General features: G+C 45.1%; 1 protein-coding gene across 1 annotated transcript; it reads right to left on the reverse strand.

Moving 5' to 3' along the window:
- Positions 1-14,318: 14,318 nt before the first annotated feature.
- LOC123083334 (uncharacterized) lies at positions 14,319-17,444 on the reverse strand. The gene is made up of 6 exons (XM_044505403.1): positions 17,333-17,444; positions 16,983-17,068; positions 15,961-16,122; positions 15,828-15,881; positions 15,529-15,675; positions 14,319-14,699 (listed from the first exon to the last, which is right to left on the reverse strand). The coding sequence occupies exons 1-6, from the start codon at positions 17,442-17,444 to the stop codon at positions 14,319-14,321; spliced, it is 942 nt and encodes a 313-aa protein (XP_044361338.1).
- Positions 17,445-72,089: the final 54,645 nt, after the last annotated feature.

Consider the following 72,089-nt stretch of genomic DNA (forward strand, 5'->3'; position numbering starts at 1 on the left):
CAGAAGTACATATAAAAAATACATTTATCATCAATGATCTTTTTGTATAGAATCTAAATCGTCAATAGGAATCTACCACCGATTTAAGAACCGGCGAAGACTCCTATTGCAGCCACAGATCCTACACATAGAGTTCAATGAAGACCAAATGGTTGGGATAGTTTGAGAAGTAACATACTTAAGGTGGTCAAATTCTTGTTAGGGGAGCGAGGTGGGACTAAAAATAGCGCCTGCCACAACCTCTTTAGTACCGGTTCGTGCCACGAACCAGTATTAAAGGTGCTGGCCGGGCACCAGCATCTTTAGTACCGGTTCGTGGCACGAACCGGTACTAAAGATTCCCAAAGAACCGGTACTAAAGGTCACCTCCCGCCAAGTCATTTGAACCGGCACTAATGGGCGCATTAGTGCCGGCTCATATGCAAACCGGTACTAATGTTTCTCATATTTGACCCTTTTTCTACTAGTGCCCATCTGCCTGTGGCCCATCACACGGCGCATCGACTGGGCCCCGGGGAACCCATCTTCAGGCTTCAAGAACAAGCCCTTGTGAGGACCCCCTCCTTGCGAGGCGCGCTTTGTCAGGCTTCACTAGTAGCCTTGCGAGGCCCTCTCACAAGGCAACATCCCGAGGGTGTCTCCCGAGGCCTCCCGAGGAGGCGTATGGATCAAGGAGCAAGTGTAGGAGTCACGCTGCCTCGCGCCTTCACATGGGTGACGCGTGTGGCGATGAGTGGAGCTAGAAGGGCGCCAATAGGCGCGGAGAGGAGGTTTACCCCTTTTGGGCTAAGGGAGCAGGGCCATCCGCCAGTTCCTGAGGAAATCCCTGAAGGTTACCTCTTTTGTGCAAGAAGACCAAGACGACGGGCTCGCCAGGACGAAGGTCAGCACCGAGCCCATCAGCGCGTCATGGCAGGGAGCTTTGGCAAGCGAAGACCACCTATAGTCAGTATAAGATCTACTCTTGTCCCCCTTCAAAATTGGCCATTGTGGCAACCCTTACCGCCTAGAGTTCTCGGGGGAAGAGGACCAAGGCATGTATAAGTATAGGTAGTGCTCCACCGTAGAGAGGCACCGAACCTTATTGGACAAGGAGGACCGATCCTAGATCTGTCTTATTCCACTCAGCCCTGAGATCCATTCCTGGACCCTCCGCAGGCCACTCTTGTACTCTCATGTCCATCCTCCCCCGCAAGGAAATCCGCCATCAAATTAGGAGTAGGGTTTTACACCGCAAGGTGGCCCGAACCTGGGTAAACTGTTGTGTCAGTTGTTCGTCTTCTCCCTCGCTTGAGCACGGCAGAGCATCGCCGTGAGGTAGTCTGTAAGCTAGACAGGGCTTGACGAAGATCCGCGCGCACAGGACCTTGGAGCCAAGGTTTGACAGCTTGAAGCCGAGAAGGTTGTCAGCCATGAACTTGTGATTCCCAGTGAACTACACAAAACCCCTCCCCAACACGATCTTTTCTTGAAAGTCCTAGACCTACACCCAGTAGTTGCAGCTCTATTTTGCCGAGAGGTTGACGATGCGTGGAAGCTCGATGTGCATCCAACTCTTCATTACCAGATGGAAAGCCATGGGGAAGGCGAGCATGGCTATATATTCGGCATCCTGATCATCACGTAGAAGTGGTGTGGCACTGGTTCTATTGACTCATGCCCAAGCCAAGGCTTGCAGCCAATCCTGGGCATACGGTTCGCAATCTCCTCCCTCCTCCCGGCTCATTGAGACTTGCGAGCCACTTGTTCTCCGGGATGATTTCCCCAGCGTCCTTCACGCCTTCGACGACATTGACCGCGTGACCGGTTCAATCCCACTTTGTCTGTTTTGCTAAAAAAAACGTCCCCAGGTATGGGTATTCCTAAACGGCATTACGATAATAAATTGTAGGGCATGCCAATGTACAATTGTATATGAATAAATAAAAGAGACAAACATTGCTTTATTAATTCTTATTGCATAACAAAAAGTGCAACTTCCCACTGATTACAAATATTGCGCCTTTATAGATATCTACCTTGAATCAGCGACTGTGTAGTCGCAGGTTCATGGAGCCTCGTAAGACAATGCAGTTAATTACATCTGCTGGATAATCCAAGGAACACATCCGATTAAATCAAACTTGATGGTCTTCATCTTATAACCTGAAATATTATCCAAAATATATGTGGCCGATGTGGCCATATGGTGACATGCCAAAGCCTTGTCGTCCTTTGGGTTAAGATATCTGGTCATTGGCACCGGGTTCGTGGCAAAGTCTCAAGGTGAATGTTCAGCCTCATTGTAAGCGGACAAGAAGGTCCCACCTTGTCAGTCAGGACATGTGAATAATTCCGGCCTCATCGGGTCACGGAAAGTGACGGTCTCCCAGCCTCGTTTGTCAAGGAGAAAATACCTGGCCTCGTTGGCCTAGACTAATGAGTGGTCACGGCCTCGTCGGTCACGGAAAAATGATCGTGTCATGAGACTTTGCAACGGGTACATGGCTAACTGTGAGGGCCGTGAATGAAATATCAAGATTTACAAGCTAGGCATATCATGACTTTTGAAACTCTTCCATAAATATTTCTGTATGAAAACGATCTGCTACAAGAGCGATCCGAATCCAAGTGGTAAGCTTGCAACGATTAACATTGCAAAGAGAAAGCAGACATTTATAAAACACATGACATCGTACAAAGTGTTCGCATTTCAAAATTCAAATGTATTGGAGTTACACGGGAGAGACATATATAGCAGATACGACCAATTACCTGCATGCTACTAAACTACCATGCCACGCACTTGCATGGTAGTGATACACGATCCCACACATACATCACTTATTCAATCACCAAACTAACGTAGGTATTACAACACCGCATTTATACATCCACATCCCCGGACAGACATGAGCCATGTATGCATACATAGTTCCACTGAAGAAAATAACACGTCATAGCCTCGCTAATAGCAATGCTATAGAATATTTAGAATCGCCTCGATAAATAAATCAAATGTACAACGTCTCGTTAATAGCACGCTATAGCGCGATATAGCACGCTAATAGCGTATTCTGAGGCCAACGCTATTTTGCTGTAGCGCGCTATTTTTTTCCTTGGTTCACACTTAATTGACAAACGTACATATAGTAGCTTTTTCTTTAGCGAGAAAGCAAAATCCAACGTTTTAGGGGTCCGTCAACGAATGGAAGGAGAAGCTTTTCAAGCATGAACTGGCGTTGGGACGCGAGACTTTGTACAGTAGGGATACTGGCAGCTGCAACCAGCGACGACGAAGCAAAAACCAGTATAGCATGTTTCGTCGGCGCATTTCGCGTCTCCCCGCGGCGCTTTCAGGACGAGGCGCTCAATCGCTATCTTTTCTGATCTCGCCGCCTCCGTTTCCATCTCCTCTGGTGGTGAGCGAGCCATGGCCGCCACGAGCAGCTGCAGAACCACCAGTAGCGTCACGATGCCGAGTGCCTTCTTATGGGCGCTCTCCATGCCTTCCTCTCACAGGATTTTATGCTTCTCCCTGGGATTTTAGGCTGCTGCCTCACACAACTCTCACGAGAACAAAGGAGACACCCTGAGATTTTATGCTTCTCCTTGAGTTAGCCTCAGCTGCCTCATGCAACCTGCCCTGCTACAATGCTTAAGTAGGAGCAGGCACACGCCAACCTCACACACTAACCCACTAACTCAGGCCACTAACACATGACTCAGCCATCATGCAAAACACACCCACAAAGCTAACTAACAAACTAACGGACTGGCGGATCTCTCGGCTCCAACTGATTGTCCAGCCCATCTGGCTCGAGCCTGCAGGTGCCTTGTCGCTTCACACGACCATGATGCATCGCACAGCACCGCAACTTCACGCCACCGCCGGCATATTGCCGTGCTCGCCGCATCTTGCCTTCGTAACGCACACAACTGAAGCTTCATTGGCCTACGCACACTACCCTAGACAATCTAAACTAGTACATGCCAAACTCAAAAGTAAACATGGTGATACATCATGAAAAGATTAGGGCTAACGTATCTCTCTCTGTTTTTGTGTGTTTGTCTTGCACCCGGCGTACACGTTGGTTGATCCCAGCCAGCACTATTTACATGCGGCAGGAATGCGCAGTAGCTACATAAAGGATTGGCAGTGCTGGATGTCTGCTAACAGACATAAACGTTGGTGCTAGTTTTTTTTTCAGATACATCCATCATACATACATATACTAGTTGGCGATGAGCTGCCATGGACTGGCTCGCCCTTAATTTTAGGAAACATAAAAAGCCAGAAATGTGAATCGGGTGGGATCTTACTCGGAGTTCGATGCGATTCGCTCGAGGTTCGAAGAGTGGTAATGGGAGATTTTGCAGTCAAGTTTCGGGTGCGGTCGAAGGCCGATGGGTTTAATTGGGTTTTGGTCGCGGTATATGGTGCCGCACAGCCCGAACTCAAGCCCGAGTTCTTGGCTGATCTAGTCAGGATTTGCGGTTCTGAGCAGCTTCCTATCCTGGTGGGGGGTGATTTCAATTTCATTAGAAGGCGTGAGGATAAGAACAATGATAACTTTGACGGCAGATGGTCGTTCATGTTTAATACTATCATTGAAAGTCTGGATTTGAGAGAGATTGAGCTCTCGGGAAGAAAATTCATTTGGGCTAACGCGCTGCCAAATCCGACGTTTGAGAAGTTGGATCGAGTGTTGGCTAGCGTCGAATGGGAACAGAAGTTTCCTTTCGTAACAGTTCAGGCTTTGTCCCGTGGAATTTCTGACCACACGCCGTTATTTGTTGACCCTGGTGAGGCCACCCACTTGGGAATCGTTCTCATTTGAGCTTGTTTGGTTTGAACGAGACGGCTTCTTTGATCTTGTAGCCGGAGAGTGGGCTAAGGATGCAGGAGGGAAGACTGCGCTTGAGCGCTGGCAGAATAAGATCAGGCATTTGAGAAGTTTCCTGCGTGGGTGGGCTAAGCATCTTAGCGGAATTTATAAGGTCGAAAAGGAACGGCTCCTTACCCCTATTCAGTTCTTAGATGTAAAAGGAGAAACCACAGTGCTGCCAGCCTCGGAGCTTCATGCCAAGCTTGACGTGGAGATGAGGCTGAAAGAACTTCTTCGAGAAGAGGAATTAAAGTGGGCGTTGCGGGCCAAGGTCCGACGAGTAGTCCAAGGGGATGCGAACACTCAATTCTTTCACATGATCACTAATGGTAAACACAGAAAGAAGAGGATCTTTCAGCTTGAGCAAGATGAAGGAACAATTTTAGGATAGGAAAACCTAATTATACATTACCAAATATTAGAAGCAACTGTTTGGACCTCCCGAGGATAACTGTGTGTCTCTGGATGAGTCCAGGATTGAGGATGTTCCTCAACTAAAAGCAGCGGAGAATGATATTTTAGTGACTCCTTTTTCCGAGAAAGAAGTGTTTGAGGCCATATCGCAAACGAAAAATAATAAGGCGCCAGGCCCGGATGGATTTCCGGCTGAGTTTTATAAGAAGTGTTGGCATATTATTAAAGGGGATTTGTTGCCTTTGTTCAATGATCTCTTCTCTGGGCAGCTTCAGCTTTTTCAGCTGAATTTTGGAACGATAACCCTTCTCCCTAAAAAAACAGAGGCTGTGAGAATTGAGCAATTCAGGCCCATCTGTCTTCTTAAGGTTAGTTTCAAAAAATTTACCAAGGTCGGGACTAATGGGCTCACACAGATCGCGCATGCTGTGGTGCAGCCTACCCAAACTGCTTTCATGCCAGACAGGAACATCCTTGAAGGGGTTGTGGTCCTTCATGAAACGCTCCACGAGATTCACACAAAAAAGCTAGATGGAGTTGTTTCCAAAGTGGATTTCGAGAAAGCGTACGACAAAGTCAAATGTCCTTTCCTTCAAAAGGCCTTGCGCATGAAGGGTTTTGATGAAGCTTGGCGACGCCAGGTAGAATCTTTCATGCAAAAAGGGAATGTTGGAATTAAAGTGAATGACGGTATAGGTCATTATTTCTAGACACACAAGGGCCTGAGACAAGGTGATCCAATGTCTCCTATTCTGTTCAACATTGTGGTTGACATGTTGGCAATTCTGATAGGAAGGGCAAAGGAGGCCGGTCAGGTGGGTGGCTTGGTGCCTCATCTAGTTGATGGTGGTGTGCCCATTCTGCAGTACGCTGATGATACAATCATCTTAATGGAGCATGCCTTGGCAAAAGCGAGAAATATGAAGCTGGTATTATGCTTATTTCGACAATTGACCGGATTGAAGATTAACTTTCATAAAAGCGAGTTGTTCTGCTTTGGTAGAGCCAAGGAGGAACAAGAGGCTCATAGGCAATTGTTTGGATGTGAATTAGGGGCTTTACCTTTTACATACCTAGGTATACCCATTCACCATCGTAAGCTAACAAACAGAGAATGGAAGTGCATCGAGGATCGGTTTGAGAAGAAACTGAGTTGCTGGAAGGGCAAACTTATGTCATATGGAGGCCGATTGATTCTTGTTAATTCGGTGCTCACGAGTATGCCGATGTTTCTCTTATCTTTCTTTGCAGTCCCAGTTGGAGTTAGGAAAAGGCTGGAATTCTATCGATCCCGATTCTTCTGGCAGAGTGATGAACTAAAGAGAAAGTACCGACTTGCCAAATGGTACATCGTCTCTCGACCAAAGGACCAAGGGGGCCTTGGTATTGAGAATCTTGAAGTCAAGAACAGATGTCTTGTAAGTAAGTGGCTGTATAAGTTATCAGTTGAGACTGAGGCAACGTGGGCGCAGATTCTCCGTAATAAGTATCTGCAGTCCAAGACTTTATCCCAGGTGACAGTGAGACCAACTGACTCGCCATTTTGGAAGTGGCTTATGAGAGTCAAAGTCGCCTTCTTTAATAGAACAAAGTTTATTGTCGGTAATGGCAACACCACTCGTTTCTGGGAGGATACTTGGCTTGGTGATACGCCGTTGGCACTCCAGTATCCGTCCCTGTATCATATTGTGCAACAACGTGATGCTCTTGTTGCAATGATTATGCAGTCCATTCCCCTTAATATTCAGTTTTGGAGGGTTCTTCTTGGCGACCGGTGGGAAGCATGGCTTCATTTGGTGAGTAGACTGATGGAGGTTCAGCTAGCTCATCAGCCCGATCAGTTGTGTTGGAAACTTACTGGGTCTGGAGAATTCACAGTCAAGTCAATGTATATCGATGTCATTAACTCTAGTGTTATTCCTAGTTCCAAACATGTTTGGAAAGTCAAATTTCCTTTGAAGATTAAAGTGTTTATGTGGTTTGTGCATAAATAAGTCATTTTAACAAAGGATAACTTAGTTAAGCCCAACTGGACAGGATCTACTAGGTGTAGTTTCTGTGATCGGGACGAGACTATGAAGCACCTCTTCTTTGATTGCCCGTTGGCCAGAGTTTTGTGGCGCACCGGGCAAATTTCCTTTAACATTACTCCTCCGAATTTGGTCAGTACGTTATTTGGAACGTGGCTTGTTGGGATAGAGTCCGAAACAGTTAGACATATTCGTGTAGGAGTATGTGTGTTGTTGTGGGCAATTTGGAACTGCAGAAATGATTTGTCTTTTAACAGAACAACAACTATTCATTTTTTGCAGGTTTTATTCCGAGCTACTGCGCTGATCCGTATGTGGTCCTTACTCACTCCGACGGAGGCCAGGGAGCATTTGGTTACTGGATCTGTCCGGTGGGAGATGGTAGCGCGGGATATCTTCAACCGGTTTGGATGGCGGTCATGTAATAGGATAGGCGATTAGTTTACCTATCTTTGTTATGTCAACCGGTTGTGGCTTTTGGGCCTTCTGTTTTTGGCGTTGTGGCTCTTTGTGAGCTTGCCGTTTTTATTGTTTCCAGACTATAAGACCTTGTTGAACCTCTTTTTATTTATAAATGTGGCCGTATGCATCGTTTTGATGCAGTGGCCGGGGAGTCCCCCCTTTTGAAAAAAAAACCAACAAACAAGATATTGGTAAAAGAAAATAAATGGTAATTTTGGTAAATGCATGGGTGATGTCTAAACATGGAATGCATGTTCACTTTGGTGTTTGAAGTTGAAAATACCAACTTTTAGGATCAATGGTAAAAGTTGAATACAAATTTAGAGAGAGGGGGGCAGAGCCAATGGCCCGCCGCCCTTACTGCTACGCATGCACGACCGTCCCACAAGTACCGCACCAGACGCATCTCGGGGAGACGGCGACCCTGATGTAATCCGCCAGCCTAGGCACCTTCGGCGCCGAGCACAGCCAACGCCGGCGGCCGAGGCGGCAGGGGAGCTGCCGAGATCGGGGCTGGCGGCGCTACGGTTGCGCTAGGGTTGGAGCCCCTGGCGTCACCATGGGGAGGGTCGCGAAGGGTTATGTGGGCAATGTCAAACCCTGACCAGGGATAGGAGGTATCCTTGTCCCCACAGTTTAGAGGCAGCTCATTATCCAACATAGCCAACATTGACTATAATTTTTTATTGCGAGGGACATTGACAGTAATCGACTAAGGGCTTTACTTTTCTCGTATGGATGTGGCGATCCATATGCCTATCCCTATTGTCTAGCTGAGAAATAACATCATGATGGACTCGTAGTTGTGATTCGACTCAAAGTAGATATTGTAACTAAACCTGTCCCCTGTAGACATTGTCGTAAGCTTAGCGATGGAAATTGCAAAACTTCTAGTAAGCACGGGGCGGAGCCAGGTTAGCGCTAGGCTCGGGCATGCGCCGATGCTACTACAGTGGTCTACAACACATGCTAGAATGTGAAATACAGCCCTTGGGAGTGCGTGCGTCACGCCCCGGGCCATGGCCGGGGCGGGGCGGCGTAAGCAGGCCGCTATAATCACGTTCATATTTCAAATGTATTTGAGTTACGTAAGACATTCTCGAAGAACAGAAAATCCCAGAAGCGTAACACTGATATGCACCGCCAATTTGAGTATATGAGATGTAATATCCAAGACAACTACTACCTCCGTAAAGAAATATAAGAGCAGAGGGAGTACTATAGTATTCATTCATCAATCTGTGCTTCGTCTCCAGGAACCATACATGGTCTTCCTCTGCGTGTCACTTTGTAAGAATAGCTTCTAGCAGCTGGGCAGTAGAAGATCTCAATGTAGGTGATACCAGAGAGCTACCGAAGAAGCCTTTGTATAGAGCATAAGTCACATTAGCTGATTTGATATTGGCGTCGACTTGGCATGCACCTTGGTCTGTCGAAATCGAGACCTACAGAAGCAGAAGTTACACGATGAAAGAGCATTTAGCACCGCCAGGAATCAGTTTCAACAAGTCTTTGAGGTTTATTTCTCTTCCTCAAACATGAATCAATGATTTTCTTAATTCTTCAAATGAATATTGGTCACTTAAGTTTATTTGCATCTTAATATGTGCTCGACAACTTCGTTCTGAAAAAAGAGAATAGGAATACTATGTTTCTTAACTAAACCACAGATGAAGTTGTGGCCTACAGATGACCACAATGCTATTATCCTATCACCCCATATATCATGTTATCACATCTCTAGTATTTTGCATTGGAAACATAGACCTTGGCAACTCGTTGGCCTGTTCTCTGTTGTTGACTTACAAAAACCTTTGCATTTCCATATATGCAACTTCGTAACTGGTTTATTTTGGTTTTCTTTTCTCCTTGGAAAGTGGGATCGATAACACCCCTGGGCTTTGCAGTACGCAGCCTTCATACTACTGAATAATGCTAATGGCTAAATACCGCTTCAGGAAACTATTACATGAATCAGCATTAATACATGTTATCCAGGACATAGCAAACAATCTGACTTGGAAACCTGGAACTTAAGAGCAGAGACACGGCTTGGGAAGACCGGCCATTCAGATCCAGGACTATTTGCAAAGTAGATACTGTAAATATTGACTGCAGTAGGACTGATTGTTAACAAGCTCACCAGCATTCTTGAGGGTTCCAACCAAGTTAAATAGATGCTTGTTCCCTGTTTGAGATTGCGCCCTAGAAAATTATTCCGGAAGTTCAAGAATGAAGATTCTTCCTCAGCGGTCGGCTTTTGGATCCGGCGAGCAATAACGTCATCCAAGCCTTCACGAAGGTCTTGCCGTTAACATCTCGTTATGCTCAGAGATTGATGCCGAGACTGGTATTACGGAACATCAAGGCGGAATTCGAAAGGTGGAGAGTTGCAAGAGATTTTTTGATGAAGGGTGGATTTTATTGACTCATAATGTTGCAACAAGGTAATACAATCATCAAGAGTACACACCCGGCCTCTGCACAACTAGGATGCACACAGCCAACACCAACACAAAAAAAAAGAGGAAAAAAAGCGACATCTGAAAGTCACGCCGAAGCGGCTCAAGCATGCATCAGTGACCATCAACATCAACCCCCACCGATGGCAGCACCCAGACTGTGGGAAAAGTGCTTCAACACGCCTTCAACAAGTGTACGACGCACAAGCGTCATCGTCGCCTGATCCAAACAATGTTGGGTTTTCACCCTGAAGAAGAAGTCCGAGGAAACTCCAGACAATGCCTCCAACAAGGTTATGGTGTGGAACACCACCATTGCCAGGTCAGACCTAGAGTTTTCACTCCGGAGCTCGAGACTTTGTGCTCAGTAGCACCACTAAACTTAAATCACCATGTACTGCCGCACCCACTTTCAATGCTTAAGTCACCATTGCAAACAAGATTGCCATGCTTCGACAGTCATACATGTCCACAACCCTGACGTGGGCATCACGCAAACCGGGCATAAAACGTATATGAGGAGCAGGCCAGGACACGCCCGCTGGCATCCACAAGGTCACCGATGCCGCCAAGAGCCCACGCAATGGGCCATCTGGTAGCATCAAGTCGTCGATAGTTTGTAATTTGTATTGACGGTTGACTTTGGCATTGATCGTTCAAACGGTCAACAACAGGCTATCTTTGTACTCTTTTCACCCTATCTCAATGCAAAAGACAGGCAAAACACTTGCGTGTTCTTGAAAAAGGTACCACTGCAATGCAAAGGCAAATGCAAACACATCATCATCTCATCATCGACACGATACTAGAATCTACACCGCTTCACCATCATCATCTCCTGCCTGGAGAGATGCAGGTTTAGCCGTTCGTTTTACCACACCGGTTTTTTGCCGTCCTCGGCTGTTCATTTTAACTGAAGGAACTCTACTGTCTATTGGATCTAGCTGTTTTTTTTACACACTGCAGAATTGCAAAGAAATGAGAAAAATGAGGCAGTTTATCTAGTGCCAGTTTTAGCTAACACGTACTCCCTCCGTCCGAAAATACTTGTCATCAAAATAAATAAAAGGGGATGTATCTAGACATATATTAGTTCTAGATACACCACTTTTTATCCATTTTGATGACAAGTATTTTTGGACGGAGGGAGTACTAGAACTAAGGTGACAGGAAATCGTTAAGTGACACACATCACAGATTGGGGTCAATAGAATGCTCTAGACGCTCTAGATGTTTAGCTTCGACTCTGGGCTTCAGATTTGGAAGGCCGTGCTTGAGAAAGAATCTCCAAGAGCAAGCAGCATGAGCAGTAGCTCCTAGCATTACTTTCTAGCAGACATAAACGTCGCTGCAGTGGCCTGTTTCACGTATGTGCTTGGTCATGGGTTGATTGGCCCGTCTTTTCCAGAAACATAAGATGGTAGAAACATGTATTACGAACCAGATCTGGACACCAACAAACAAGATATACTAACCGGTAAAAACATGCATCACAGAGAGATAATTCAGTTAATCGATAATAATAAATATTATAATTAAAACTGCCCCGATAGATAGACATTGCGGTAAGTCAAACAACAAAAACTGCAAATAACTAAGGTGAGTGATAGGCATCGGTCGGCCGGCCGCCACGTGTATGTCCGATACAACCTTTTGTAACTGTGCGGTAAAGAATTGGCTTCGTCCCAAAAAATCAAACACCGGATAGAAACACATAGAAAAGGTAGTTGCGCACATGTCGGACTGTGTTGGGGATACACATAATAGGTAGGCCCATGATGGATCAAAATATCGTAAAGCATGGGGTCCACATAGCAAGTGGGTCCAGACAAATTTCATTCAGACATACTATCCACTCGGACGCATCGACGTACCATCCACTCGGACGATAGGCAACCACTCAGCTGTATGACTCACTCGGGCGTGCGAAGACCAACAGTCGAAAGGAAGTTGAAACGTCATCTTCATAGTGGAGGTTTCATAATGGGCTAATATTATGGCATTGATACTCTAATTTGTAACATAAGAGGTGAGGTGGTGGCGCACTCTATATAAGCCACCCCCACCGCATAGCTCGACAGGCCCTCATTTCTTCCCCTCGCTCTCATCTCTCTCGCCATTAGTCCCAGGACTTTAGCTCTGGCATGGGGATCCGTTCTCCTCTCTCTCTCTTTGTAATCTCCAGATACATACTCAAATAAAACAAAGCCTCTGCGAAGCACGAGACGTAGGGCTGTTATCTTCACCGCGAGAGGCCCGTACTCGCTAAAACCACTGTGTCACCCACATGCATATCAATAGATCATGCTCCTTTGCCCTATCCCTTATTCTTGTCAGAATTGTTCCCACGACAGACTGCACGTGCGCTCACCGGCCGCCAGCACTCGTCCTCGGCTTTCCGTGCTTGCCGGTCACGTTTGCCACCGAGCCCGCCACCTGTGCTCGCCGGCCGCTCGCGCCACTACGCTCGCCTCGGCTGCCTCCGACTCGCCATGGCTGCAGCTCCAATACAGTCAGGTTCCAACGTCTAGTCACCATGGTTGAAACTTCCCTTGCTTCCCTGTCTCCGGCTCGCCTCCATCGACTTGGACCAGCATGTCCAGCAAGAAAAATCTAAAGTAATGAAACCTCTGGTACTTGGTTGAAGCAAAAGGATTTGTTGGTTCCAGCAAAAATCTAAAGCAAAAAAACCTCTGGTACTTGGTTGAAGCAAAATGATTTGGCGGTTCCAGCAAAAATGGTCAGGCGTCCGGTGCCTGTGTGGCGCGGCCGGCCTTTGGTGGAAGTACGACACAGACGGCTGCTACCCACTCATGGCGAGGAATCGGACTACTGACTGGTCATGGACCTAGCTGCAATGTCCTGTCGACAGGGACAGCAGGTGCGCCGCGCCTCTCGCTCTTCAATGCTCCATCGGTCTTGCTGTGTGGCACGCCGTAGCCTCGCGGCGTGGACGTGCCTATCTTGATCCGCGACGCTGCCGTGCCCTGCACCGAGGGTCCTCTAAACCCTGGCAATAACGCACAACACAGTGTTGTCCGGTGCGTTGCTGGGGACGCCCGGGGCCTTGACAAACTGTGGCGTCTGCCCCGGCTCGTTTCCTCGTCAAGGATGTTGATGGCAGAGGCGTCACTTCGGCGGGTTGGCATGCTTGAAAATGGTAGAGGGGCTATATGTTGCGCTCGTCATGCCTCCGTGTGTCGAGCCGTGCCTAGGCTTATTATGCCCAAACACTGGTGGCGGAAAACTGATGGGGAAGTGGCGGGAAACGATGGCGTATTCGGATAACTCCCATCAATGAAAAACTTAGGAAAGAAGGAAGCGCGAGCTAGCATGACGCGTGCGCGCACATTGCTTACCTGTGGGTGTGTTCGATATACTTGTCTGCCCAATAGTGCACACAGTTCATACCAAAGAATCGTGTGTACTGTCACACTATGGCACACACAAGTTGACTGTACCAAGCGTGTGTGTAACTTTCAAATCATCACACACGAGTATTCATGTCACACATTGTGTGCGAATCTCCAAGCCATCGCAAACATTTTGTGCTTGTAAATTGTTTAGGGTGACGCACAGACCATATGCGTTGTGAACATGTTCGCATACGCAGAATTATAGTTAGCAGTGTGCCAACTATTATACACGGTCTTCATCACCTAATCGTGCCAAATGTATGGGCCAATGTACACATTTCATTTTCTGGCACACAAGTATATTTTCTTACCGCTTGCGATTTTTGTATTGTACACAGTTTGGTCGATTGGTGTGCGATATATGTGTCGCCTTAGACCTTTCTGCAGTAGTGAGGAGCCCAATCATATGGTCTCTGCTGCTGTGAGCCTTCATCAATTTGACTTACTATCATCACCTAGCTCGTGTCACTAGTACACGTGCTGGGAATGGCTTAAGTGCATGGTGAAAACCAATAGTTTGATAAACTAGGGACCATGGTGATAATCAGCATCAAAACCAATTTGGAGTTTGACAAAATAAATGAAATAAGGGACAGTCCTTGACCATTAAGTAACATACTACTATGTTTTACTTATTGAATCCAAATGGGAATACAATTCTTTTTGTCAACCAACACAACCACTTGGTCCACCATAGTTGAACATATAGCCCCTCTTATAATCAAGAACTAAATCATTTGCTCTATAGCAATCTAGCCTATCAACTAACTTGACCATTGGAACGCCAAACGGGCTATAAGAATGACCATTTGGATTGTAATACCGAATGTGCTTGAAGTACGCAGATTTCTTATTGTCATGATCGTAATGATCGGGGAAGTGGCCACTACCCATTGGAGGACCATGTGCATTCTTCAAGTAATTCACAAATCCAGTCAAGGCTTGTATACGTGGTGTTCCAGGGCAAAGCTCCTTTGGAAAATGTCCCAATAATGATGGTTTTTCTAAATCATGACGGTACACCACCCAATCTTCGGAATTTGGATCCTGTAGTTAATGAAAGATTGATGACAGCCATGAACAATAAATTTCATACACAAGAAGAGTAGAGAACAAGTTGTTATTAGCAAGAATCTTGGGTGACGTACAATTTCCCAGATCCTAATTAATGTTCCATATTTTCATAATAAATAACGATGGATATTAGGCTGGTCATAGTGGGGAGTAACTTAGAGTAGTAACATGCATACGTTACTACTCTATGTTACTACCCTTATAGTGGGAAGTGTCATATGTGTAGTAACATACACATGTTCATTTATTGTCTTGTAGACTCATTTTGCATTGGAAAGCGCTATGTGATGGTAACATATTAGGTTACTCTATTTGCCTCTCTCCTCATTAACTACTTGCCACATCAACATTTTTGCTTATGTGGCATCTATGTTACTACCTATGTTACTCCCACTATGACCAGGCTTACTTACTAACAAGTCATGCACGTCTTAAGTTTTCTTTTTTATATGTGCTTTCTTTTTCTATCCATGCAGTCCTACCACACCATCAAGTTATGCATGCTCCTCATAAATTATTGTTTGTATTAATTTTTTTGTTGTCATGAATGGATTATGTGTTGGACACTATGGGTATACCTAGGTAGTTCATGTTTCACATTTTTTATACAAAAATGGCATTGTGTTAGTTGCAATCCAACTCTTTTCTCTTTTCTAGTTGCTCTTATAGCATGCATGTACATGTTTAATATGATGAGGTTCCTGCAACAATGTGCGGGTACCATCTAGTTATAGTTGAAATAGTGGCACATTTGGGAGAATATATAGCTTTAGTAATCTCCAGAATGGGACAAATGGTTCACCTGGTTGAGGCTAAGCCTAACATAGTAGTCTTGTTTTCCATAAATTGATGGAGGAACAATGGCTTGTCCAGGTACCAGATTAGCTCCACTTGCAGAAACAAATCCTGGGCACTGCAAGTTGTAGCAGCCCCTTGATTTTAAGTCCTTCTGAGGAATAAAAAAGGGATACATGTATTATTATGGATGTAAAGAGACTTGCAGTTAGTCCAATAACGCCTCTAACTCGTACAAAATACCCAAAAATTATATGTGCACCACAATAATATAGAACTTGTTAAAATGGCATTGATTATACTTACAGTCCAATATGTAAAGAAGCGAATATCTTTGTTATGGTATAAAGAGGGGGAAATCTGCAAGAAAAACTTGATTATGAAATAGTAGTTTATTCAAAAGCATTTGACTTTACCAGAATGGGTGATATGTTTGTACGTGAAATCCCGCTTGAATTAAGTTGTAGTTTCCTCCATCTTGACAATAGATCTGTAAGGATGCTCCAGATTCTTGAGAGTTTTCTTGATTTGATGAATCCCATATACTCATCTCAGCTCGAAGGCCATAGAATTTTCCTGGCTTTGTGTGCCACATTGCATACTAGTGACAGAAAATTATAGCTCAAATTAGTAATAACTAGAAAAATGTATAGATAATGACATAATAAACAAGTGAGGCTATGTGTTCTTGGCCTTGGTATGAGGTTCAGCTACCATACATTTATAGTGGGAAATTTTTCATGCTCCTTTGCATTTAGTCTAGATTTTTTTCACAGGCGTTTTGTTGAGTATATCATACTGAATTTAGCTTACTCAGGAGGATGTGGTGTTATTCCAACGAATTATACCTCTTTTGGTGATGCATCCAATGCTCTAGTTCATGTGCATTGTCAATGGTGTTACTCAGGTGCTTAGGCTTAGAACATCTTCTCTCATCCTTGTGGTAGGCGCAAAACAAGATTTGATTCTCTCTCTGATAGGTGTGAAGCGTATTTAATAGATTGTTGGTATGTCAGGATAAGTCTCCAATAGAGGGTGTCTTAAATGCCTTTCTAAATCTATTATTCTCGGTATTTGGTAGCATGTTTTGTATGTAATGATCATTGCTTTCATGGTATATAGGGCATCAACCTTAGTTCATTTAGGTGTACGTCTTTTTATCTAGTCTTTATGTACCACGTTATCTCTGACCATTGACCATAATTTAGCTTGACGAACTATGAGTTAAGTCTATCACCAATGAATGTAGATTTCTATCGTTTTCTCTTTGTGGTTTAAATATGTGATGCTTATATTAAAAATACCTTAATTTTCCTTTTATATTTATCACATGTCACTGTGACATACATTGTGATGTTTTTTGTGGTCAATACTCACCAAAAGATCAACAAAACATCCCAAATCTAACACATGGAAAAGTAAAGAGATATATAGAGAGATAGTGGGAGCGAGTGTGTGTACATGAGAAATAATGCCGCTTCCTTCATTCTTGATATTAGCTCTCCACGGAAAATCAAAAGATTTAGGTCTTAAAAGAGTGGTGTTCTGCAAAGGGAAATGTTAGTTCATGACAGGTTAGCAGGTATAATTGATGTACAAAGTCCTTGAAAGATATAAGTATTTGTTTCCAGTTCCACATATGTATGCTACATTTTAGTTGGGCATATAAGTAACATAGTAGTTACGAATGATCACAACCAATGGTAATTATCAAGATTAAGTGGTCAAGTATATAGAAGAATGGGATGAATACATAAACCAATTGACAAGAGTTGTATTTGTCAAAGCTAAAAGGAAAATATCGGTTAACTTCTCATCCATCGCGAGATTGCCATCTACGTCTACCGAATCAACCAAGGTGAGTTGGCAAGTTATACACAAAAAGCACAGTAAGACTGGTATCACAACATAGTCACCTCCCATATTGTATGGGTAATTGTGTTCCTATGAACGAAATAGTAATTGTGTGATTCCTTACATACATGTATGTTCTTTAGAGAACACAACTTATATAGAATCGAGCCACATTATTTTTTGGGAAAGCTTTAGATGGCATCGTATTGCTAATGTACTCAACAAGTAAAGAGTGATGGTCCGGTGCACAAATCTTTCTAGAGTTGGGTATAAAATAATTATTCAATCAATGTTCACTAAATATGGACATGGTTTACATCCAAATAATGATTTCTTTATGGCCTATATTTTTATATGGATATAGATCAATTTATGCATCAATAATCATTAATGATGGACTTGATTTACATCCAAAGAAAGGAAGTATGTATTTTCTTATATGGACAAAACTGGCGTTGTGTCAATGTTCCTTTAAATGTGGACCTAATTTACGTCTAATGAATGTATGATTTATGATCTATCTTTGTTTGGATATGAATATAGATACACTTTTCATCAAATTTAATCTCATAATAGACTTGGGCCCTGTTTTGTTCATAAGTCCTAGGACTTTTTCTATTCCCAACTAAAAAGTCCCTAGTCCCTAAAAAGTCCCTCTCTGTTTGTTTACAGAGACTAAAAAGTCCCTGTCCCTCCCTAGAGGTTATTAAATGACCATGTTACCCCTAGTATACAGAAAAATAACAACCAAACAACACCATGGGGTGGCGGGGCAATGGGTGCAGGGAGGGGCATTATTGGAAAAGTCCCAAAAAGTCCTAAAAAAGACTCTCCTTCAGAGTCTTCTTCATTTCATCCCAAGAAGCAACTTTTAGTCCCTATTAATCCCTCCTGTTTGGTTAAAAAGTCTCTAAAAGGGACTTTTTATAGTCCCTACACCAAAAAGTCTCTGGAAACAAACCCCCCCCCCCCTCGATTATCACTTTCTCATTTATCCATATATTAGTTAAGTTAAAGGGAGTTACCCTATTTATTGCAGGGAATTGGGCTAATGTCGATATTAAAACACCTACAAACATGGGACCATTGAGGGAGTCCTGGACTAAGGGGTCCTCGGGCGTCCGGTCTATTGGATATGGGCCGGACTGATGGACTGTCAAGATACAAGATAGAAGATCACCTCTCGTGTCCGATAGGGACTCCCGTATACGTGGATGGCAAGTTTAGGTGTTAGGATATGCTACTTCCTTTCTGTTAAACCGACTTTGTACAACCCTAAGCCCCTCTGGTGTCTATATAAACCGGAGGGTCAGATTGAAGGCAAGATCATAACATTACTAGGCTAGCCAATCTAGGGTTAGCCATATGATCTCGTGGTAGATCAACTCTTGTAACCCCTATACCCTTCGAATATAATCAAGCAGGAGTAGGGTTTTACCACCATTAAGAGGGCCCAAACCTGGTAAACCCTATGTTCTTTGTCCATTGTTACCATCGATCCTCAGAAATATAGCTTGGGCCCCCCCTACCCGAGATTTGCTGGTCAGTACAGTCCCGAACACGCCGATCACAAAGATTCAGAAGACAACAACTATATGCCAGATTCTGAAGAGGACGTTAGCCTCGGTGACGAAGACTTTATCGTCCTAGAGGAACCCCTCGAACAGGAACGCTTCAAGCGACAGCTCATCGCCACAGTGTGGAGCCTGAAAAGGAAACAGCAGCAGCTCAAAGCTGAACAGGATATGCTCAATGAAAGGTGGACCAAGGTCCTGGCCGCCGAGGAGTACGGCCTCGAGCGACCTACAAAAAGTTACCCCAAGCGCAAGCTGCTGCCACAACTCATCGACAAAGCCCTTGAGCCAATACCGTCGAAATACAATTAGGAAGGTCAATCAGACCGACCACCACATGGACGGGATAAAGCGGCATATCAAGCCGAACACCAGGCCACACCACCTCGCCGAAGAGGCAGGGAGACAATAGTTGTGGGATACAGATAACCCACAAGTATAGGGGATCGCAACAGCTTTCGAGGGTAGAGTATTCAACCCAAATTTATTGATTCGACACAAGGGGAGCCAAAGAATATTCTTAAGTATTAGCAGTTGAGTTGTCAATTCAACCACACCTGGATAACTTAGTATCTGCAGCAAAGTATTTAGTAGCAACAGTGGTATGATAATAAAGGTAACGATAGCAAAAGTAAAGATAAATGTTTTTGGGTTTTTGTAGTACTTGTAACAGTAGCAACGGAAAAGTAAATAAGCGAAGAACAATATGTGAAAAGCTCGTAGGCAATGGATCAGTGATGACTAATTATCCGGATGCGATTCCTCATGCAATAGTTATAACATAGGGTGATATAGAACTAGCTCCATTTCATCAATGTAATGTAGGCATGTATTCCGTAAATAGTCATACGTGCTTATGGAAAAGAACTTGCATGACATCTTTTGTCCTACCCTCCCGTTGCAGCGGGGTCCTTATGGAAACTAAGGGATATTAAGGCCTCCTTTTAATAGAGAACCGGAACAAAGCATTAGCACATAGTGAATACATGAACTCCTCAAACTACGGTCATCACCGAGAAGTATCCCGATTATTGTCACTTCGGGGTTGTCGGATCATAACACATAATAGGTGACTATAGACTTGCAAGATAGGATCAAGAACACACATATATTCATGAAAACATAATAGGTTCAGATCTCAAATCATGGCACTCGGGCCCTAGTGACAAGCATTAAGCATAGCAAAGTCATAGCAACATCAATCTCAGAACATAGTGGATACTAGGGATCAAACCCTAACAAAACTAACTTGATTACATGGTAAATCTCATCCAACCTATCACCGTCCAGCAAGCCTACGATGGAATTACTCACGCACGGCGGTGAGCATCATGAAATTGGTGAGGGAGGATGGTTGATGATGACGACGGCGACGAATCCCCCTCTTCGGAGCCCCGAACGGACTCCAGATCAGCCCTCCCGAGAGAGATTAGGGCTTGGCGGTGGCTCCATGTCGTGAAACGCGATGAAACTTTCTCCTTGATTTTTTTCTCCCCGAGACGGAATATATGGAGTTGGAGTTGAGGTCGGAGGAGGTCCAGGGGGCCCACGAGATAGGGGGCCGCGCCCTAGGGGGGCGCCCCCTGTCTCGTGGACAGGCCGTGGGCCCCTGGCATTAATTCTTTCGCCAAAAATTCTTATTAAATCTGAAAAGTGCCTCCGTGGATTTCCAGGACATTCCAAGAACTTTTCTTTTCTACACATAAAACAACATCATGGCAGTTCTGCTGAAAACAGCGTCAGTCCGGGTTAGTTTCATTCAAATTATGCAAGTTAGAGTCCAAAATAAGGGCAAAAGTGTTTGGAAAAGTAGATATGTTGGAGAGGTATCAACTCCCCCAAGCTTAAACCTTTGCTTGTCCTCAAGCAGTTCAGTTGATAAACTGAAAGTGATAAAGAAAAACTTTTACAAACTCTATTTGCTCTTGTTGTTGTAACATGAAAAGCCAGCATTCAAGTTTCAGCCAATATTATGAACTAACCATACTAACAATAACACATAGGTCTCACAATTACTCATATCAATAACATAATCAGCTAGCGAGCCATAATAATAAAACTCGGATGACAACACTTTCTCAAAATAATCATAACATGATATAACAAAATGGTATCTCGCTAGCCCTTTCTGAGATCGCAAAACATAAATGCAGAGCACCTTTAAAGATCAAGGACTGACTAAACATTGTAATTCATGGTGAAAGAGATCCAGTCAAGTCATACCCAATATAAACCAATAATAATGAATGCAAATGACAGTGTGCTCTCCAGCGGGTGCTTTTTAATAAGAAGGTTGATGACTCAACATAAAAGTAGATAGATAGGCCTTTCGCAGAGGGAAGCAGGGATTTGTAGAGGTGCCAGAGCTCGATTTTAAAATAGAGATTGAATAACATTTTGAGCGGCATACTTTTGCTGTCAACGCAACAACTATGAGATGGCTGTATCTTCCATACTACATGCATTATAGGCAGTTCCCAAACAGAATGGTAAAGGTTTATGCTCCCCCAACCACCAACAAGCATCAATCCATGGCTTGCTCGAAACAACGAGTGCCTCCAACATACAACAGCCCTGGGGGAGTTTTGTTTAATTATTTTGATTTGCTTTGATATTTTTGGATCATGGGACTGGGCATCCCGGTTACCGGCCCTTTCTAGTGAATGAGGAGCGGAGTCCACTCCTCTTGAGAATAACCCACCTAGCATGGAAGATATAGGCAGCCCTAGTTGAAACATGAGCTGGTCGAGCATACAAAACAGAATTTCATTTGAAGGTTTGGAGTTTGGCACATACAAATTTACTTGGAACGGCAGGTAAATACCGCATATAGGTAGGTATAGTGAACTCATATGGAACAACTTTGGGGTTTAAGGAGTTTGGATGCACAAGCAGTATTCCCTCTTAGTACAGGTGAAGGCTAGTAAAAGACTGGGAAGCGACAAACTGAGAGAGCAACAACAGTCGTAAACATGCATTAAAATTAATTCACACCGAGTACAAGCATGAGTAGGATATAATCCACCATGAACATAAATATCATGAAGGCTTTGTTGATTTGATTCAACTACATGCGTGAACATGCGCCAAGTCGAGTCACTCAATTCATTCAAAGGAGGATACCATCCCATCATATCACATCATAATCATTCTAATAGCATGTTGCCACGCAAGGTAAACCATTATAACTCATAGCTAATCAAGCATGGCATAAGCAACTATAATCTCTAAATGTCATTGCAAATATGTTTACTTCATAATAGCTGACTCAGGAACGATGAATCATCATATTTACAAAAACAAGAGAGGTCGAGTTCATACCAGCTTTTCTCATCCCAATAAGTCCATCATATATCGTCATTATTGCCTTTCACTCGCACGACCGAACGATGTGTATAATAATAAGAGTGCAAGTGCATTGGACTAAGCTGGAATCTGCAAGCATTCAACTCAAGAGAGAAGACAGGGTAATATGGGCTCTAAGTTAAATAAACGATCATGCATATGAGAGCCAGTAAGCATTTTCAATATGGTCTTCTCGACCCCCAAAAGAAAGAAAAGAAAAGAAAACTATTTACACGGGAAAGCTCCCAACAAGTAAAAGAAGAACGAGAAATCTTTTTGGCTTTTCATTTTAATTTCTAGTACAAGCAAGGAAATTAAACTAACTAATTTTTTGGGGTTTTTTTAAGGTTTATCAAACACACAAGAAGAAAACTAGAAAAAGAAATTTAACTAGCATGGATACTACAATGAAAGAGTATGAGCACTAACGACTAGTGTGTGAACATGAATGTAAAGTCGGTGAGAAATACGTACTCCCCAAGCTTAGGCTTTTGGCCTAAGTTGGTTTAATACCAGTGACCGCCTGGCTGATATCCATAAGTGAAACTGGGGTAGTACTGAGATGAAGAGGCGACCGCCTCCTGAGCAGCAGCGTGTTGGCGAGCTGCCTCCATTCCCCTCTCATATTCAGTTGCTTCTTCCCTGGTGACAACATATCTTCCTTTTGCCTGATAATCAAAAAGGTAGGGAGCAGGAAGAGTAACAGGGACGACGTTGCGTCTCTTATAGGTTAGTCGATAATGGAGGAATTGTTCATTCCTCTCAAGAAAATGATGATCAAACATAGTTGCTTTATCCAAATAAACAGGAGGTACAATCATGTCCCCCTCTCGTGGAGCTATATTAAGAAAATTAGCCACATGGGTTGCATAAATTCCTCCAAAGAAATCTCCCCTTCTACTATTATTCTGCAACCTACGTGCAACTATTGCCCCCAAGTTATAACCTCTATAACCTAACACAGCACTCTTGAGGACACAAAGATCAGGGGCACACATGTGACATACTTCGTCCTTACCGTTAATGCATCTACCAATAAAGAGAGCAAAGTAATGTATAGCAGGAAAATGAATGCTCCCTATGGTAGCTTGTATTACGTCCCTAGATTCTCCCACGGTAATACTAGCAAGAAAATCTCTAACTTCAGATTTGGGAGGATCATTAACATTACCCCACTGCGGGAGTTTGCAAGCAGTTGTGAAATCCTCTAGTTCCATGGTATAAGATGTATCATAAATATCAAATATAACACTACGAGAATTACGCGCAGAAATATATTCGAATCTCCGCACAAAGGAATCAGTCAATTGATAATATTGAGGAAACTTATCTTGTAAGAAGTCCTCCAGCTCGGCATTACGCACATATGCGTCAAATTCCTCCTTGAAGCTTGCTTCGACCATAAAATCATCGGATGGCCACTCGCAAGCCCGTACATTTGTGTCCCTTGGCAAATTAACATCTTGTTCACGTATAGCAATCCTTGGCCCTTTCTTTGCCGAGGAACCACCTTGGTACATTCTTCTAAGCATATTTCTTTTTCTGAAAATTTCTGAAATTTTAGTAACTTCAAAATAAAAGTCAATGAAACTAAACAAGATTGATAGCAACTACTCCTACAAGTGCCTAGAGCCTATCATGCATTGGAATTGCTTGGGACCTCAAAAATTTAACATGCAAGCTCAAGAACATGGTCACCTATGCAGCAAAAATTTGCAATGAATAAAGCACTAGAACAAAAACTAATTGGACCAATGGAGGAGTCACATACCAAGCAACAATCTCCCACAGCAGTTTTGTGAATGGAGCTTTGAGCTAAGAGATCGAAAATTATAGCAAAACGAGCTAGAACTCGGGCTTGAGCTAGATGGGGATTTTTTTTGGTAGAAGATGAAGTGTGTGGATGCTGGCATAAGTGGAGGGGAGCCACCAGGGGCTCACGAGACAGGGGGTGCGCCCTACAGGGGGGGCGCGCCCTCCTCTCTCGTGGCCTGGTGCTTGCCCCTCCTACAGTGTTTTCAGTGCCTAAAATCCTCAAATATTCCAGCAGAAATCATACTAAATTTGCAAGGCATTTGGAGCACTTTTATTTTCGGGCTATTTTTTTATGCACAGATAATTCAGAAAACAGACGGATAATACGATTTTTGCTATATTTATTCTAAATATAGGAAAGTAAAAGGAGGGTACAGAAGGTTGTGCCTTCTAGTTTCATCCATCTTGTGATCATCAAAATGAACCCACTAACAAGGTTGATCAAGTCTTGTTAACAAACTCATTCCAAATAACACGGAACCGGAGAAATTTCGAATAACACTAAGTTACCTCAAGGGGATATGAAAATCCCCAACAATAAGAATATCATACTTTTTCTTAACAATAGGGACAGGAAATTCAAAACCTCCAAAAATGATAGTTGGAACTTTTTCAATAGAATTGATGCTATGAACTTGAGGTTGTTTCCTCGGAAAGTGTACCATATGCTCATTACCATTAACATGAAAAGTGACATTGCCTTTGTTGCAATCAATAACAGCCCCTGCAGTATTAAGAAAAGGTCTATCAAGGATAATAGACATACTATCGTCCTCGGGAATATCAAGAATAACAAAGTCCGTTAAGATAGTGACATTCGCAACCACAACAGGCACATCCTCACAAATACCGACAGGTATAGCAGTTGATTTGTCAGCCATTTGCAAAGATATTTCAGTAGGTGTCAACTTATTCAATTCAAGTCTACGATATAAAGAGAGAGGCATAACACTAACACCGGCCCCAAGATCACATAAAGCAGTTCTAACATAATTTCTTTTAATAGAGCATGGTATAGTTGGTACACCCGGATCTCCAAGTTTCTTTGGTATTCCACCTTTAAAAGTGTAATTAGCAAGCATGGTGGAAATTTCAGCTTCCGATATCTTTCTTTTATTAGTGATGATATCCTTCATATACTTAGCATAAGGATTTACTTTCAGCATATCAGTTAAGCGCATACGTAAGAAAATAGGTCTAATCATTTCAGCAAAGCGCTCAAAATCCTCATTATCCTTTGACTTGGATGGTTTAGGAGGAAAGGGCATGGGTTTCTGAACCCATGGTTCTCTTTCTTTACCGTGCTTCCTAGCAACAAAATCTCTCTTGTCATAACGTTGATTCTTTGATTGTGGGTTATCAAGATCAACAGCGGGTTCAATCTCTACATCATTGTATTTTCTAGGTTGAGCATCAACATGAACATTATCATTAACATTATCACTAGGTTCATGTTCATCACCTAATTGTGTTTCAGCATCAAAAATAAAAATATCATTGGGATTCTCAGGTGTGTCTACAGTAGGTTCATTAGAAGCATGCAAAGTCCTATCATTTTTCTTTTTCTTCTTTTTAGAAGAACTAGGTGCCTCTAAATTATTTCTCTAAGAATCTTGCTCGATTCTCTTAGGGTGGCCTACAGGATACAAAGGTTCCTGAGTCATTCTACCAGTTCTAGTAGCCACTCTAACAGCAAAGTCATTTTTATTATTCAATTCATCAAGCAAATCATTTTGAGCTTTGAGTACTTGCTCAGCTTGAGTATCAACCATAGAAGCATATTTGCTAACGCGGTGAAGTTCATCTTTAACTCTAGCCAGATTATTGCCTACGCGTCCTATCTCGAAAGCATTATTCTTTAACTCTCTACCAACATAAGCATTAAAACTTTCTTGTCTAGCCATAAAGTCATCAAATTCATCTATGCATGGGCTATGAAATTTAGTAGAGGGTATTTCAACTTTATCGTATTTATAGAGAGAATTTACCTTTACTACCTGTGTCGGGTTATCAAGACAATGTGGTTCTTCAGGCGGTAAATTAAGACCATGTATTTCTTCAATAGGAGGTAAATTCTTAACATCTTTAACTTTAATGCCTTTTTCTTTCATTGATTTCTTTGCCTCTTGAATATCTTCACGACTGAGAAATAAAACACCTCTCTTCTTCGGAGTGGGTTTAGGAATAGCCTCAGGAGTTGGCTCAATTGGTTCAGGAGTTACTTCAGGAACTGGCTCAGGAAGAGTCCAATTATTTTCATTAGTCAACATGTTATTCAATAGTATTTCAGCTTCATCGACTATTCTTTCCCTGAAAACACAACCAGCACAACTATCCAAGTAGTCCTTGGAAGCTTCAGTTAGTCCATTATAAAAGATATCAAGTATTTCATTTTTCTTAAGAGGATGATCAGGCAAAGCATTAAGTAACCGGAGCAGCCTCCCCCAAGCTTGTGGGAGACTCTCTTCTTTGATTTGCACAAAATTATATATTTCCCGCAACGCAACTTGTTTCTTATGAGCAGGGAAATATTTAGCAGAGAAGAAATAAATCATATCCTGGGGACTACGCACACAACCAGGAGCAAGAGAATTATACCAAGTCTTAGCATCACACTTTAATGAGAACGGAAATATCTTAAGGATATATAAATAGCGAGACTTCTCATCATTAGTAAATAGGGTGGCTATATCATTCAACTTGGTAAGATGTGCCACAACAGTTTCAGATTCAAGGCCATAAAAAGGATCATATTCAACTAAAGTAATAATATTAGGATCAACAGAGAATTCATAATCCTTATCAGTAATACAGATAGGTGAAGTAGCAAAAGCAGGATCGGGTTTCATTCTAGCATTCAGAGATTGCTGCTTCCATTTAGCTAATAATTTCTTAAGATCGTTTCTATCATTGCAAGCAAGAATTTCCATAGCAGCTTTTTCATTCATAACATAACCCTTAGGAACAACAGGTAATACATAATCATTGGGGGAACCTTCATCATCACTATCATCAATAATAGGTTCTTCAATATTTTCATTCCCCCTAAATCTAGCAAGTTGTTCATCAAAAAATTCACCTAATGGCACAGTAGTATCACGCACAGAAGTAGTTTCATCATGCATAGTAGAAGTGGCATCATCAATAACATGCGACATATCAGAATTCATAGCAGTAGCAGGTTTAGGTGTCGCAAGCCTACTAATAACGGAAGGAGAATCTAGTGCAGAGCTAGATGGCAGTTCCTTACCTCCCCTCATAGTTGAGGGCAAAATAGTAGTTCGATCATCTTTCAAGTTCTTCATAGTGATCAACAGATATAAATCCCAAGTGACTCAGAGAATAGAGTTATGCTCCCCGGCAACGGTGCCAGAAATTAGTCTTGATAACCCACAAGTATAGGGGATCGCAACAGCTTTCGAGGGTAGAGTATTCAACCCAAATTTATTGATTCGACACAAGGGGAGCCAAAGAATATTCTTGAGTATTAGCAGTTGAGTTGTCAATTCAATCACACCTGGATAACTTAGTATCTGCAGCAAAGTATTTAGTAGCAAAAGTGGTATGATAATAAAGGTAACAATAGCAAAAGTAAAAATAAATGTTTTTGGGTTTTTGTTGTGACGCCCCCGATTCAACGTACACTAATCATACACGCAAACGTGTATGATCAAGATCAGAGACTCACTGGAAGATATCACAACACAACTCTACAAATAAAAAAAGTCATACAAGCATCATAATACAAGCCAGGGGCCTCGAGGACTCGAATACAAGTGCTCGATCATAGACGAGTCAGCGGAAGCAACAATATCTGAGTACAGACATAAGTTAAACAAGTTGCCATAAGATGGCTAGCACAAACTGGGATACAGATCGAAAGAGGCGCAGGCCTCCTGCCTGGGATCCTCCTAACTACTCATGGTCGTTGTTAGGGCCTGCACGTAGTAGTAGGCACCTCCAGTGCAGTAGGAATCATCGTCGAAGGTGGCGTCTAGCTCCTGGGCTCCAGCATCTGGTTGCGACAACAAGGTAGAAGGGAAAGGGGAAAAAGAGGAAGAAAAGCAACCGTGAGTACTCATCCAAAGTACTCGCAAGCAAGGATCTACACCACATAGGCATATGGGTATATGTGTAAAGAGGCAATATCGGTGGACTGAACTGCAGAATGCTAGAATAAGAGGGGGGTAGCTAGTCCTATCGAAGACTACGCTTCTGGCAGTCTCCGTCTTGCAGCATGTAGAAGAGAGTAGATTGAAGTCCTCCAAGTAGCATCGCATAGCATAATCCTACCCGGCGATCCTCCCCTCGTCGCCCTATGGAAAAGCGATCACCGGGTTGTCTGTCGAACTTGTCTGGGTGTGTTTTATTAAGTATCCGGTTCTAGTTGTCATAAGGTCAAGGTACAACTCCGGGTCATCCTTTTACCGAGGGACACGGCTATTCGAATAGATAAACTTCCCTGCAGGGGTGCACCACATAACCCAACACGCTCGATCCCATTTGGCCGGACACACTTTCCTGGGTCATGCCCGGCCTCAGAAGATCAACACGTCGCAGCCCCACCTAGACCTAACAGAGAGGTCAGTACGCCGGTCTAACTCCTATGGTGCAGGGGTCTGGGCCCATCGCCCATTGCACACTTGCACGTTGCGAGGGCGGCCGAAAGCAGACCTAGCAACCTCCATTACAAAGGAAGTCACGTTATGCGGTCCAATCTGGCACGCGCCGCTCAGTCGGTGACGTCTAGAAGGCTTCGACTGATACCACGACGTCGAGTGCCCATATCTTTCCCGCGTAGTTGGTTAGTGCGTATAGGCCAGTGGCCAGACTTAGATCAAATACCAAGATCTCGTTAAGCGTGTTATTATGAAGCAACCGCGAACGCCGACCAGGGCCAGGCCCACCTCTCGCCTAGGTAGTCTCAACCTGCCTTGTCGCTCCGCCACAAAGATCCACACAGAGGTCCGTCGGGACAAAGGTCCTTTCAGCCCCCAATCCGTGAATCACTCGCGGGTACTCTTCGAGCCAACCCGACTTTAGTCACCATCTGTAATATGTATATATGTATAGTATATACCCGTGATCACCTCCCAAGTGATCACGGCGCGATAGTATAGCAAGGCAGACCGACAAGAATGTAGGGCCACGGATGATAAACTAGCATCCTATACTAAGTATTAGGATTGCAGGTAAGGTATCAACAGATGTAGCAACAATGTCAGGCTATGCATCAGAATAGGATTAACGGAAAGCAGTAACATGCTACACTACTCTAATGCAAGCAGTATAGAGGAGAATAGGCGATATCTGGTGATCAGGGGGGGCTTGCCTGGTTGCTCTGGCAAGAAGGAGGGGTCGTCAACTCTGTAGTTGAACTGGGCAGCAGCAGCGTCAGTCTCGTAGTCTACCGGAGAGAAGAGGGGGAAGAAACAATGAATAACATGAAAACAGATGCATACCGATGCATGACATGACAAGTAACGATGCTAGGTGTGCCCAATCGTGGTAGTAGGTGATACCAACGAAGGGGAAAACATCCGGGAAAGTATTCCCGGTGTTTCACGTTTTCGGACAGATGAACCGGAGGGGGAAAGTTGCGTGTTTGCTATGCTAGGGATGTTTGGCGTACGAACGGGCTGCGTATCCAGATTCGTCTCGTCGTTCTGAGCAACTTCCATGTACAAAGTTTTTCCATCCGAGCTACGGTTTATTTTATATTATTTTCCAAAGTTTTAATGAATTTCTCAATTTCTGGATTTATTAATAATTCAAGATATTAAATGGACTAAAAGCCAAGTGCACCCAAAGTGTACCCAACAGCATGTGTTAGAAGCTGACAGGTGGGATCAGTTGACTGGTCAACGTGTCCAGTCGGACCCATCTATCATTGACCCATGTGCCAGGTTTTATTTTTAATTTTTTTTTTAGAAAATTAGCAAAGGGTGTTTTGGGCTTAGTTAATTAGGGCCTTCCTAGTTAACATGGGTCGGGCCCAGGTGGCAGTGGCCTTTGGCCAAGGCTGCAAGGCTGGGGGCTCGTTCCAGCCAGCGAGGCTAGCGAGGCCAGCGCTGGCGCACGGGGAAGCAGGGCGTGGCCCTGACGGGCGTGGATGGTAGCGAGCGGCGAGCAGGGGGCGAGGCCACGAGTAGGCGGTCACGCGTAGGCACACGGAGGCCCATTGGTGGCTTAGGAGCTGCAGAGGCGACGGATCGACGAAGAGCAGCGGCGACAATCGAGGAAGAAGATGGCGTCGATCCGGTCGATGTGGTGGCCTCCCGGCCTCAATCCGGTTGCGTAGTCGACGCGGCGGACAGTGAAGGCGCTGCTGGAAAGGTCCCGTCCCACGGGGACGACTGAGAGCATGCGGACGAGGAGAACCATGGCGTCAATGGCTCGGCAGTGCACGAGGAAGAAGGAGTAGCAAGCGGGAGGAAAAGTGGCGAGGCTAGGGTTCTCCAGGGGGGTTTGGGTGGCCTTATCCATCCACGCGACCGGGGGATCGCCGACGCGTGCACATCGCCGGCTATGGCGCCGGTGGATGAGCGCCACGCCCTCCCATGAACAGGAGGGACGAGAGGCTCGGCTGGGCTGGGTTATTTTGCCTAATGGGCCACATGGCCCAGTAGATTAAGTTTCCCTTTTCTTTTGGTTTCCATTTATTTTCCTTTTTCATTTACTTATTCTTTTATTGTTTTAATTTTTCCCAAATTGTTTTAGTTTTGTAAAATATTCAATTAGCCCCTAAAGTAGTAACATTAATTATACCACTGCCACAATAAGTTTGGCACCTAGCTAAAATAGATTAGTACTTTATAAAATATAATAGGGGTATAATTAATTGTTTTTGCTACTGTTTTAATCACTTTAGGGTATTTAATTGTTTTATAAAGATGTTGTTTCTCCACCAATATTATCCATGATTTATTTGTCGCATTAAGAACATTTTAGTTCTAATATTTGAAAAAATTTATTGTTTGCTTGATTTTGAATTTGAATTTGAATCGGTTTCGAACTGACGCGAGATCATCAACAATAATCGAAGTGATTTGGCATCATCAGCAGAGGGTTGTTGTAGCTTAATTACCTGGGCGTCACAATTCTCCTCCACTACAAAAAATCTCGTCCCGAGATTTAGGAGCGGAAGTAAGGGGGAAGGGATTTGGTTACGAATGTCTAACTGGTTTTCTTGGTGTTGGTTGCTCTTCTCGATGAGGTCGATCCATTAAATTGACGTCTTCATTACTCTGCTTCCAGCCATCATGATGAAGTCGGCATCATTTCTTCGGGGACTCCATCGTACTTACGGAAGAATAAAGGGGGTATTCCAAGAGAACGGACCTCTGCATGGTTGTCTATCTGGTTGATAACATCGGGGGAGGTGGCGGAAAGTACCTCTCAAATTGAAACTTAATAATATATCGAGAGCAAAGTAGGAAGGTCACATGAGAAATTCCGAGCGGGCATGCAATCGCTCGTTGCCTGAAACGGAGTGTGAAAAGGGGCTCACAGCAACGAGAATAAGTATTGCGTCTGATACCAGAATAGATCACTAGGAAGGTGGCTCGTGAATTACCTACGAAACCAAGAGCAAGGGATAACTTTGTCAACAAGGTGTACATGAGAGTCAGGTTTCGATCCTATGGAACTATGGGTTATGGGCCCACCATGTGGTTAAAGGTATGAAGGTCGGTGACATCTTGTACGATCATGTAAGCCAGGCATGTCAGAGGATAGTCTGTCGGTTATGTCGGCAACAACATCGGTACCAAGAGCGAGGGACGAAGAGAACCATTTTCCTGCTTGTTAAATGAGGCAGACCAATAGGCAAGGTTCTCGTCCATCGGTGGCTACCAGAGTTTCATCATCAATAGTAACAGGGTCTTACTAACAAAGTTCTACACCGAGGTGTTTACATAAGCAGGAGAATATTACTGCTTAGATCATATAGATCACAAGAAACGTTAAACCAACCAATGGAAAGGAAGATACGATTATTAGATTAAACAGAACAATGAAAAGGAAAATGTGTCCCAAGGACAAGCAGAGTATGATATCCATGACAGGATATAATGTTGAAAACTCTTTAGGTAGGGGAGGGAATTTTCATGACATTACCCATACAGCGGTGTTTGGATAATTGAGCAAGAAACATTTAGCATTGGGCTTCAAATGTTCTTGTTGAAAATCGGAGTACCATAGACATGCTTCGAAATAGCATTGACATGGTCATCAGGTGAAGATCAGACTTTGGAAACACAAAGGATCCATCAGGAATAACTTGTAGAATAAGTCTTACGATTTCCTCATGGAAGAATAGTTATCCTTGAAAAAGAAATTATAATGACAGGTCCTCCAGCTAGGGGGGCTAGGCATGACATCATATTACTGGGTCATCAAAGGACCAACATCATAACTCCTGGAAAGTTGTCCCAACCATCATATCTGACCGAGATTCAGATCCGATTGGTGTCATGATACCTCAGACTCAGGATGTCCGAGAAGAAAAGGTGCAACACAAATCAACTAAATGACATTGCAAGATTCTCGAGAAATGAACTATGGGAGCGGGTTCCTGAAACAATAGTTCATCATTAAACCAAGGAGAGGATGATGAGGTGGCTGATGGACTCAGCAACAAATCATCGAGATTTCCAAAGGATGGATTTCCACAATTATGTAAACAAGGAGATAACATTTGCCAGATCAAATGGTATAATGATGCATGCTCGAGGAAAACCTACACAAGTAAACATTGGTTGAAAGATGCACCCATAATATGGGCTTAGATAGCATGATCAATGTTTAGAATGGTGATTCAATTATCGAAAGACTTAGGATGAAACTATTGCCCATTCACGTCAAAGCAATAGGGTTGCTAGAAGTTTTGAATTCACGCGTCATAGCTCAATTGTCGGTATTCCGGTTAAAAACAACACGGGGACCAAGGAATGAACGGAGATGGCAAGAAGTGTTATTATATCAAGATTTCTTAAGAGGTGGTGAAATTCTCACCACATTCTTGACGAAAAGTGATGGAGTATTAAACATCTCGACAACAAAGTACTGGGAGTACTGAATCTCAGTATTGATTCGATTCACAAATCGATGTTCTCGGTTGACGACAACCCAAAACCCAGGAAAATTGGAAGCGGTGAGAAATCACAATTGATGACGAACCCATAAGAAGTTATGCAGTTCCATGATATTCTCAAGATACCAGAGTGTAATACTTGACGGTAGATCAAAGTCAAGGTTGGACTGGGGTATTGACCCACAGAAGATAAATGCTTAAACTTGCCCGAGAAATGGGATCAAAGGAGAACAATATGGTCGGAACCATAGCTGCAAGGGATCCAATTTAATTACACCGAAATAATTAACCAAATGATTAAATATTTTGCAAGAAGCTTCCATGATAAGTTCCACACCGGTTCCATGGGCATGAATACAAAGTTCAAGGTCGACTCCCACTTCTTTAATGCATGACCTTTCATCCACTTCTCGTCTTCAAAGAAGTTGTATGGTAGAAAATTATCTGGTAAAACACCAGAAGGGTATGACTTATGAAACCCTCGAGGTTCATACGGTTTTTGGGAAGGTATATCTTCAACCCAATGGGGCACCTTGGAAACATATACCACAAATTTCAAGAGTAATTATCACCAGCTCAAAAGCAGAGCATGGTTTGGCCAAATCAGAGAATAGGATTTACCAATGGAATTATGTATCAGTGAAAGAACTTCTCGAGGTTTTGTGTACAAAGGACATTGTCGGATGATAATTCAACAAAGGATCCGACGGTCCATAATGGAGCTGATGTGAGCATCGGCACACAATCAGAGGAAGAAACAATACAAATGTATTGGATTATAGAAACAACTGACTAATTCAAAGCTCAGTGTAAAGAATCATGATTTCTAATTGAAGGGATCAGAAGCAAACGCTCTAATTAAGGATGGGTAAACTGAATAGACTTAGGGGTACAATCGATGACAATTTGATTGGTCGATAAGCAGATCATGTTCAAAATGACATCTCAGCCGGAAGGATAATTTTAAAAGAATCAACCGATGATTGCGTGCATTCGCACTCATGTTGAATCAATAGGATCAAAATGACGGTGTCAAAGGAGACTAATGAATGTTGCTAGACCTATGGGAAGCATCCATAATGCAAGCAGACAAGTATATGTAGAGCAATAGTTTAAAGAGGATTCTTGAATGATTAGATAGAATTTCAAAGTATCATATGAAACATATGAACAACTGGGGATGGATGAATACTTGATAAGGGCGAGAAATTATCCGTAGGAGGTATTCAGGTGGCAAGGAACTGCAAGGCAGTAGGCACAACATATTCTCGGAACAACGGGAAGTAGTTCAGGGTATCTTGTAGTATCAAGAGTAATCGAGAATGAAGGTAAGGGTGGCAAGTATAAGTAGCTATCCATAGAGATGTCTCGGTGGTAGGGTTGCAAACCCGATGAGCACAAAGTATCGAGGGAACATCGGAGAGTAACTTCAGAATCTTCAAGTGCATCAAGCGATCATCTGAATCGAGTGGCTCTTCGGGAGGAAGTAGTTACGAGAACCTAGAGTTAGAGTTAGTAAAACCATTTAACCCGAATAGAGGAGAGATCAGAGTCCCAGTGCATAGACGAGGAGTAAAAGATCCTAATACCACCCAATGGCGACGTGGGCCCGTAAGCCGCACAGCTAAGTTAGTAAAAAGCTTTGCAATGTCTAGACTCGACTTCAGCCAAGGAGTGTGGAAGGGGGATTCCTACAGGCAGTCGACTCTGATACCAACTTGTGACGCCCCCGATTCAACATACACTAATCATACACGCAAACGTGTACGATCAAGATCAGAGACTCGCGGGAAGATATCACAACACAACTCTACAAATAAAAAAAAGTCATACAAGCATCATAATACAAGCCAGGGGCCTCGAGGGCTCGAATACAAGTGCTCGATCATAGACAAGTCAGCGGAAGCAACAATATCTGAGTACAGACATAAGTTAAACAAGTTGCCATAAGATGGCTAGCACAAACTAGGATACAGATCGAAAGAGGCATAGGCCTCCTGCCTGGGATCCTCCTAACTACTCATGGTCATCGTCAGCGGCCTGCACGTAGTAGTAGGCACCTGCAGTGCAGTAGGAATCATCGTCGAAGGTGGCTTCTAGCTCCTGGGCTCCAGCATCTGGTTGCGACAACCAGGTAGAAGGGAAAGGGAAAAAGAGGGAGAAAAGCAACCGTGAGTACTCATCCAAAGTACTCGCAAGCAAGGATCTACACCACATAGGCATATGGGTATATGTGTAAAGAGGCAGTATCGGTGGACTGAACTGCAGAATGCTAGAATAAGAGGGGGATAGTTAGTCCTATCGAACACTACGCTTCTGGTAGTCTCCGTCTTGCAGCATGTAGAAGAGAGTAGATTGAAGTCCTCCAAGTAGCATCGCATAGCATAATCCTACCCGGCGATCCTCCCCTTGTCGCCCTGTGGAAAAGCAATCACCGGGTTGTCTGTGGAACTTGTCTGGGTGTGTTTTATTAAGTATCCGGTTCAAGTTGTCATAAGGTCAAGGTACAACTCCGGGTCATCCTTTTACCGAGGGACACGGCTATTCGAATAGATAAACTTCCCTGCAGGGGTGCACCACATAACCCAACACGCTCGATCCCATTTGGCCGGACACACTTTCCTGGGTCATGCCCGGCCTCGGAAGATCAACACGTCACAGCCCCACCTAGGCCTAACAGAGAGGTCAACACGCCGGTCTAACTCCTATGGCGCAGGGGTCTAGGCCCATCGCCCATTGCACACCTGCACGTTGCGAGGGCGGTCGGAAGCAGACCTAGCAACCTCCATTACAAAGGAAGTCACGTTACGCGGTCCAATCTGGTGCGCGCCGCTCAGTCGGTGACGTCTAGAAGGCTTCGGCTGATACCACGACGTCGAGTGCCCATATCTTTCCCGCGTAGTTGGTTAGTGCGTATAGGCCGGTGGCCAGACTCAGATCAAATACCAAGATCTCGTTAAGCGTGTTATTATGAAGCAACCGCGAACGCCGGCCAGGGCCAGGCCCACCTCTCGCCTAGGTGGTCTCAACCTGCCATGTCGCTCCGCCACAAAGATCCACACAGAGGGCCGTCGGGACAAAGGTCCTTTCAGCCCCCAATCCATGAATCACTCGCGGGTACTATTCGAGCCAACCCGACTTTAGTCACCATCTGTAATATGTATATATGTATAGTATATACCCGTGATCACCTCCCAAGTGATCACGGCCCGATAGTATAGCAAGGCAGACCGACAAGAATGTAGGGCCACAGATGATAAACTAGCATCCTATACTAAGTATTAGGATTGCAGGTAAGGTATCAACAGATGTAGCAACAATGTCAGGCTATGCATCAGAATAGGATTAACGGAAAGCAGTAACATGCTACACTACTCTAATGCAAGCAGTATAGAGGAGAATAGGCGATATCTGGTGATCAGAGGGGGCTTGCCTGGTTGCTCTGGCAAGAAGGAGGGGTCGTCAACTCCGTAGTCGAACTGGGCAGCAGCAGCGTCGGTCTTGTAGTCTACCGGAGAGAAGAGGGGGAAGAAACAATGAATAACATACAAACAGATGCATACCGATGCATGACATGACAAGTAACGATGCTAGGTGTGCCCAATCGTGGTAGTAGGTGATACCAACGAAGGGGAAAACATCCGAGAAAGTATTCCCTGTGTTTCACGTTTTCGGACAGATGAACCGGAGGGGGAAAGTTGCGTGTTTGCTATGCTAGGGATGTTTGGCGTACGAACGGGCTGTGTATCCGGATTCGTCTCGTCGTTCTGAGCAACTTCCATGTACAAAATTTTTCCATCCGAGCTACGGTTTATTTTATATTATTTTCCAAAGTTTTAATGAATTTCTCAATTTCTGGATTTATTAATAATTCGAGATATTAAATGGACTAAAAGCCAAGTGCACCCAAAGTGTACCCAACAGCATGTGTTAGAAGCTGACAGGTGGGGTCAGTTGACTGGTCAACGTGTCCAGTGGGACCCATCTGTCATTGACCCATGTGCCAGGTTTTATTTTTAATTTCTTTTTAGAAAATTAGCAAAGGGTGTTTTGGGCTTAGTTAATTAGGGCCTTCCTAGTTAACATGGGTCGGGCCCAGGTGGCAGTGGCCTTTGGCCAAGGCTGCAAGGCTGGGGGCTCGTTCCAGCCAGCGAGGCTAGCGAGCCAGATCCTATTCGGCGCCTTTAGCGCCCGATACAGTGGTTTTCGCAAACGGGCGCACACCCCACCTCCCTCCCTTCGCTACTAGCAGGCCGGCCCATCTCTCCTTATAGATTTTATAAGGCAAAAAAGGGTGATCGAGGGAGAATCGAACCTCCAACCTTCAAGCTTCGACGAAGGCCGTACTAACCACCAGGCCATCCGCCCCACTATGATAATGCACATCTTTTTTATCCTTTCTACTTTTCTCGTTCCTTTTTCCAAATTTTCTTTTCCAAAATCGAGAATTTTTTCTTTTTTTCATGTTTTTTTCTGCAAAATGAATGAACTTTTTTTTTAAAATTCAATGAAATTTTTCCAAATTCGTTGACCTTTTTTCCAATTTTGATGAACTTTTTTAAAATTTGATGAACTTTTTTCAAATTTGATGAACTTTTCTTCCACTTCGATGAATTTTATTTCAAATTCGTTGAACTTTTTTTCAAATTTGATGAAGTTTTTCCTAAATCGATGAACTTGTCTACAAATCCAATGAACTTTTTTCGAAAGTGTTGAACTTTTTTCGAAAGCGTTGAACTTTTTTCATGAACTATTTTCAAATCAATGAACTTTTTTGAAGTTTGTGAACTTTTCCTCAAAAATGATGAACGTTTTCAAATTCACGATTTTTTCAAAATAATTCAAAAATTGAAGTGATATGTTAGACTATATTATGCAAATAAAGAGCGCGGCCACACTTGTTCTTAATATTTTTGCGCTGCTATTGAGATGGATGTCCAGTGGCTCTAGTGGTTAGCTAAACTTGGATAAGAATGCAACGACCTAAGTTCGAATCCAGTTGAAGGCGTTTTTTTGCTCATTTTTTGGCGTTATAGATCGCTGCGCTCTGCCTTCACGGGTCGGCCCAACAGGGTTCCGCTGCGTGCGCCAGTCAACTTGATCGATGAAGCGAGCGAGCGAGTGGCGGGAGCGAGGGAGCGAAGGCAGAGTGGGCCGGCCCATAAAGGGAGCTCGTGTGGGCGCCCGAACTCCTTACGGGCACTGAAGGCGCCCGCGAGGAGCTCTCGGCTAGCGAGGCCAGCGCCGGCGCACGGGGAAGCAGGGCGCGGCCCTGACGGGCGTGGATGGTAGCGAGCGGCGAGCAGGGGGCGAGGCCACGAGTAGGCGGTCACGCGTAGGCGCGGCCGGGCGCAACCAGTCGCTTCCAGAGGCCAGCGAGCGAGAGCACGGGCGTGACAACACGAGCAGCAGGAGGTAGAAGGCAGCAGCAACACGCACCACCAACAGAGGAGCAGCAGCACACATGTACGCGGACACTGAACTTTTGCCATGGTGGACAAAGCTCACGGGACGGCCACAAACGGAACAAATCGAGCCGGAGAAGAGGGGGAATCGGCCGAGGAGCTCACCGCGGAGGCACACGGAGGCCCATTGGTGGCTTAGGAGCTGCAGAGGCGACGGATCGACGAAGAGCAGCGGCGACAATCGAGGAAGAAGATGGCGTCGATCCGGTCGATGTGGTGGCCTCCCGGCCTCAATCCGGTTGCGTAGTCGACGCGGCGGACAGCGAAGGCACTGCTGGAAAGGTCCCGGCCCGCGGGGACGACTGAGAGCATGCGGACGAGGAGAACCATGGCGTCGATGGCTGGCAGTGCACGAGGAAGAAGGAGTAGCAAGCGGGAGGAAAAGTGGCGAGGCTAGGTTTCTCCAGGGGGGTTTGGGTGGCCTTATCCATCCACGCGACCGGGGGATCGCCGACGCATGCACATCGCCGGCTATGGCGCCGGTGGATGAGCGCCACACCCTCCCGTGAACAGGAGGGACGAGAGGCTCGGCTGGGCTGGGTTATTTTGCCTAATGGGCCACATGGCCCAGTAGATTAAGTTTCCCTTTTCTTTTGGTTTCCATTTATTTTCCTTTCTCATTTACTTATTCTTTTATTGTTTTAATTTTTCCCAAATTGTTTTAGTTTTGTAAAATATTCAATTAGCCCCTAAAGTAGTAACATTAATTATACCACTGCCACAATAAGTTTGGCACCTAGCTAAAATAGATTAGTATTTTATAAAATATAATAGGGGTATAATTAATTGTTTTTGCTACTGTTTTAATCACTTTAGGGTATTTAATTGTTTTATAAAGATGTTGTTTTCTCCACCAATATTATCCATGATTTATTTGTCGCATTAAGAACATTTTAGTTCTAATATTTGAAAAAATTTATTGTTTGCTTGATTTTGAATTTGAATTTGAATCGGTTTCGAACTGACGCGAGATCATCAACAATAATCGAAGTGATTTGGCATCATTAGCAGAGGGTTGTTGTAGCTTAATTACCTGGGCGTCACAATTCTCCTCCACTACAAGAAATCTCGTCCCGAGATTTAGGAGCGGAAGTAAGGGGGAAGGGATTTGGTTACGAATGTCTAACTGGTTTTCTTGGTGTTGGTTGCTCTTCTCGATGAGGTCGATCCATTAAATTGACGTCTTCATTACTCTGCTTCCAGCCATCATGATGAAGTCGGCATCATTTCTTCGGGGACTCCATCGTACTTACGGAAGAATAAAGGGGGTATTCCAAGAGAACGGACCTCTACATGGTTGTCTATCTGGTTGATAAAATTGGGGGAGGTGGCGGAAAGTACCTCTCAAATTGAAACTTAATAATATATCGAGAGCAAAGTAGGAAGGTCGCATGAGAAATTCCGAGCGGGCATGCAATCGCTCGTTGCCTGAAATGGAGTGTGAAAAGGGGCTCACAGCAACGAGAATAAGTATTGCGTCTGATACCAGAATAGATCACTAGGAAGGTGGCTCGTGAATTACCTACGAAACCAAGAGCAAGGGATAACTTTGTCAACAAGGTGTACATGAGAGTCAGGTTTCGATCCTATGGAACTATGGGTTATGGGCCCACCATGTGGTTAAAGGTATGAAGGTCGGTGACATCTTGTACGATCATGTAAGCCAGGCATGTCAGAGGATAGTCTGTCAGTTATGACGGCGACAACATCGGTACCAAGAGCGAGGGACGAAGAGAACCATTTTCCTGCTTGTTAAACGAGGCAGACCAATAGGCAAGGTTCTCGTCCATCGGTGGCTACCAGAGTTTCATCAACAATAGTAACAGGGTCTTACTGACAAAGTTCTACACCGAGGTGTTTACATAAGCAGGAGAATATTACTGCTTAGATCATATAGATCACAAGAAACGTTAAACCAACCAATGGAAAGGAAAATACGATTATTAGATTAAACAGAACAATGAAAAGGAAAATGTGTCCCAAGGACAAGCAGAGTATGATATCCATGACAGGATATAATGTTGAAAACTCTTTAGGTAGGGGAGGGAATTTTCATGACATTACCCATACAGCGGTGTTTGGATAATTGAGCAAGAAACATTTAGCATTGGGCTTCAAATGTTCTTGTTGAAAATCGGAGTACCATAGACATGCTTCGAAATAGCATTGACATGGTCATCAGGTGAAGATCAGACTTTGGAAACACAAAGGATCCATCAGGAATAACTTGTAGAATAAGTCTTACGATTTCCTCATGGAAGAATAGTTATCCTTGAAAAAGAAATTATAATGACAGGTCCTCCAGCTAGGGGGGCTAGGCATGACATCATATTACTGGGTCATCAAAGGACCAACATCACAACTCCTGGAAAGTTGTCCCAACCATCATATCTGACCGAGATTCAGATCCGATTGGTGTCATGATACCTCAGACTCAGGATGTCCGAGAAGAAAAGGTGCAACACAAATCGACTAAATGACATTGCAAGATTCTCGAGAAATGAACTATGGGAGCGGGTTCCTGAAACAATAGTTCATCATTAAACCAAGGAGAGGATGATGAGGTGGCTGATGGACTCAGCAACAAATCATCGAGATTTCCAAAGGATGGATTTCCACAATTATGTAAACAAGGAGATAACATTTGCCAGATCAAATGGTATAATGATGCATGCTCGAGGAAAACCTACACAAGTAAACATTGGTTGAAAGATGCACCCATAATATGGGCTTAGATAGCATGATCAATGTTTAGAATGGTGATTCAATTATCGAAAGACTTAGGATGAAACTATTGCCCATTCACGTCAAAGCAATAGGGTTGCTAGAAGTTTTGAATTCACGCGTCATAGCTCAATTGTTGGTATTCCGGTTAAAAACAACACGGGGACCAAGGAATGAACGGAGATGGCAAGAAGTGTTATTATATCAAGATTTCTTAAGAGGTGGTGAAATTCTCACCACATTCTTGACGAAAAGAGATGGTAATACTCCAAGGTAAAATAGAACATGGGCTAGATAGCGAGGAGCTCAAGGTATAACACAAAACATGAACAAGTTTGTGTTGAACGAAAGGCAATAAAGTGGTCGATGATAACACAAATCACCGAGAGCAAAGGGTGGTATTTTTCATCAAGAATTCGATATATATCTTAGAAGAGCTCAGAATGTTGATGATGTTCATGACACATTTGTCGCGAGATTTCACGAAGATGTAATCGATTGGCGATGACATCAAGTCAAATGAATGATGGAGCGAAAGGTTATTGAAACCAGTACAATACAAACTTGAAATCAAGCTTGCTGTCCAAGGTGAAATGATACGCCGAGGAAGATCGATGTAAGCTTAGCTCATTGCCGAAAGTGGTGCTCCGGGAATTAAGGACCAGGTAGCATAGTTAAAATGAGCACGATACTGTATAGCCGATCGGGCTAGGAATGACGTGATGGAGTATTAAACATCTCGACAACAAAGTATTGGGAGTACTGAATCTCAGTATTGATTCGATTCACAAATCGATGTTCTCGGTTGACGACAACCCAAAACCCAGGAAAATTGGAAGCGGTGAGAAATAACAATTGATGACGAACCCATAAGAAGTTATGCAGTTCCATGATATTGTCAAGATACCAGAGTGTAATACTCGACGGTAGATCAAAGTCAAGGTTGGACTGGGGTATTGACCCACAGAAGATAAATGCTTAGACTTGCCCGAGAAATGGGATCAAAGGAGAACAATATGGTCGGAACCATAGCTGCAAGGGATCCAATTTAATTACACCGAAATAATTAACCAAATGATTAAATATTTTGCAAGAAGCTTCCATGATAAGTTCCACACCGGTTCCATGGGCATGAATACAAAGTTCAAGGTCGACTCCCACTTCTTTAATGCATGACCTTTCATCCACTTCTCGTCTTCAAAGAAGTTGTATGGTAGAAAATTATCTGGTAAAACACCAGAAGGGTATGACTTATGAAACCCTCGAGGTTCATACGCTTTTTGGGAAGGTATATCTTCAACCCAATGGGGCATCTTGGAAACATATACAACAAATTTCAAGAGTAATTATCACCAGCTCAAAAGCAGAGCATGGTTTGGCCAAATCAGAGAATAGGATTTACCAATGGAATTATGTATCAGTGAAAGAACTTCTCGAGGTTTTGTATACAAAGGACATTGTCGGATGATAATTCAACAAAGGATCCGACGGTCCATAATGGAGCTGATGTGAGCATCGGCACACAATCAGAGGAAGAAACAATACAAATGTATTGGATTATAGAAACAACTGACTAATTCAAAGCTCAGTGTAAAGAATCATGATTTCTGATTGAAGGGATCAGAAGCAAACGCTCTAATTAAGGATGGGTAAACTGAATAGACTTAGGGGTACAATCGATGACAATTTGATTGGTCGATAAGCAGATCATGTTCAAAATGACATCTCAGCCGGAAGGATAATTTTAAAAGAATCAACCGATGATTGCGTGCATTCGCACTCATGTTGAATCAATAGGATCAAAATGACGGTGTCAAAGGAGACTAATGAATGTTGCTAGACCTATGGGAAGCATCCATAATGCAAGCAGACAAGTATATGTAGAGCAATAGTTTAAAGAGGATTCTCGAATGATTAGATAGAATTTCAAAGTATCATATGAAACATATGAACAACTGGGGATGGATGAATACTCGATAAGGGCGAGAAATTATCCGTAGGAGGTATTCAGGTGGCAAGGAACTGCAAGGCAGTAGGCACAACATATTCTCGGAACAACGGGAAGTAGTTCAGGGTATCTTGTAGTATCAAGAGTAATCGAGAATGAAGGTAAGGGTGGCAAGTATAAGTAGCTATCCATAGAGATGTCTCGGTGGTAGGGTTGCAAACCCGATGAGCACAAAGTATTGAGGGAACATCGGAGAGTAACTTCAGAATCTTCAAGTGCATCAAGCGATCATCTGAATCGAGTGGCTCTTCGGGAGGAAGTAGTTACGAGAACCTAGAGTTAGAGTTAGTAAAACCATTTAACCCGAATAGAGGAGAGATCAGAGTCCCAGTGCATAGACGAGGAGTAAAAGATCCTAATACCACCCAATGGCGACGTGGGCCCGTAAGCTGCACAGCTAAGTTAGTAAAAAGCTTTGCAATGTCTAGACTCGACTTCGGCCAAGGAGTGTGGAAGGGGGATTCCTACAGGCAGTCGACTCTGATACCAACTTGTGACGCCCCCGATTCAACATACACTAATCATACACGCAAACGTGTACGATCAAGATCAGAGACTCACGGGAAGATATCACAACACAACTCTACAAATAAAAAAAGTCATACAAGCATCATAATACAAGCCAGGGGCCTCGAGGGCTCGAATACAAGTGCTCGATCATAGACAAGTCAGCGGAAGCAACAATATCTGAGTACAGACATAAGTTAAACAAGTTGCCATAAGATGGCTAGCACAAACTAGGATACAGATCGAAAGAGGCATAGGCCTCCTGCCTGGGATCCTCCTAACTACTCATGGTCATCGTCAGCGGCCTGCACGTAGTAGTAGGCACCTCCAGTGCAGTAGGAATCATCGTCGAAGGTGGCTTCTAGCTCCTGGGCTCCAGCATCTGGTTGCGACAACCAGGTAGAAGGGAAAGGGAAAACGAGGGAGAAAAGCAACCGTGAGTACTCATCCAAAGTACTCTCAAGCAAGGATCTACACCACATAGGCATATGGGTATATGTGTAAAGCGGCAGTATCGGTGGACTGAACTGCAGAATGCTAGAATAAGAGGGGGATAGTTAGTCCTATCGAACACTACGCTTCTGGTAGTCTCCGTCTTGCAGCATGTAGAAGAGAGTAGATTGAAGTCCTCCAAGTAGCATCGCATAGCATAATCCTACCCGGCGATCCTCCCCTTGTCGCCCTGTGGAAAAGTAATCACCGGGTTGTCTATGGAACTTGTCTGGGTGTGTTTTATTAAGTATCCGGTTCAAGTTGTCATAAGGTCAAGGTACAACTCTGGGTCATCCTTTTACCGAGGGACACGGCTATTCGAATAGATAAACTTCCCTGCAGGGGTGCACCACATAACCCAACACGCTCGATCCCATTTGGCCGGACACACTTTCCTGGGTCATGCCCGGCCTCGGAAGATCAACACGTCACAGCCCCACCTAGGCCTAACAGAGAGGTCAGCACGCCGGTCTAACTCCTATGGCGCAGGGGTCTAGGCCCATCGCCCATTGCACACCTGCACGTTGCGAGGGCGGTCGGAAGCAGACCTAGCAACCTCCATTACAAAGGAAGTCACGTTACGCGGTCCAATCTGGCGCGCGCCGCTCAGTCGGTGACGTCTAGAAGGCTTCGGCTGATACCACGACGTCGAGTGCCCATATCTTTCCCGCGTAGTTGGTTAGTGCGTATAGGCCAGTGGCCAGACTCAGATCAAATACTAAGATCTCGTTAAGTATGTTATTATGAAGCAACCGCGAACGCCGGCCAGGGCCAAGCCCACCTCTCGCCTAGGTGGTCTCAACCTGCCATGTCGCTCTGCCACAAAGATCCACACAGAGGGCCGTCGGGACAAAGGTCCTTTCATCCCCCAATCCGTGAATCACTCGCGGGTACTATTCGAGCCAACCCGACTTTAGTCACCATCTATAATATGTATATATGTATAGTATATACCCGTGATCACCTCCCAAGTGATCACGGCCCGATAGTATAGCAAGGCAGACCGACGAGAATGTAGGGCCACAGATGATAAACTAGCATCCTATACTAAGTATTAGGATTGCAGGTAAGGTATCAACAGATGTAGCAACAATGTCAGGCTATGCATCAGAATAGGATTAACGGAAAGCAGTAACATGCTACACTACTCTAATGCAAGCAGTATAGAGGAGAATAGGCGATATCTGGTGATCAGGGGGGGCTTGCCTGGTTGCTCTGGCAAGAAGGAGGGGTCGTCAACTCCGTAGTCGAACTGGGCAGCAGCAGTGTCGGTCTCGTAGTCTACCGGAGAGAAGAGGGGGAAGAAACAATGAATAACATGCAAACAGATGCATACCGATGCATGACATGACAAGTAACGATGCTAGGTGTGCCCAATCGTGGTAGTAGGTGATACCAACGAAGGGAAAAACATCCGAGAAAGTATTCCCGGTGTTTCACGTTTTCGGACAGATGAACCGGAGGGGGAAAGTTGCGTGTTTGCTATGCTAGGGATGTTTGGCGTACGAACGGGCTGTGTATCCGGATTCGTCTCGTCGTTCTGAGCAACTTGCATGTACAAAGTTTTTCCATCCGAGCTACGGTTTATTTTATATTATTTTCCAAAGTTTTAATGAATTTCTCAATTTCTGGATTTATTAATAATTCGAGATATTAAATGGACTAAAAGCCAAGTGCACCCAAAGTGTACCCAACAGCATGTGTTAGAAGCTGACAGGTGGGGTCAGTTGACTGGTCAACGTGTCCAGTGGGACCCATCTGTCATTGACCCATGTGCCAGGTTTTATTTTTAATTTCTTTTTAGAAAATTAGCAAAGGGTGTTTTGGGCTTAGTTAATTAGGGCCTTCCTAGTTAACATGGGTCGGGCCCAGGTGGCAGTGGCCTTTGGCCAAGGCTGCAAGGCTGGGGGCTCGTTCCAGCCAGCGAGGCTAGCGAGCCAGATCCTATTCGGCGCCTTTAGCGCCCGATACAGTGGTTTTCGCAAACGGGCGCACACCCCACCTCCCTCCCTTCGCTACTAGCAGGCCGGCCCATCTCTCCTTATAGATTTTATAAGGCAAAAAAGGGTGATCGAGGGAGAATCGAACCTCCAACCTTCAAGCTTCGACGAAGGCCGTACTAACCACCAGGCCATCCGCCCCACTATGATAATGCACATCTTTTTTATCCTTTCTACTTTTCTCGTTCCTTTTTCCAAATTTTCTTTTCCAAAATCGAGAATTTTTTCTTTTTTTCATGTTTTTTTCTGCAAAATGAATGAACTTTTTTTCTAAAATTCAATGAAATTTTTCCAAATTCGTTGACCTTTTTTCCAATTTTGATGAACTTTTTTAAAATTTGATGAACTTTTTTCAAATTTGATAAACTTTTCTTCCACTTCGATGAATTTTATTTCAAATTCGTTGAACTTTTTTTCAAATTTGATGAAGTTTTTCCTAAATCGATGAACTTGTCTACAAATCCAATGAACTTTTTTCGAAAGTGTTGAACTTTTTTCGAAAGCGTTGAACTTTTTTCATGAACTATTTTCAAATCAATGAACTTTTTTGAAGTTTGTGAACTTTTCCTCAAAAATGATGAACGTTTTCAAATTCACGATTTTTTCAAAATAATTCAAAAATTGAAGTGATATGTTAGACTATATTATGCAAATAAAGAGCGCGGCCACACTTGTTCTTAATATTTTTGCGCTGCTATTGAGATGGATGTCCAGTGGCTCTAGTGGTTAGCTAAACTTGGATAAGAATGCAACGACCTAAGTTCGAATCCAGTTGAAGGCGTTTTTTTGCTCATTTTTTGGCGTTATAGATCGCTGCGCTCTGCCTTCACGGGTCGGCCCAACAGGGTTCCGCTGCGTGCGCCAGTCAACTTGATCGATGAAGCGAGCGAGCGAGTGGTGGGAGCGAGGGAGCGAAGGCAGAGTGGGCCGGCCCATAAAGGGAGCTCGCGTGGGCGCCCGAACTCCTTACGGGCGCTGAAGGCGCCCGCGAGGAGCTCTCGGCTAGCGAGGCCAGCGCCGGCGCACGGGGAAGCAGGGCGCGGCCCTGACGGGCGTGGATGGTAGCGAGCGGCGAGCAGGGGGCGAGGCCACGAGTAGGCGGTCACGCGTAGGCGCGGCCGGGCGCAACCAGTCGCTTCCAGAGGCCAGCGAGCGAGAGCACGGGCGTGACAACACGAGCAGCAGGAGGTAGAAGGCAGCAGCAACACGCACCACCAACAGAGGAGCAGCAGCGCACATGTACGCGGACACTGAACTTTTGCCATAGTGGACAAAGCTCACGGGACGGCCACAAACGGAACAAATCGAGCCGGAGAAGAGGGGGAATCGGCCGAGGAGCTCACCGCGGAGGCACACGGAGGCCCATTGGTGGCTTAGGAGCTGCAGAGGCGACGGATCGACGAAGAGCAGCGGCGACAATCAAGAAAGAAGATGGCGTCGATCCGGTCGATGTGGTGGCCTCCCGGCCTCAATCCGGTTGCGTAGTCGACGCGGCGGACAGCGAAGGCACTGCTGGAAAGGTCCCGGCCCGCGGGGACGACTGAGAGCATGCGGACGAGGAGAACCATGGCGTCGATGGCTCGGCAGTGCACGAGGAAGAAGGAGTAGCAAGCGGGAGGAAAAGTGGCGAGGCTAGGGTTCTCCAGGGGGTTTGGGTGGCCTTATCCATCCACGCGACTGGGGGATCGCCGACGCATGCACATCGCCGGCTATGGCGCCGGTGGATGAGCGCCACGCCCTCCCGTGAACAGGAGGGACGAGAGGCTCGGCTGGGCTGGGTTATTTTGCCTAATGGGCCACATGGCCCAGTAGATTAAGTTTCCCTTTTCTTTTGGTTTCCATTTATTTTCCTTTTTCATTTACTTATTCTTTTATTGTTTTAATTTTTCCCAAATTGTTTTAGTTTTGTAAAATATTCAATTAGCCCCTAAAGTAGTAACATTAATTATACCACTGCCACAATAAGTTTGGCACCTAGCTAAAATAGATTAGTATTTTATAAAATATAATAGGGGTATAATTAATTGTTTTTGCTACTGTTTTAATCACTTTAGGGTATTTAATTGTTTTATAAAGATGTTGTTTCTCCACCAATATTATCCATGATTTATTTGTCGCATTAAGAACATTTTAGTTCTAATATTTGAAAAAATTTATTGTTTGCTTGATTTTGAATTTGAATTTGAATCGGTTTTGAACTGACGCGAGATCATCAACAATAATCGAAGTGATTTGGCATCATTAGCAGAGGGTTGTTGTAGCTTAATTACCTGGGCGTCACAATTCTCCTCCACTACAAGAAATCTCGTCCCGAGATTTAGGAGCGGAAGTAAGGGGGAAGGGATTTGGTTACGAATGTCTAACTGGTTTTCTTGGTGTCGGTTGCTCTTCTCAATGAGGTCGATCCATTAAATTGACGTCTTCATTACTCTGCTTCCAGCCATCATGATGAAGTCGGCATCATTTCTTCGGGGACTCCATCGTACTTACGGAAGAATAAAGGGGGTATTCCAAGAGAACGGACCTCTGCATGGTTGTCTATCTGGTTGATAACATCGGGGGAGGTGGCAGAAAGTACCTCTCAAATTGAAACTTAATAATATATCGAGAGCAAAGTAGGAAGGTCGCATGAGAAATTCCGAGCGGGCATGCAATCGCTCGTTGCCTGAAACTGAGTGTGAAAAGGGGCTCACAGCAACGAGAATAAGTATTGCGTCTGATACCAGAATAGATCACTAGGAAGGTGGCTCGTGAATTACCTACGAAACCAAGAGCAAGGGATAACTTTGTCAACAAGGTGTACATGAGAGTCAGGTTTCGATCCTATGGAACTATGGGTTATGGGCCCACCATGTGGTTAAAGGTATGAAGGTCGGTGACATCTTGTACGATCATGTAAGCCAGGCATGTCAGAGGATAGTCTGTCGGTTATGTCGGCGACAACATCGGTACCAAGAGCGAGGGATGAAGAGAACCATTTTCCTGCTTGTTAAACGAGGCAGACCAATAGGCAAGGTTCTCGTCTATCGGTGGCTACCAGAGTTTCATCAACAATAGTAACAGGGTCTTACTGACAAAGTTCTACACCGAGGTGTTTACATAAGCAGGAGAATATTACTGCTTAGATCATATAGATCACAAGAAACGTTAAACCAACCAATGGAAAGGAAAATACGATTATTAGATTAAACAGAACAATGAAAAGGAAAATGTGTCCCAAGGACAAGCAGAGTATGATATCCATGACAGGATATAATGTTGAAAACTCTTTAGGTAGGGGAGGGAATTTTCATGACATTACCCATACAGCGGTGTTTGGATAATTGAGCAAGAAACATTTAGCATTGGGCTTCAAATGTTCTTGTTGAAAATCGGAGTACCATAGACATGCTTCGAAATAGCATTGACATGGTCATCAGGTGAAGATCAGACTTTGGAAACACAAAGGATCCATCAGGAATAACTTGTAGAATAAGTCTTACGATTTCCTCATGGAAGAATAGTTATCCTTGAAAAAGAAATTATAATGACAGGTCCTCCAGCTAGGGGGGCTAGGCATGACATCATATTACTGGGTCATCAAAGGACCAACATCATAACTCCTGGAAAGTTGTCCCAACCATCATATCTGACCGAGATTCAGATCCGATTGGTGTCATGATACCTCAGACTCAGGATGTCCGAGAAGAAAAGGTGCAACACAAATCGACTAAATGACATTGCAAGATTCTCGAGAAATGAACTATGGGAGCGGGTTCCTGAAACAATAGTTCATCATTAAACCAAGGAGAGGATGATGAGGTGGCTGATGGACTCAGCAACAAATCATCGAGATTTCCAAAGGATGGATTTCCACAATTATGTAAACAAGGAGATAACATTTGCCAGATCAAATGGTATAATGATGCATGCTCGAGGAAAACCTACACAAGTAAACATTGGTTGAAAGATGCACCCATAATATGGGCTTAGATAGCATGATCAATGTTTAGAATGGTGATTCAATTATCGAAAGACTTAGAATGAAACTATCGCCCATTCACGTCAAAGCAATAGGGTTGCTAGAAGTTTTGAATTCACGCGTCATAGCTCAATTGTCGGTATTCCGATTAAAAACAACACGGGGACCAAGGAATGAACGGAGATGGCAAGAAGTGTTATTATATCAAGATTTCTTAAGAGGTGGTGAAATTCTCACCACATTCTTGACGAAAAGAGATGGTAATACTCCAAGGTAAAATAGAACATGGGCTAGATAGCGAGGATCTCAAGGTATAACACAAAACATGAACAAGTTTGTGTTGAACGAAAGGCAATAAAGTGGTCGATGATAACACAAATCACCGAGAGCAAAGGGTGGTATTTTTCATCAAGAATTCGATATATATCTTAGAAGAGCTCAGAATGTTGACGATGTTCATGACACATTTGTCGCGAGATTTCACGAAGATGTAATCGATTGGCGATGACATCAAGTCAAATGAATGATGGAGCGAAAGGTTATTGAAACCAGTACAATACAAACTTGAAATCAAGCTTGCTGTCCAAGGTGAAATGATACACCGAGGAAGATCGATGTAAGCTTAGCTCATTGCCGAAAGTGGTGCTCCGGGAATTAAGGACCAGGTAGCATAGTTAAAATGAGCATGATACCGTATAGCCGATCGGGCTAGGAATGACGTGATGGAGTATTAAACATCTCGACAACAAAGTACTGGGAGTACGGAATCTCAGTATTGATTCGATTCACAAATCGATGTTCTCGGTTGACGACAACCCAAAACCCAAGAAAATTGGAAGCGGTGAAAAATAACAATTGATGACGAACCCATAAGAAGTTATGCAGTTCCATGATATTCTCAAGATACCAGAGTGTAATACTCGACGGTAGATCAAAGTCAAGGTTGGACTGGGGTATTGACCCACAGAAGATAAATGCTTAAACTTGCCCGAGAAATGGGATCAAAGGAGAACAATATGGTCGGAACCATAGCTGCAAGGGATCCAATTTAATTACACCGAAATAATTAACCAAATGATTAAATATTTTGCAAGAAGCTTCCATGATAAGTTCCACACCGGTTCCATGGGCATGAATACAAAGTTCAAGGTCGACTCCCACTTCTTTAATGCATGACCTTTCATCCACTTCTCGTCTTCAAAGAAGTTGTATGGTAGAAAATTATCTGGTAAAACACCAGAAGGGTATGACTTATGAAACCCTCGAGGTTCATACGGTTTTTGGGAAGGTATAGCTTCAACCCAATGGGGCATCTTGGAAACATATACCACAAATTTCAAGAGTAATTATCACCAGCTCAAAAGCAGAGCATGGTTTGGCCAAATCAAAGAATAGGATTTACCAATGGAATTATGTATCAGTGAAAGAACTTCTCGAGGTTTTGTATACAAAGGACATTGTCGGATGATAATTCAACAAAGGATCCGACGGTCCATAATGGAGCTGATGTGAGCATCGGCACACAATCAGAGGAGGAAACAATACAAATGTATTGGATTATAGAAACAACTGACTAATTCAAAGCTCAGTGTAAAGAATCATGATTTCTGATTGAAGGGATCAGAAGCAAACGCTCTAATTAAGGATGGGTAAACTGAATAGACTTAGGGGTACAATCGATGACAATTTGATTGGTCGATAAGCAGATCATGTTCAAAATGACATCTCAGCCGGAAGGATAATTTTAAAAGAATCAACCGATGATTGCGTGCATTCGCACTCATGTTGAATCAATAGGATCAAAATGACGGTGTCAAAGGAGACTAATGAATGTTGCTAGACCTATGGGAAGCATCCATAATGCAAGCAGACAAGTATATGTAGAGCAATAGTTTAAAGAGGATTCTTGAATGATCAGATAGAATTTCAAAGTATCATATGAAACATATGAACAACTGGGGATGGATGAATACTCGATAAGGGCGAGAAATTATCCGTAGGAGGTATTCAGGTGGCAAGGAACTGCAAGGCAGTAGGCACAACATATTCTCGGAACAACGGGAAGTAGTTCAGGGTATCTTGTAGTATCAAGAGTAATCGAGAATGAAGGTAAGGGTGGCAAGTATAAGTAGCTATCCATAGGGATGTCTCGGTGGTAGGGTTGCAAACCGGATGAGCACAAAGTATCGAGGGAACATCGGAGAGTAACTTCAGAATCTTCAAGTGCATCAAGCGATCATCTGAATCGAGTGGCTCTTCGGGAGGAAGTAGTTACGAGAACCTAGAGTTAGAGTTAGTAAAACCATTTAACCCGAATAGAGGAGACATCAGAGTCCCAGTGCATAGACGAGGAGTAAAAGATCCTAATACCACCCAATGGCGACGTGGGCTCGTAAGCCGCACAGCCAAGTTAGTAAAAAGCTTTGCAATGTCTAGACTCGACTTCGGCCAAGGAGTGTGGAAGGGGGATTCCTACAGGCAGTCGACTCTGATACCAACTTGTGACGCCCCCGATTCAACGTACACTAATCATACACGCAAACATGTACGATCAAGATCAGAGACTCACGGGAAGATATCACAACACAACTCTACAAATAAAAAAAGTCATACAAGCATCATAATACAAGCCGGGGGGCTCGAGGGCTTGAATACAAGTGCTCGATCATAGACGAGTCAGCGGAAGCAACAATATCTGAGTACAGACACAAGTTAAACAAGTTGCCATAAGATGGCTAGCACAAACTGGGATACAGATCGAAAGAGGCATAGGCCTCCTGCCTGGGATCCTCCTAACTACTCATGGTCATCGTCAGCGGCCTGCACATAGTAGTAGGCACCTCCAGTGCAGTAGGAATCGTCGTCGAAGGTGGCTTCTAGCTCCTGGGCTCCATCATCTGGTTGAGACAACCAGGTAGAAGGGAAAGGGGAAAAGAGGGAGAAAATCAACCGTGAGTACTCATCCAAAGTACTCGCAAGCAAGGATCTACACCACATAGGCATATGGGTATCTGTGTGAAGAGGCAGTATCGGTGGACTGAACTGCAGAATGCCAGAATAAGAGGGGGATAGTTAGTCCTATCAAACACTACGCTTCTGGTAGTCTCCGTCTTGCAGCATGTAGAAGAGAGTAGATTGAAGTCCTCCAAGTAGCATCGCATAGCATAATCCTACCCGGCGATCCTCCCCTCGTCGCCCTGTGGAAAAGCGATCACCGGGGTTGTCTGTGGAGCTTGTTTGGGTGTATTTTATTAAGTATCCGGTTCAGGTTGTCATAAGGTCAAGGTACAACTCCGGGTCATCCTTTTACCGAGGGACACGGCTATTCGAATAGATAAACTTCCCTGCAAGGGTGCACCACATAACCCAACACGCTCGATCCCATTTGGCCGGACACACTTTCCTGGGTCATGCCCGGCCTCGGAAGATCAACACGTCGCAGCCCCACCTAGGCCTAACAGAGAGGTCAGCACGTCGGTCTAACTCCTATGGCGCAGGGGTCTAGGCCCATCACCCATTGCACACCTGCACGTTGCAAGGGCGGTCAGAAGCAGACCTAGCAACCTCCATTACAAAGGAAGTCACGTTACGCGGTCCAATCTGGCGCGCGCCGCTCAGTCGGTGACGTCTAGAAGGCTTCGGCTGATACCACGACGTCGAGTGCCCATATCTTTCCCGCGTAGTTGGTTAGTGCGTATAGGCCAGTGGCCAGACTCAGATCAAATACTAAGATCTCGTTAAGTATGTTATTATGAAGCAACCGCGAACGCCGGCCAGGGCCAGGCCCACCTCTCGCCTAGGTGGTCTCAACCTGCCATGTCGCTCCGCCACAAAGATCCACACAGAGGGCCGTCGGGACAAAGGTCCTTTCAGCCCCCAATCCGTGAATCACTCGCAGGTACTATTCGAGCCAACCCGACTTTAGTCACCATCTGTAATATGTATATATGTATAGTATATACCCGTGATCACCTCCCAAGTGATCACGGCCCGATAGTATAGCAAGGCAGACCGACAAGAATGTAGGGCCACAGATGATAAACTAGCATCCTATACTAAGTATTAGGATTGCAGGTAAGGTATCAACAGATGTAGCAACAATGTCAGGCTATGCATCAGAATAAGATTAACGGAAAGCAATAACATGCTACACTACTCTAATGCAAGCAGTATAGAAGGAGAATAGGTGATATCTGGTGATCAAGGGGGGGGGCTTGCCTGGTTGCTCTGGCAAGAAGGAGGGGTCATCAACTCCGTAGTCGAACTGGGCAGCAGCAGCGTCGGTCTCGTAGTCTACCGGAGAGAAGAGGGGGAAGAAATAATGAATAACATGCAAACAGATGCATACCGATGCATGACATGACAAGTAACGATGCTAGGTGTGCCCAATCGTGGTAGTAGGTGATACCGACGAAGGGGAAAACATCCGGGGAAGTATTCCCGGTGTTTCACGTTTTCGGACAGATGAACTGGAGGGGGAAAGTTGTGTGTTTGCTATGCTAGGGATGTATGGCGTACGAACGGGCTGCGAATCCAGATTCGTCTCGTCGTTCTGAGCAACTTCCATGTACAAAGATTTTCCATCCGAGTTATGGTTTATTTTATAGTATTTTCCAAAGTTTTAATGAATTTCTCAATTTGTGGATTTATTAATAATTCGAGATATTAAATGGACTAAAAGCCAAGTGCACCCAAAGTGTACCCAACAGCATGTGTTAGAAGCTGACAGGTGGGGTCAGTTGACTGGTCAACGTGTCCAGTGGGACCCATCTGTCATTGACCCATGTGCCAGGTTTTATTTTTAATTTTTTTTAGAAAATTAGCAAAGGGTGTTTTGGGCTTAGTTAATTAAGGCCTTCCTAGTTAACACGGGTCGGGCCTAGGTGGCTGTGGCCTTTGGCCAAGGCTGCAAGGCTGGGGGCTCGTTCCAGCCAGCGAGGCTAGCGAGGCCAGCGCCGGTGCACGGGGAAGCAGGGCGCGGCCCTGACGGGCGTGGATGGTAGCGAGCGGCGAGCAGGGGGCGAGGCCACGAGTAGGCGGTCACGCGTAGGCGCGGCCGGGCGCAACCAGTCGCTTCCAGAGGCCAGCGAGCGAGAGCACGGGCGTGACAACACGAGCAGCAGGAGGTAGAAGGCAGCAGCAACACGCACCAACAACAGAGGAGCAGCAGCGCACATGTACGCGGACACTGAACTTTTTCCATGGTGGACAAAGCTCACGGGATGGCCACAAACGGAACAGATCGAGCCGGAGAAGAGGGGGAATCGGCCGAGGAGCTCACCGCGGAGGCACACGGAGGCCCGTTGGTGGCTTAGGAGCTGCAGAGGCGACGGATCAACGAAGAGCAGCGGCGACGACCGAGGAAGAAGATGGCGTCGACGCGGTCGATGTGGTGGCCTCCCGGCCTCTATCCGGTTGCGTAGTCGACGCGGCGGACAGCGAAGGCACTGCTGGAAAGGTCCCAGCCCGCGGGGACGAGTGAGAGCATGCGGACGAGGAGAACCATGGCGTCGATGGCTCGGCAGTGCACGAGGAAGAAGGAGGCAGCGAGTGGGAGGAAAAGTAGCGAGGCTAGGGTTCTCCAGGGGGATTTGGGTGGCCTTATCCATCCACGCGACCGGGGGATCGCCGACGCGTGCACATCGCCAGCTATGGCGCCGGTGGATATGCGCCACGCCCTCCGGTGAATAGGAGGGAGGAGAGGCTCGGTTGGGTTGGGTTATTTTGCCTAATGGGCCACATGGCCCAGTAGATTAAGTTTCCCTTTTTTTGGTTTCCATTTATTTTCCTTTTTCATTTATTTATTCTTTTATTGTTTTAATTTTTCCCAAATTGTTTTAGTTTTGTAAAATATTCAATTAGCCCCTAAAATAGTAACATTAATTATACCACTGCCACAATAAGTTTGGCACCTAGCTAAAATAGATTAGTATTTTATAAAATCTAATAGGGGTATAATTAATTTTTTTTTGCTACTGTTTTAATCACTTTAGGGTATTTAATTGTTTTATAAAGATGCTGTTTCTCCACCAATATTATCCATGATTTATTTGTCCCATTAAGAACATTTTAGTTCTAATATTTGAAAACTTTTATTGTTTGCTTGATTTTGAATTTGAATTTGAATCGGTTTCGAACTGACGCGAGATCATCAACAATAATCGAAGTGATGTGGCATCATTAGCAGAGGGTTGTTGTAGCTTAATTACCCGGGCGTCACATTTGTAATAGTTGCAATAGTAGCAACGGAAAAGTAAATAAGCGAAGAACAATATGTGAAAAGCTCGTAGGCAATGGATAAGTGATGGATAATTATGCCGGATGCGATTCCTCATGCAATAGTTATAACATAGGGTGATATAGAACTAGCTCCAATTCATCAATGTAATGTAGGCATGTATTCCGTAAATAGTCATACGTGCTTATGGAAAAGAACTTGCATGACATCTTTTGTCCTACCCTCCCGTTGCAGCGGGGTCCTTATGGAAACTAAGGGATATTAAGGCCTCCTTTAATAGAGAATCGGAATAAAACATTAGCACATAGTGAATACATGAACTCCTCAAACTACGTTCATCACCGAGAAGTATCCCGATTATTGTCACTTCGGGGTTGTCGGATCATAACACATAATAGGTGACTATAGACTTGCAAGATAGGATCAAGAACACATATATATTCATGAAAACATAATAGGTTCAGATCTGAAATCATGGCACTCGGGCCCTAATGACAAGCATTAAGCATAGCAAAGTCATAGCAACATCAATCTCAGAACATAGTGGATACTAGGAATGAAACCCTAACAAAACTAACTTGATTACATGGTAAATCTCATCCAACCCATCACCGTCCAGCAAGCCTATGATGGAATTACTCACGCACGGCGGTGAGCATCATGAAATTGGTGATGGAGGATGGTTGATGATGACGACGGCGACGAATCCCCCTCTCCGGAGCCCCGGACGGACTCCAGATCAGCCCTCCCGAGAGAGATTAGGGCTTGGCGGCGGCTCCGTGTCGTGAAACGCGATGAAACTTTCTCCTTGATTTTTTTCTCCCCGAGAGGGAATATATGGAGTTGGAGTTAAGGTCAGGGGAGGTCCAGGGGGCCCACCGATAGGGGGCCCCGCCCTAGGGGGGGCACGCCCCCTGTCTCGTGGACAGGCCGTGGGCCCCTGGCATTAATTCTTTCGCCAAAAATTCTTATTAAATCTGAAAAGTGGCTCCGTGGATTTCCAGGACATTCCGAGAACTTTTCTTTTCTACACATAAAACAACATCATGGCAGTTCTGCTGAAAACAGCGCCAGTCCAGGTTAGTTTCATTCAAATCATGCAAGTTAGAGTCCAAAACAAGGGCAAAAGTGTTTGGAAAAGTAGATACGTTGGAGACGTATCAGATACACATATGACTTGCAACATGACCTAGCCAATAAAGCTGACCAGACTAGATCAATCTACGGATCAAGAGGCTGTGCCCCGGCGCAAGATAGCGGCTATGAAGCCCAGCGTGACGACCATTACTATACTCGGGATCAGAACCGAACTCAGATGTCAGTCGGCCTCCGTCGCGATATTGCGCGATATAGAGGGGTTGCACACCCTTTATGTTTCACCGATGAGGTAATGCAGCACCAATTTCCGGAAGAGTTTAAACCCGTAAACATCAAACAGTATGATGGAACGACGGATCCGGCCATCTAGGATTGAAGATTTTCTTCTCCACATTCACATGGCTCGCGAAGACGACTTCTATGCCATTAAATATCTTCCTCTAAATCTGAAAGGACCAGCACAGCACTGGCTGGATAGCCTCCTAGAAAACTCCATTGGAACCTGGGAAGATTTGGAAGATGCCTTTCGGGTCAATTTTTAGGGCACTTATGACCGGCCACCAGATGCTGACGACTTGAGTCACATAATCCAGCAACCAGGCGAATCAGCACACAAGCTTTGGAATCGGTTCCTAATTAAAAAGAATCAGATCATGGATTCTCCGGACCCCCAAGCCTTAGCAGCCTTCAAACACAGCGTACGGGGCGAATGGCTCGCCTGACACCTCAGGCAGGAAAAGCCGAAGACTATGGCAGCCTTAACTGCAATTTTGACCTGCTTCTGTGGGGGTGAGGATAGCTGGTTGGCTCGTAGAAGTAACAGCTCGGGCAACCCCGGCACTTCTGAGGCCAGGGATAGCAATGGTAGACCTCGCACGTGATACGGTAGTCAATGCCGGATTCAGTGGTTCTAAATCCGGTTAGCGGAAGAAACCTTTTAAAGGCAACAGGGACGGTCCATCCAGTTTGGATAAAATCCTTGAGAGGCCCTGCCGGATTCATGGCACACCCGATAAGCCTGCCAACCACACCAACAGGAATTGTTGGGTTCTCAAATAGGCCGGTAAGATAAATACCGAACACAAAGGAAAGGGACCTCCAAGTGAAGACGATGATGAGCTCCGTCAGCCGAACACTGGCGGTCAGAAGCAATTTCCCCCCGAGGTGAAAACAGTGAATATGATCTATGTCACTCACATCACCAAAAGGGAGCGCAAGCGCGCGCTAAGGGACGTCTACGCTGTAGAGCTTGTCGTCCCAAAGTTTAACCCATGGTCAGCCTGTCCGATCACTTTTGATCGTAGGGATCACCCAACCAGTATCCGTCACGGGGGTTCGGCCGCCCTAGTACTTGATCCAATTATTGACATACCATCTCACTACAGTCCTTATGGACGGGGGCAGCAGTCTCAACTTGATCTATCAAGACACTGTCCGCAAGATGGGCATTGACCCATCAAGGATCAAGCCTAGTAACACTACCTTTAAAGGTGTGATATCAGGCGTGGAGGCCCGTTGCACGGGCTCACTGACACTGGAGGTAGTATTCGGCTCCTTAGACAACTTTCGAAGTGAAGAGTTAATCTTTGACATCGTCCCTTTCCGGAGTGGCTATCATGCACTGCTCGGACGAACTGCTTTTGCCCACTTTAATGCAGTCCCGCACTACGCTTACTTGAAGCTTAAGATGTCTGGACCTCGTGGCATTATTACAGTCAATGGAAATATGGAGCGCTCCCTCTGTACTGAAGAGCACACCGCGACCCTTGCAGGCGAGGTGTACGGCGGCCTTATCAAGCTGAAAAGTTCGTCGGGCAATAAAGCCAATGACGTGTCTAAACGAGTTTGGTCCGCCCATAATTGTGATAAATCAACGGATCCAGACCTTGATTAGCAGTTCGGACTCTGCCCCATAAGGTTGTGGCTTACATACCATGCGTACATAACTACGCACTAAAAATATCTTGGGCAGCGCCAGAGGCACACTGCAGAAAAGGTCCATAGTACGGCTTGACCCTCTGGACTGCATATACCTTTTTTTCACTACAGGTTCATTAAGAGCCTACTTGGTATATGGTTCTTTCAGGAGAACCTTTTAAGGCTAGCGTTTCTCAACCATCAAATACTCCTATCAAAGGACTTATTACTAAGGAGAAACGGCGCATACGTGCGACAGGGCATCACTGGAGTTATTGAACTATTAATTTTAGGCCATGTGTTAGACTTTCCCTTATGTAAATTTTTTCTCTTTTTTTTTCTTTAGGCATGTAACATGACCTTAATATTCACGGCATTGTCTGTCGAAACACGCCTCGACATATTAATAGGATATAAAGGAAGCAGATGATCATCACCTTTTTGGTTGGACTCTTATATTATCATGTCATCCGTGTTCCCCCTTGCGTTCGACTGACATACGTGCTTCGGCACGACCTTCATACTAGGGGCTATATTCAGCCCCGCAAACCCTTAAGTCCGAACACCTCTAGGGAACTCTTCGGCGTCACGGATATTGCATTATATGCATCGGTTTCGAATCATGGCTTTGGTCTATAGTTGGGTTGCCCGGCTCCTATGTTTGCCACCTTACTTTCCGCAAGTTCAGCTAAGGTAGTAAAGGGACAACTACTACGATTGTATTTCTGGTTCGTCCAGTTAAGTACCTCACTAGAGAAAGCCGAAAACTGACTGTCATGATATGGGCAAATGGGTCAGCGATTCAACGACTTAGTGTCATACTACAAATTGTTCACGATTTATATCGTGTTATACGAGGGGCTAGGCTTCGACCAGCTGCGTTGCAAAGGCGCCGTATCATAAGTCCATGTTGCATCATGCTTTCGTATCAATATTTATTGCATTATGGGCTGTTATTACACATTATATCTCAATACGTATGGCTATTCTCTCTTATTTTACAAGGTTTACCATGAAGAGGGGGAATGCCAACAGCTGGAATTCTTGCTGGAAAAGGAGCAAACGTTGGAAACCTATTCTGCGCAACTCCAAAAGACCTGAGACTCCACGAAACAACTTTTCAGATTTAATAAGATTTTTGGGCAAAAGAAATAGGCCAGGGGGCCCACACCCTGTCCAGGAGACAGGGGGCGCCCTCCCCCCTATAGGGCGTGCCCCCTATCTCCTGGGCCCCCTAGTGGGCTTCCGGCTGCCATCTTCTGCTATATGAAGGGTTTTCCCCTGGAAAAAAATCATGGGCAAGCTTACGGGACGAAACTCCACCGCCACGAGGCGGAACCTTGGTGGAATCAATCTAGGGCTCTGGCGGAGCTGTTCTGCCGGGGACACTTCCCTCCGGGAGGGGGAAATCATCACCAACATCATCACCAACGATCCTCTCATCGGGAGGGGGTCAATCTCCATCAACATCTTCACCAGCACCATCTCATCTCAAAACCCTAGTTCATCTCTTGTATCCAATCTTGTATCCAAACCACAAATTGGTACCTGTGGGTTGCTAGTAGTGTTAATTACTCCTTGTAGTTGATGCTATTTGGTTTACTTGGTGGAAGATCATATGTTCAGATCCTTTATGCATATTATTACTCCTCTGATTATGAACATGAATATGCTTTGTGAGTAGTTACGTTTGTTCCTGAGGACATGGGTGAAGTCTTGCTATTAGTAGTCATGTGAATTTGGTATTCGTTCGATATTTTGATGAGATGTATGTTGTCTTTCCTCTAGTGGTGTTATGTGAACGTCGACTACATGACACTTCACCATTATTTGGGCCTAGAGGAAGGCATAGGGAAGTAATAAGTAGATGATGGGTTGCTAGAGTGACAGAAGCTTAAACCCTAGTTTATGTGTTGCTTCGTTAGGGGTTTGATATGGATCCATACGTATAATGTTGTGGTTAGGTTTACCTTAATACTCCTTTTTGTACTTGCGGATGCTTGCAATAGGGGTTAATCATAAGTGGGATGCTTGTCCATGTTAGGGCAGTACCCAAGTGCTGGTCCACCCACATATCAAATTATCAAAGTACCGAACGTGAATCTTACGAACGTGATGAAAACTAGCTTGACGATAATTCCCAATGTGTCCTCGGGAGCTCCTTCTTCATTATTAGAATTTGTCCAGGCTTATCCTTTGCTACATAAAGGATTGGGCCACCGTGCTGCACTTTATTTACTTTATTTAATTTTTCTCGTTACTATTTATCTTATCACAAAACTATCTATTACCTACTATTTCAGTGCTTGCAGAGAAAACCTTATCGAAAACCGCTTGTCATTACCTTCTGCTCCTCGTTGGGTTCGACACTCTTACTTATCGAAAGGACTACGATAGATACCCTATACTTGTGGGTCATCACCGTACTCCGGATTGCCGTTCACACAACAAGGGGCTAGTACTTAGCCCCACCAATGGACTCTTATGGCTAAGTGAAAGTACTAAAGCTGCATAGTCTGACTGCCTAGTTCACCTCGCAAGACGCCTCCTACATCGGACCAAGACGTTGGATAAAGTGCGGTCAGGCATTCTCGAACACCCCTATAATATTTGCATGGGGGCAAAAGCCAATGACTAATAAACTTTCAGACTTATAAATTAAACGGCCAAACAAGAGGATAAACTAATGATAAAGCGCAAGCATAAATATTTTAGAACATAAGTTCATTACACGGTTCTTATAAGTCGGACTCTATTAATCAAGTATGATATATTTCGAGCACTGGCCTTCTACAATGCGGGCTCCCTCAAGGACCTCGCCGAAGTACTTCTCCGGCCACCGGTGATCCTTGTCTTCAGGCGGCCTTGCGGTGGCAATCTCGGTGGCCTTAATCTTCGCCCATTGTACCTTGACTCGGGCAAAGGCCATTCAGGCACCTTCTATGCAGGCCGACCGCTTGATGGCGCCAACCCGAGGACATGCCTTGACCAGCCGCTTCACAAGTCCGAAGTAGCTGCTGGGTATGGGCTCGGCTGGCCAAAGACGGACTATTACATTCATGGCTAGTCAGGCCACCCTGTGCAGCTCCGTCAGCTGCTTCAACTGATCACTGAGGGGCGTCGGATACTCTGGCGCAAGGTACTGCAACCAGAATAGCTTCTCCATTGAGCTTCCCTCTTCGGCGCGGAAGAACTGGGCGGCGTTGGCAATACTCCTCGGCAGATCCGCAAAGGCGCCTGGAGAACTCCAAACTCGGGTCAGTGAAATGTATCTCTTCCTTATTTACTCTGCATAAGAAAGGCCATATCAGCCGCTGTTTGCGTCGCCTCTTGGATCTCCTGGCGAACGCCCTGGGCTTCAACTTGGGCTTCTTTCACGCTTTCTAGCATTTTGGTGAGCTCGGAGGCTTGTTCAGAACACTTCTGCTCCAAGGACTCGCACTTGGCAATGGCGTCCTTGAGTTCCTGTTCAACCTCCCCCACCCGCGCCTCATGTCTCCGGTGGGTGGTCTGCTCCACCTCTAACTCCTTGGCCGCTTTGTTAGCGGCCGCCTTGCTCACCTCTGCCTCCTTCTTGGCTTGGGCGAGGGTGCTCTTGAGGAATTCGACCTCGGCTGCGCCAACTGTGGGTATAGTCATAACATTTAGTAAATTTAAAGACTTAGCACACATATCACTTCAGGAATGTACTAGTGCTGCATACCTTGGGTTTCTTAAAACCGCTTATTGACGCGGTCGAGTTCCTCATCGGCTAGCCAAAGCTTCCGATTGAGCTCGGAAACCTCTGCGGCTTGGGCAGTAGCCGTCGGCATAGAAGCCTGTCCAACAAGATAGTACGGGACATTATGAATTTGTTTTTGATCCTCTATCCGGATTGTTCTTATCCGGACAGAGTCTCAGGGGCTACTGTCTATACATAGGTTCATCCTTATATATATCCAAAAAACTTGTAAAGAGCATTACATCGCATAACTGAAAGCCCGTCAGTAGGCTGTTGAAGGCTTCGGTCAGTCCGCTCTTCGCGGACCGAACCTTTTCCATAACCGCACCCATCAGGGTGCGGTGTTCCTCCATGATGGACGCACGTTGCAGTGCTTCCTGCTGAGTGTCAGCGGCCTCCTGATTGACAGAGGCCTGCTCCTCCCCCTCTGTCGAAGGGGGGTGTTAGTCCGAACCCGAAGCCGTATTGGTCTCCGGGATGGTGTTTGGCGAGGGCCTTGTTGAGGCCCCCCACCCTCGGTGGTCATGGGGGTCGCCGTGCCCCGCTCTACAGCGTCCGATGTGTTATCCTCGGGCGCCTTCTGGACAGCCTCGTCCGCCCCTCCTCGGCCAGGAGATGTCCTTTGAGATGACACCTCGGTGTCCTCCATGGCAGGGGGAGAAGGCATGCGATGGAACGTCACTCTCCACCTCTTCAATGCCAGAGAGTTCCTCTTCGAAGAGGAGGGAATTGGAATCTCGCGCGGAGGGCTGAAAGGCAAAGAAAAGATTTGATTCATATAACAGAGGCAAATTAAGTGAAAACTGAACAAGTAAGTTTTTGATACTTACGTTTTGGCCAGGGGCTTCTCCCTTTGGATCCTCTTCGGGCTGTTTTCGGACTCTGAGTCCAAACTATCCGAGAGGGTTACCCTCCCCCTCTTCGGCGTTGCTCCCTTCGGATTCTCGGAGGTTGTCCTCTTTCCCCTCCTCGTCTTGCGTGGGGAGTCGCTCTCCACTTCCTCCTCTTCCTCCTCTTCGTCCTCGTCTTCCTTGTGAGAGGAGACGACCTCGGTCTCTCCGGACACTGCGTCCGAAGGACCTTTGCAGTGGGGCCCGTCCTTGGGCCCCTTGCCCTTCTTCTTGATTTTCTTCTCCGGCGCCTGATAGGGCGTCAGGACCAGCATCTCCTCCAGTTGAGGAGTGACTGATTCTTCGGGCAACGGAGCTGGACTCTTAATCCGCTCTGACTTCTTGGTCCAACCCAGCAGAAAGGTGGGCTGATGAGTTTCATGTTTATCGAATACATAAACCAGATATATCTTCAGAAAATCAAACACTCACCGGAGTGGCCGGATTCTTGGTGTTGAGGCCGGTGTCTTCGGTCTCCATAGGCCAGCTCTTCTGCGCCTTGAAGAGTAGCTTCCACATTCCCTCGTCCGATGCGCCGAGGATATGCTGCAGAGTCTGCGGCTCCTCCGGATTGAATTCCCACATGGGAGAAGTCCGGCGCTGGCAGGTGAGGATGCGGCAGAAGAGCATAATTTGCAATACGTTGGTTAGACCAACATTTTTGCTCAGCACGTTGGTGATACGCATCTGCAGTGTCTGCACCTCTATCTGGGACCCCCAGTCGAGGCCCTTCGCGGTCCAGGAGACGGGCCTCATGGGGGGTCCGGATCTGAATTCCGGAATCGCCGCCCACTTTGCGTGGCGCGGCTCAGTGATATAAAACCACTCTTGTTGCCAGATTTTGACGGTATCGACGAAGGCCCCCTTGGGCCACGTGGCATTCGGCAGCTTACTTATCATGGCCCCGCCGTAGTCCGCGTGTTGTCCGTGGACCACCTTCGGCTTCACATAGAAGATTTTCAGCCATAGGCCGAAGTGTGGGGGGATGCAGAGAAGAGCCTCACACACGACGATAAATGCCGAGATGTGGAGGAAAGAGTTTGGGGCTAGATCATGGAGATCTAGCCCATAGTAGAACATAAGTCCGCGGATGAATGGGTGGAGTGGAAAACCTAACCCTCTAAGGAAATGGGGAATGAAGACAACCCATTCGCCGGGCTCCGGAGTAGGAATGATCTGACACTTGGGGGGAGCCCATGTGCGATGGTGGCGGTGAGGTATCCCGCACTCCGGAGATCCTTTATCTCCTTCTCTGTGATGGAGGAGGCCTCCCACTTGCCTTTGGAACCGGATCCGGCCATGGTAGGAGGAGGTGGTGGTGGTGATGAGAAGGACAGAAACTTTTCGGGCGCTGAGAGCTTGGGAGATTGGAAGGCAGAGGAGACTGGAAGGCATGGGGAAGAAAGGAGAAATCCATTGCCCTCTTATAGGCGGTAAAAATGCCAACTGCCCCCCCCCCCCACTTGCGCCTTGAAACTCGCCTATTCCCAATGAAAACGTGCGCTGTAAACGGTTGGATTACCCAAATTCTATTGATGAACAATCCCGTATTAAGTAGGCACGATCTCTATTTTGACAGGACGGGCCAATGGGGCTTGGCATCGAAACACAAAACACGGGGTGTGAAAACGGTTCAAAACATCGAAGGGTCAAGTCTGACACTTCGCCGAAAAAAAGTTGTCAGTAAAATACACTATTCTTATTTTTTATATATATTCTACCTTCGCGGCTAAGGGTTGTGTTAACTATGCAAAGCCGGATACAATTCTCTTATGGAGGAAAGCTGATGTGTATTATTCAAGGAACCCGCATCGCAATGCCGAAGATAATCTGCACGCCAAACACGTCATCATTGAATACTGGTTCATGGGCTACTGAGGGAGTCCTGGACTATGGGGTCCTCGGGCATCCGGTCTATTGGATATGGGCCGGACTGATGGGCCATCAAGATACAAGACAGAAGATGACCTCTCGTGTCCGGTAGGGACTACCGTATACATGGATTGAAAGTTTAGGTGTCCGGATATGCTACTTCCTTTCTGTTAAACCAACATTGTACAACCCTAAGCCCCTCCGGTGTCTATATAAACCGGAGGGTTAGATCGAAGGCAGGATCATAACATTACTAGGCTAGCTAATCTAGGGTTAGCCAATATGATCTCGTGGTAGATCAACTCTTGTAACCCCTATACCCTTCGAATATAATCAAGTAGGAGTAGGGTTTTACCTCCATTAAGAGGGCCCAAACCTAGGTAAACACTGTGTTCTTTGTCCATTGTTCCCATCAATCCTCAGACATATAGCTTGTTCCCCCTACCCGAGATCTGTCGGTTTTGACACCGACAACCGTTGACTAACCTGGCTACAAACATATACCATATGTACCCCGTTGACAATACCCATTTTTGGAATGGCCCACAAATCTCATCATTTGCTATTCATTGCCTATAATCTGTAACCATGATATGTTTCAAACATATGGAACAAGCAATATATATATATATATATATATATATATATATATATATTGCTTGTTCCATGTCATATTTATATAAAATTAGCATAATTTGTCACCTATTTTAATCATTTTATATTATTGTTTCTTAACTAACCTATTAGTCCAATGCCCACTGTTAGTTGTTTTCTGGTGATTTTTGGACTTTTCATGAAAATCAATTTTATCAGGCTCAGGAAATCCCAGAAACATTCAATGAATGTTTTGAGTCCAGAAGCTTATGGGGGCACCTGCAGAGGCCAAGGGGCCTCACAAGGTTCCACAGGCCCGAAGGGGCGTGTCCCCCTGCCGTGTGAGGCCCCTAAGCCTCTGATTTACAGCCTCTTAGTCACTGCGCCTTTATATACCTCTTAAACTCTTCGGGAATTTATGAAATTTTTCCGTCGCACCATGCCACAGCTTCTTCACGATCCAATCAGGAGGCCTTTTTGTGTACTCCATCCAAGGGGGAAATCTTCACGGTGGCTAATATCCATCAACTTGATGGCCACAATGATCACCCATTAGTAGTTTCCTTTGGACTATGGATTCGTAGCAGTAGCTAGTTGGTTTTCTATCCCATGTTTCTCAATAAAAATAGCACGTTAGCTGCCCTACATGATCATGATCCATCTGATTTAATCCTTGCCGTGTGTTCGTCGGGATATGATGAATTTTCACTTTACGATCATATCTATCCATGGAATCTTTTGAGATCTATTTGGTCTCTTCTTTACATAACTCTTATTCTTAAGTACTCTCCGATCTATTCTTTTTTCTCTAGCAAAGTTGGGGGTTTGATCTTCTAGAGAGGAGGCGTGTATGATAGTTGGGTTCAATCTTGCAAGTAATTTACTGCAGCGACAAAAGGTAGAAAGATGCTTGCATTGTGTTATTGCCGCTAGGGTTAAAAAGATGATTGCGTATATGTTCTTTAAACGCGGGGTGAAGACAATATATCATTGACTTGATGTCACTATTTAATGCAATACTATTTTTTACATAATACTATGAGATGAATGTTGGATAGTGGTCTTGGGGTGGAGTATTAGATATAGATGCAATTGAATGGCAGTCTATAGATTTTGGGATGTGATCCTCATATGCTAATTATGTCATGGATAATCATACTCATAAATATTGCAGTTTAATGAATCCTCAATTGTAATTTCTTACCACACAGTGTTATCTTTTTGGAGAGAAACAACTAGTAAACCTACGGATCCTGGTCCACCTTCTTTCTGTAATCTTTCAATCGCAAGACACCTTTTCTTTTACTTTCTTGTTGCAATCAAATCTTTCATACACTTGTACTTTTAATTCCTTCAAACTAGCAAAGCAAGTGAGGTTGACAACCTCACTAGGTTAATTGGAGACATAAGAACATTTCGCTTTTTTTGTATGTGAAGATACCAATCACTAGTTGCAGTTTTGTTGGTCTTGTGGATTCGTTAAGCCTTGAGGTCACTTGAGAGAAACTATTGCTTGTTGCGAACCCTTGCACTTGGAGCCAAACGCCTTCCTAGTTGAGAGGAAGCGAGACTTTTTCTGGCACCATTGCCTCCTGAAGCACAAATACAGACCACCAAATAGCAGATATAATCTGGTCACAGATGCAACGTATGTTACCAAACTATATGCATAACATGCTTTTCAGCCTGCATTAATTTAGCCTGTCCCAGTTGAGTCACACATGCAAGGGTAAAAAAAAACAACGAAGTGTAGGCTACCAAACACATCCTTAGAGAAACTCTAGCATATCCGACAAAAGACCTTAAATTATAAAATAATTGCCGTTTTACAATATGAGGTGAAATAAGTCCATCCCATATACCACAAAATGTTCTCGTCCTGTAAAACTTATACAGGTCCCCCCTAAAAAATGGCCCTTCGTACCCTACATATCTAGGTTTGGAGGCAATTTTTATAGGGACATGAAAACAAAGAAACGGCTGGCAGGAGGGAACTTTGAGCTCGCGCGCCTTCCATCGTCGCCACCGCCGCCAAGGTCCGAGCTCAATTCCGACCATCCCCGCCGCTGGTGGCTCGGGGAGCGGATCGACTGACGTCCCACCCTCAAGACCCCTCTGGATCCATCCTCTACAGCACCCCCGCCAAGCCTCCTTCTCTATCCCGAGCTCCCCGGGCCACCGGAGGTGAGCTGCTCTAGGTTCTTCCTCGCCGGCGGTTCGCTCCCGCATGGCCATCCCGACCCCCAATAGCTCATCGCCAGATTCGGTCCTCGAGCCACCCCGCCCTAAGCCCTACCATAGTGTGTGTCCGAAGTCGACGAGGAGGGGAGCCATCGCCATGTCCTTGCTCGACCTGGTGCACCACAGTCCTCCTCGAGCCGCCCCTGTATGTGGGCCGGCCGACAACCACGGACTCCGCCGAGAACCCGCTGTAGGGCACTGACGCGTCGGTAGAGAACGTCCACACCAGATTCTCTCTGGGTGCTGCACTGGAAGGCAATCGATGGTGTCGTCGGGCCATCGGCGTCCTTGAGGACCCAATTGCAATTTATATCTCGCGGTTAGGGTGTGTTGTTCTATTTTGCAGGGATTTATACGGGACCTATTTTGCCGACACACACATTATATACTGTAAAAACGTTTTACGATGTTCCTTAAGGTGTTGTTTGGATAGGTAGTATATACAAAATCGGATTTCCACAAACCAAGGAGACAATGTAACAAACTAAAATCCTGTTTGGCAACTCCCACTAATCCACGTATGTAGAAAACTTCGCTTTTCGAAAAGCCAAATTTCAGGTATATGGAAAAACCACTACTACTCATTTTTCCACAAACGCGATTTACATAAACCGGATTCCAACAGGGAGCAGAGCGCACTTGCCGACAGAGACACGACAAGGACGGTAAGCCCGACGACCTCGGGAAGCAGAGCAATTGCTTGCTGGCGGCTGCATGCGGAGTAGTGCTGCCCGAAGGGGACATGTGAAGAAGCCGACGGCGGGGTCAGTACAGGGGGGCCGGGGTAATGAACTCGGGGACCAGCGGAAGCCCTTGCCGGCGGCTGCTTGCAAAGTCGTGTAGGCGGGAGGGGACATGATGCGGAGCATCCCACGTTCATCCCCATGTACACTCCGACTACTCTCCAAGCCCCAAGAGGACATATGACGAGACCTCGAACATACGCCATTGGACACAAGGTGAATTCACTCCTCTTCGAACCGTCACTTTCCGCATGTGAGACATGGCTACTACCTCATGCATGGACCTTGCATACACTCAGGTACAACCAAGATGACCATGGAGAATCCAAGGACCAAGGCAAAGCATGGAAGAGGAGAAGGAAGAAGAAGAACGGAGCAAGACAGGACTTGCCCGGATCATCCGGACACCCAGCCGGACGATCCGGACCGAGCCCGGACGATCCGGACGACCACCCGGACGATCCGGCTAACGTGCCCGAAGACACCCGAAGCTGCTCGACGAAGCCGGATCATCCGGAAGGTCACCCGGATCATCCGGACCCCCGACACCAGGATCATCCGGGCCACCATCCGGATCATCCGGACCCCGCCTGCGTGCGTGACTTGGGCCGAAGCCCGTGTACCCCTTCGCCCCTTACTTACCCCTTCGTGGCTTAGCACTATAAATAGACCTCCTCCTCCCCATTTTGAGAGTTAGCATTGGATTAGCTCATATTTGTGTGAGAGCCTTTGCTCATCCACTTGGATACTTCTTCTCGGAGATCACGACCTCTTCGGAGAAGATCCCCCAAGCGGATTCAAGACCCCTTCTAGGGAAGAACATCAAGGCCTCCTCTTGGAGAAGAACGGTTCCGTTGTATCCTTACCTTTGTTGACTTTGGATCTTGTGGATCTCTTATGTGTGTGGTGATCTAGCACTTGTGTGATCGATTCCTTGTTGGTTGAGTGATTCTCTCTCGTTTTCCCCCGTGCTTCCCTTTGTGCTTCCGTGTGTTCTTCGTGATTCTCCGTAGGATCCCCTCAAAACGTGAAAGATCGACGCTATAGGGTTCCACCCTACATCATATGGTATCATGAGCCACGTTGATCACGTTTTTGGAGCCCCTACCCCTCTTTTTCTAGCTTGATTTTGTTGTTTTCGTCCTAAATCCGAAAATCCCCACAAAAAATAGCCCCAAATTTTTTTGTGATTTGTTGGTTTGATGATGTTTTGTTGATTTTAATCCGTGGATTTGCTTGGTTTCAAGTGGATCTAGCATTTCCCCAAGTTTCCCCACTTTCCATCCACGAAATCTCGTCAATTTTGACCCCAAAATCCCCAAATTCCGCCCAAAATTTCGTCCCCGAGAGGAAATCCCGAGCAGTTTGACCTGCCCGGATCATCCGGACCTTCTCCCGGATCATCCGGACACCTCTCGGATCAGCTGGACCCTCTCCCGGACGTCCGGATAACCCACGCGCCCGAATTCCCGAACCAGAGCTGATGAACCCGGATCATCCGGATGTACACCCGGATCATCCGGACCTAGCCCGGATCATCCGGACCTCCTCCCGGATGTCCGGTTAACCCTGACACTACTTCGGCTGAAATTTTGTTTTGGTCATAACTAATTCATCCGGAGTCCGGTTTTGACGTTCTTTAGCTCGTTTTGAAGCTATTGACATCCCCCATCCCACAAAAATATCACCAACATCATTTGACTCCATCAAATTTTCGCAATTTTGGCATCTTTGCCTAGGGCCTCCACCACATCATCCGCATTACCACCACCACTTCCGCAACCTAACCCATTTTGTTCCCTCATAGCATTAGTGGTTGTTTGAGTTGTGATTTGAGTCTCCTAAGGTGTTTAGGCTACTTAGGGACAATTGCTTCTTCATCAACCACCACCACCACTTCCGCATAGACGTGCCCACCATACATTTCCACCCCAACTTAACCCAATTTTGTTTGAGTTGTGGCTTGTGTCTCCTAAGGTGTTTCGGCTACTTAGGGACGGCAACTTCAACTCCGACTCGTGTATAGCCCATCATTCCACTTCCGCATTGCTTAGTGCAACACCACCACCACTTTCCGCTACCACCATTTTGACATTTGACGTTTGAGATTTTGAGTTCGCGGTTTTTCCGTTTCCTAAGGTGTTTCGGCTACTTAGGGACTGTCACACCCTAGCTAGTTATGCATTAGAGTGTTGCATCATGTCTATTCTTTTCATCAGAAACTTGAAATGGGGATGACAGAACCCCCAGCCCCCTCTGAAACCAACTAGGGTTTACTAAAAACTTTTTCAATGAACCTGAAATGCCCTTCTAAAATGTCCATCATTTTTGTCTTGGTTCAGAACCTCTGCCAAAAGTGATGCACAATTTCCTAGGTCATCTTAGGGTCTTTGAATTAAATCATAAATATTTGAA

This window comes from Triticum aestivum, chromosome 1B, assembly GCF_018294505.1.
Source record: "Triticum aestivum cultivar Chinese Spring chromosome 1B, IWGSC CS RefSeq v2.1, whole genome shotgun sequence".
In the NCBI taxonomy this organism is placed as follows: Eukaryota; Viridiplantae; Streptophyta; class Magnoliopsida; order Poales; family Poaceae; genus Triticum; species Triticum aestivum.

Bases quoted from the DNA above. Each gene is read 5' to 3' on its own strand.
- LOC123083334 (XM_044505403.1), bottom strand. From the start codon at position 17,444: ATGGGAGGTGACTATGTTGTGATACCAGTCTTACTGTGCTTTTTGTGT. The intron at 17,069-17,332 runs AGTTAACCGATA...ATTTCCCTTTGC, and splicing joins CAATCTCGCGATGGATGAGA to AGAACACCACTCTTTTAAGA. The intron at 14,700-15,528 runs GTGAACCATTTG...CATTAACTACAG, and splicing joins TTAGGCTTAGCCTCAACCAG to GATCCAAATTCCGAAGATTG.